The 72,089-nt window shown below is 33.2% G+C and overlaps 3 pseudogenes; 1 reads left to right on the top strand and 2 right to left on the bottom strand.

The window, feature by feature from the left end:
• Positions 1-29,208: 29,208 nt before the first annotated feature.
• On the bottom strand, positions 29,209-29,435 carry LOC101709725 (small ribosomal subunit protein eS28 pseudogene; annotated as a pseudogene).
• Positions 29,436-32,970: 3,535 nt separating this feature from the next.
• On the bottom strand, positions 32,971-35,885 carry LOC101722880 (hepatocyte nuclear factor 4-gamma pseudogene; annotated as a pseudogene).
• Positions 35,886-67,787: 31,902 nt separating this feature from the next.
• Positions 67,788-68,867, top strand: LOC101709373 (pantothenate kinase 3 pseudogene; annotated as a pseudogene).
• Positions 68,868-72,089: the final 3,222 nt, after the last annotated feature.

Raw genomic sequence — 72,089 nt, 5'->3', positions numbered from 1 at the left:
TATATTTTGCATTGCTCTAGCAAATGTTCTACCTCAGCACTTGTAGAAGTGGCTTTAGCACTAATTTCAATAATAATGGCAGTGATATTGCTACTATATTTTCCTGTATTTTTTTGTTTTCATATATTAGCATACATAATACAACCTAAAATGATTGATTTTATTTTTTCTCATAGAGCTTACTGGAGAGCCTTAGAATTATTTTTCCAGCCAAAAATTCTTTATGACCCTAAATTTTTCACATAATCTTTGCTTTGCATTTCCACTTAAGGTAGCAAATACAAAGAATGCAGAGTACCTCAGCACATTTAGAGCTACACCTGGTTTATTAGGTCTTAGGGATTAATTTCATTAGTTTTACAAATTTTGAGAGACAAAGATCAATATTAAACATGACTTTTGTGTAAATACAAGAGATTTCTGTATATTATTTAATCTTATTCTAATTTTTAACATAATGGCAGTTATAGTAGATGCTATATACATGTTTTAAAATTAGGATTCATATTATATTACAAAGTATATATTTAGATGAGTTTCAAAATTTACAATTTAGGATTTTATATATTTTAGCATCATAATTTTAGTAATAAGTTTATGTCCCAAATATATGTTTAACAAAAGATAACCTTTAACAATGAAAATACTTAAATTATAAGAATATTACATAAATTGCTATCTTTGAAACAATAGAAATTTATTAAAATCACTAAAATTGTAAACACAGCTGCTGATAAAGCAACAATATGAATTTATTAAAATCAATAAAGTTGAAATATAGCTGTTCATAAAGTAATAAAAAACTCATTTAACCTCATTTATATTAATTAGATATAATATTTTTGTATTGTATTTAATTGGAGAAAATAAGAATCAATTCATTTTGCCTCCTTTAAGAGATATATCTTAAATTATTCATTTAACACTATAATACAAAGCTTATAAAATATTTTATATTAATTTTAAGGCTATTAATTTTATGTCAGTCATTTATAGGACATAATTATCTGATATAATGTTCAAATAATTTGAAATAAATATATAGAATGTCTTTGGTGTCTCTGATGGAGAAAATTTACTATGAAGAGTTTAACATTAGAAATTACCTTTTGAGAAATCGTTTGTAATATAGTAAGGAATGACTACATGTAGAGAAAGATAGAGGCAATTGAGTCATTTTTATTCTTTTCTAATCACAATTTTTAACAAACATGAACATTACTCAAAAGGTTATCACACTTAAAGGAGAAACTCATATTTCTTATTTCATTCATACTTTAATTAAGATACACTTCAATTACTGTGTTTTTGTTTTCTTTTGAGATTCAAACATGTTAAATCTGCATCCAAGGAAGTTTCCTATGTTGAATTTACTTTTACTTCTATCAATCTATTATGCACTTTGGTTTTACGTTCTCTATAGGAACCTTTATTTTATTTTCTAGCTAGTACCATTTATCAGTAATATTGCTTCCTTTATACAAGCTATTATTGCCAATATTAAGATATGATATAGGGGCCGGGGTTTATCTCAGTGGTTTCATTGCCTGCTGCGCAAGAACGAGGACCTGAGTTCCATTCCCAGGACCAAAAAAAAAAAAAAAAAAAAAAAAAGATACGATATGTTGCTTTATTCCAAATTTTCCAATAAGTCATTAAATTAGTACTATTGATCTCAAACTTCACTAATATAGAACTTGGACTATTAAATGCCTGTTATTATAATATATATTTTCTAATGTGGAAAATATTGATCCCATAAATTTTTTCTATTACGGTATATAGCATGTGAACACAAATCTATTCAAAATGTTAAATGATTTTTGAACTTTTATGTGCAAGAATGTACTTTTTTTTTTATATTTGCTTTCTTAAGTTTTATATTTGATAAACACTAAAAAACATGACATTAAATATGACATTACTTTAGCAGAAGTCTTTTATTTTTCTTAGTTGGTTGTGGCAGAAATTCTTTAATTTAGACCCTGTGTTGTCTACCTACCATTTAGAAAGAGTAGGCAATAAGGAGCTGAATGATTGCTCCTTGTTATGTGGCATTCATAAGAGACATTCATTTGAGATTCTCTCTTTTCAGAGAAAAGATTTTAGTGCAATTACATTGTGTTTACATCACTGGATAGAACTCCAGCAAAGCTCTTACTCATCCAGTGAAAACTTGATTGCCTTTTCTTTAAGTACTAGACAGGCAATTACTAGTCTTCGTGTTTTAAAGTTAAGCTCAACACTTGACTTCTAAATGGTTAATGCTTTGTGTTGTTTAGAATGAGATGAGATAAATGAATCAAGAATGTAGGAAACAGCTGAAGAAGTCCTATGAAGTAGACACTCCAGAGGATTAAAACTTTATAAACAGGATGAGTTAGTATTTCTGACCTTAAAATTGTCATCTTCTTTATGTAGTATTTCTGGCTGTTTTCTGATACAGACTTTAAATTTTCTGACACAGAAAATTGTCAACTTTCAGTGAAAAACAACTAAAATTGGCAAATATTCAATTTTGAATTATATAATAACTGATTTTTTTTTTCTTTTCAATTAATGACTAATCATAGTAGAAAACCAACAAGGTATATTAATTAATATCTAAGAGGAAATACTTTAAATTTGGTGTTTACTTTCCACATATAGCATTGGAAAACACCTACATGAGAGAATAATTTCATAAAGTAACATATGAAAAAATGTGCACTCCTCCATCATTACATAGGGTATTAATTATTTAAATATATTACTGGAGTGAAATGAGCAGTTTTATTTTAAAAATTTTAATTTCTCATCTTAATATATATGTTGCTTTTTTATATATTCTTTTGAAGATACAGCACTTTTGGTTATTTGAAGAACTTTTGTACTTTTCTTCATAGTGACTGCATTCTTTTACATTTCCATCAGAAATGTACAAAGGTTCCAATTTCTCCATGGTGAACTAATATGTATTCTTTTTCTGTTTTTTCACAATAGTCTTCCATACAGGTATGAGATTATAACTCATCATGGTTTTCCTTTGTAATTTCCTAATTATCGAGAACAATGAGCTGTTTCTCATATAGTTTTTCTTGCATTTTGCATGTCTTTTATATATATATTTTTTAACTCAGGACCTTGCACTTGTGAGGCAGGCTCAGTGCCTCTGAGCTAAATCCCCAGCCCTGCATGTCTTTTATGCAGAAATGTCTTTTTATATCTTGTGTCCACTTTAATTTAGGTTTTTTGGTTTTATTGCTACTGAGCTTCTATGACTTAGCAACCCAATTCTAGGTATTTATTCAAAATAATTGAAATCGGGAAGTAGAAGTTATGTTTGATGTATACATTCATCACAGAATTATTTACAATGGCCAAAATGTGTAAACAATCTAAATGCCCATCAATAGATGAGCAGCTAAAGAAAATGTCCCATGTAAACATAATGGAATATTATCCAGAAATAAAAAAAGGAAATGCTATGATCTGTGCCAATATGAATGAATGTTGAGGGCATTATGTCCGAAATAAACCAGTCATATAAATACACATACCACACGATTCTACTTATGTGAGGCATCTGAAATATCAAACTCATAGAATCAATGTTATGTAGTGATACTAGAGGGTAGGGAGAGAAAGAATTGGTGAATTGCTATGGAATAGGTATAAAGTTTCAAATATTCATGATGAACAAGTTCTAGAATTCTGCTCTATTGCATTGTGCCTACAATTAACAATACTGTAGTCAATATTTAATAATACCTAAGAGAACAGATTTTGTGTTACCTGTTTGTACCAAGAAAAAATCTTTTTATTCATATATTATGCTTCAAGGATTTGACTTGTCTAATATACACAAAATACCATTTGTTTTATTTAAGTGATCAATTTGTTTGAAATCCTTCAAATTTCCTCTTTTGGCTATTTAGTGAGATTCCCTAAATTCTAAAGGAATCCTAACACTTACTTACCTAAACAAATAACTCATCTTCTAGTAAAATTGGTAATTCTGAGATAAAATTTTGATTCGTAAATAAAAATGTATGCAGTAGTAACAGCACATGTAGATTGGACAAGCATTATCTTAAATTAAATTTATGACCAATATTAGAAAAATACACACATTGAAAACCATGTATTTACCTTGGGAATTTCAATTTACTTTAACATTGCTTTATATTATGCTGTGCCTATTTAGTATAAACTCTTTACCTAAGCATAATATAATCTTTTTCTGTCATTCCTGAACCATATGATTATATTTTGGGTTAATTTGTTTATCAGAAATAAATTTAAAAGTCATTTCCAATGTAAATGAAAGAATTAATAAAATTGTTAAATATAATTTTCTTTATAACCATATTTTGAGTATGTAAATATGTTTTAAATATTAAATGGCTTTTGAAGTTCTTGGTATTTTACTAGCTATCATTCATTTCTTGGTAATAGTTTTTTAATCACTATTTTAAACAGAAAACATAGGGCTTCAGTGATTATGAAATGAAAATAAACCATTTCATTTGGATACCAAGCAGTCTTCCTCTAATGGAGATGGATGTTTGCAATACATAAAGTGTATACACAACAATTTATAGACAGAAAGCAGTTATAATAAACTATGTGAAATGAACACAATGTAAAATGTTTGAGTTATTTTTGAAAATTATTTCATCATTTATTGGATCTTCCTGTCATATAAGACAGTGGTAACAAAATTATGTCATGAGTGTTAACTGTTTTTCTTTTAAGATAAATGATGTTGATATAGATTTTTTTTTTCTAAACTAAAATCTTAGTATTCTGGTTTCATTACAGTGTTGGCACTTTGTGATAAATAAGTGGGTTTTGGGTGGCAGTTTGGCACTTGATCTCTAAAAGGGTCACCATCATTGATAAGACATACTATTAATTACATACATAAATAATTGTGCTGTTTAATAAGCATTCAAATTATTAAATATATATGAAGAATAAATGCATTTTGAGAAAAGGAAGATAATATCAGTAAAATGTAACATTTTTTTCAATTTAATGTCAATAGGTTTTAGAAAATGTGAATGTGGTTTAAGTATGAAGAGCATATGGCTGGAGTGAAGGCAATGTAGGTCATTGTATGTTTTCTTTTTTATAATTTTATGAACAGTTTAATATTTAGGCTAAAAATATAGCATTTATTACTTAATTATACAGTAGTAAATATCTTAAATGTCATTTTAGAAAATTAAAAGTATAAACAGGTTAATATTTTTATGCTATTTATTATTAATGTTTATAACTTCATATTTTACAGGCTCAAATCTTATTGTTGCTCTTGTATGAAGTTGAACAGACCAATGCATTATAATGTATTTTGTAGTATGGTTTGAAAATTCTAAACACTTCCTTGAATCATTATATATTTTTCTTTATGGTGTATATTCTCTTCACAAAAACATATGACTCAGAATAAGTCTACTACCAGAAGCTTTGCAAGATGAGAATTTTGAAAAAAGTCATAAAGTTATACATTTTTCCCAATAATTTTACTGTTAGGATTTTATTTTACAGAACAATAGGGATTTTTAAAGAATCATAAAATAAATATATATATATTTATTACATAAATTATTTTATTGGTACATTTTATGTATACAACACATTTACATTTCTCATTGGGAACTTGTATATTTACATGATTTATCTTGGTTCTAAATTTTTCCCCATTCCTAGCCCACCCTTCCCTACTGACAAAGACTTTGTTTCCATTTTTTCCATTTCTTATCATTTTTCCTTTCCCTTCTTTACTATCCCCTGCCCCTCCCACTACCCCTAACCCTTTGGACCTTTTCTTCCTATTTTGCATTATCGATTATTCATTCTAATCATAGGTACATTTTAGATATACAATATAATAACATTCATCATTGGAAATTTGCACCTTTACATAGTCTCTCTTGGTTCTTATTTTTCACCCTTGTCCAGCCCACCCTTCATGTAGGGGGCCCTGCCCCCCCCCCCCGCTGGAACTCTTGAGTGCCTTCTACAGACATGCCCAGGCTTGCTGCAGGCCTTTGACGGACATGCCCGGGCTTGTTGAAGATCTACCCGGCAACAAGGAAGTATCCCCAGTACCCTCCTCTTGCTCCTCCCTTCTAGCCCTACAGTATATATGTTGTAGCAGCTTCCGCAATAAAGGAGACTTGATCAGAAACCTGTCTTGTCTCCATCTCTCGTGTCCCCTGTCCCCTCTCATCCTCGCTCCCCCTCTAGGGTCTTCGTTGACTTACCCGTGGGCCGGGACACCTTCAACCCCTCCATCCATCCCTATTTACAAAGATTTTGTTTCTGTTTTTCCATTTTCTCATATTAATTCCATTCCCTTCTTTCCTTTCCCTTACCCCTCCCACTTCCTTTCCCTTTGCCCCCTTTCTTCCTATTTCACATTATCTATTATACATTTTAGTCCTTATATACACTTTCACTTTCTCACACCAGAGAAACTATTTGGTATTTATACATCTGTGTCCTATTTATTTCACTTAAGAATATCACCTCAATGTGCATCCATTTAGCTATAAATGTCTCTAATTTCTCATTTTTTTATGGCTGAGTAGTACTCCATTTTATAAAAAACCCCACATTTTCTATATCCAGTCTCCAGATGACAGGCATTTGGGCTGTTTCCAAGTTTTAGCTATTACAAACTGTGCTGCTATGAACATGGGTGTGCATATATCACTGTGGTATGATGCTTTTAATTCTTTGGGGAACATACCCAGCAGGAGAATAGCTGGGTCAAATGGGATTTCCAGTCCTAGTTTTTGAGGTATCTCCATATAGATTTCCACAGTGGTTGCACCAGTCTGCACTCTCACCAGCAGTGGAGCAGGGTTCCTCTTTCCCCACAGCCCAGCCAGCATTTGTTATCTGTTGATTTCTTGATAGCAGCCATTCTTTCTGGAGTGAGATGGAATTTCAGCTTTGTTTTCATTTGCATCTCTCCAATGACCAGTGATATTGAACATTTTCATGTATTTATTTGCTATTTCTACTTCTTTCTCTGAGAAATATCTGCTCATTTCAGATACTCATTTTCAGATTGGGTCTTTAAATTTGGGAGGTCTGATTTTTTTAAGTTCTTTATAAATCCCAGATAGTAGACCTTTGTCTGAGGAACAACAGGTGAAGATTTTTTCCCACAATGTGGGTTTTCTCTTCACACTGCTGATGATTTCTCTTGCTGTGCAGAAGCTTTTTAATAAGAAGATATCCCACTTGTTGATGGTTTGTGCTAGTCACGGGCAACTGAGGTTTTGTTCATAAAATCTTTTCCTACACTGATGTCTTCAGGAGTTCTACATAACCTCTGTTCCAACCAGTTCAGGGTACCTATTTTAATATTTAGATCTTTAATCCATTTTGAATTTAGTTTAGTGCATGATGACAGATATAGGTCTAGTTTTAATCTTTGTCAAGTTGAAACCCAATTTTTCCAGCACCATTTATTAAAGAGGCTATCTTTTCTCCAGTGAGGGTGTTTGGCTCCTTTGTCTAAGATGAGATGGCTGAGTGTGTCAGGTGCTGTTTCTGCATCTTCTAATCTGTTCCACTGGTGCTCAGGTCCGATTCATTGCCAGTACCATGTTATTTTTTATCACAGTAGCTTTGTAGTATAGTTGCAAGTTGGGGATTGTGATACCCCCTGATATGTCTCTGTTACCTAGAATTGCTTTTGCTATTCTGGATCCCTTTTTGTTCCAAATCAATTTTTGTATTGTTTTCTAAAGGTCCGTGAAGTGTGCTGCTGGGATCTCAATTGGAATCTCATTGAATCTATATAGCAGTTTCGGAAGTACGGCCCTTTTCACTATATTGATCCTTCCTACTCAGGAGCAAGGGATGTCTCTTTTCAGAGTGCTATAGTTTTCAGAGAAGAGGTCTTTGATTTCTTTAATTAGGTTGATTCCTAGGTATTTCAGTTTTTTGGATGCTATTGTGAAAGGAATTATTTGCCCTATTTCTCTCTCAGTGAGTTTGTTATTTGTGTAGAGGAAAGCTATTGATTTTTGTATGCTGACCTTGTATCCAGCTACTTGACTGAATTTGGTTATTAAGTCTAGAAGACTTTTGGTGGAGTTCTTGGGGTCTTCTATATACAGTATCATGTCATCTTCAAATAATGACAATTTGACTTTTTCATTTCCTATCTTTATTCCTTTTATTTCTTTCTCTTGTCTAACTACCATGGCTAATGTTTCCAAAACTATATTGAACAAGAGTAGTGATAGTGGACATGCTTGTCTTGTTCCTGATTTTAGTGTGAAGGATTTCAGTTTGTGACCATTTAGTATGATACTGGCTGTTGGTTTTTCATTGATGGCTTTTAACAGTTTGAGGTAGAGACCATCTATTCCAATTTTTTGTAGGGTTTTTTATAATAAATGCATGCTGGATTTTGTCAAATACTTTTTCTGCAACTATGGAGATAATCATATGATTTTTGTCCTTGGCTCTATTGATATAGTGTATTACATTGATTGATTTGTGTATGTTGAACCATCCCTGCATCCCTGGGGTGAATACCACTTCATCAGGGTATGATCTTGATGATGTTCTGAATTCTATTTGCCAGTATCTTATTAAGGATTTTTGCATCTATGTTCATTAGTCTGATTGGTCTATAATTTACCTTTTCCGTTGGGTCTTTCTCTGCTTTGGGGATCAAGGTGATGCTTGCTTCCAGGAATTAATTTGGGAGTATTGCTTCCCTTTCAATTTTATTGAAGAGTTTAAACAAGAGTGGCTACAGTTCCTCTCTAAATGTCTTGTAGAATTCAGCAGTGAAGCCATCAGGGCCTGGGCTTTTCTTAGTTGATAAGTTTTTAATTGTGTTTTCAATTTCTTTGGTGGATATTGGATTGTTTTAAATTTTTATGTCTTCTTCGTTCAACTTTGGTAATTCATACATATCTAGGAATCTGTCCATTTCTTCTGTGTTATCCATCTTATTTGCATATAGGTTCTAGAAGTAGGTATTGATGATCCTCTGGATTTCTGCTGGGTCTGTTTAATTTCATCCTTTTCATTCCTAATTGTATGGATTTGGGCCTTTTCTTTCCTTTTTCTGATAAAGTTGGCTAAGGGTTTGTCAATTTTGTTGATTCTTTCGAAGAACCAACTCCTGGCTTCACGATTTTTTGTATCATTCTCTTAGTATCCATTGACATTAATTTCTGCTCTGATCTTTATAATTTCCTCCCTTGTATGAGCTTTGGGATTGTCCTGCTCTTCTTTTTCTAGAAGCTTGAGGTTCAGCATCAGGTTGTTTAATTGCCCTTCTTCTGTTTTCCTAATATGCATATTCACTGCTATGAATTTCCCTCATAAGACTGCTTTCATTGTGTCCCATAGATTCCGATATGTTGTATTGTCATTGTCATTTAATTGAAGGAATTTTCTCATTTCTGCTTTAATTTCCTCTGTGACCCATTGGTTATTTAGAAGTGTGTTGTTCAATTTCCACGTGTTTATGAAATTTTTCCAGTTTCTTTTGCTATGGATCTCCAATTTCATCGCACTATGGTCTGATAATATAAAGGGGATAATTTTAATTTCTTTGTACTTACTTAAATATGTTCTATGCATGAGTATGTGGTCTATTTTGGAGAATGACCCATGTGCAGCTGAAAAGAATGTGTATTCTGATTTTGTGGGGTGGGATACTCTGTAAACATCTGTTAAGTTCATTTTTCAAGAGTTCAATTGAGTTCTAGTATTTCATTATTTATTTCTTGTCTAGTTGATCTATCTATTTGTGACAGTGGGGTTGTGAGGTTCCCCACCACAATTGTATTAGTGCATATATGACTTTTCATGTCCGTTAGTATTTGTTTTATATAGTTGGGTGCACTAGTGTTTGATGCATATTTATGATTGTCATCTCTTTCTCTTGGATTGTTCCCTTTACAAGGATGTAGTGGCCTTCTTTGTCTCCCTTAATCAGTGTTGGTTTGAAATCTACTTGATTTCCAAAGAGGATAGCTACTCCTGCCTTTTTTTGGGTTCCCTTCACATGGATTATTGTTTTCCACCATTTAACTTTCAGTCTATGAGTTTCATTTTCAATTAAGTGTGTTTCTTGTATACAGCATATTGTTGGATTTTTCTTTTCAACCCATTTTGTCAGTCTATTTCTTTTGATTGGTGAATTGAGACCATTAACATTGATGGCTATAACTGAAACATATTGAATTATCATTGTCATGACTTTTTCTTTTTGTTTCATTTTCCCCCTTTACTTTTAATTTCTTGTCGTGCCAGATGGGTTCATTCTGCTTTACTTCCTGGGGTTGTGATCCTCATTGTCTGTTCCTATGATATTGTCTAAAATTTTCTGAAGTGCTGGTTTGGTATTCATGAAGTTCCTAAGGTGACTTTGTCATGAAAGTATCTTATTTCTCCATCCATTTTGAAAGATTGTTTTTCAGGGTACATCAATCTGGGTTGGAGGCTGTTTTCTTTTAGGGCTTGGAATATGTCACTCCAAGTTCTTCTTGCCTTGATGGTTTGTGTTGAGAAGTCTGCTGTGATTCTGATGGGCTTTCCTTTGTATGTGATTTGTTTCTTTTCTCTAACTGCTTGTAGAAATTTGTTCTTCTGTTGAGTTTCTGGAATCTTAACAATTATATGCCTATGTGTAGATTTTTTTTTTTTTTTTGATGAAGGCTATTTGGAGTCATAAATGCCTCACTTATCTGCTTGTCAAGCTCTTTTCCCCTTCTTGGGAAGTTTTCTGCCATTACTTCTGTGAAGAATTTTTTTATGTCATCTGCACTCTCTCCTGTTTCTTCTTTGACTCCAGTCAGTTTTATGTTATTCTTCTTTTCATTGTCTAGCAGCTGCTGGATTGATTTCTCATGTTCTCTTACAATTTTGAAGCAATTTTTCTTTTCCTGGTCACTAATTGCAATCTTATCTTCTATATCTGAAATTCTGTCCTCACATTGGCTCATTCTGCTGTGTAAACTTTTAATGGTGTTTTTCATCTCCTGGAAATCTATTTGCATCTGTTTCATGCATTCCATTTGTTTCCTATGTTGGGATTCCATTATGTTCCTCAGCTCCACTCTAGATTTTTTAAATCATGTCTTGCACTATGAGCACAATCTATGCTGTTATCTGAGAAATTATTTCTGATTTCATTTTTTCCAGATCCCCTTTTGTTGCCAGTTCAGGGGTCCAGGTGGTTGAGTATCAGAGTGTTCCATCTCATTTCCTTTTGTGGTTGGTGTAGGTGATCTGGAATTCTCTTTTTGAGACTTATTTATGTGTCTTCTCATTTTTACCCGGGAGTGGGGGGGGTGCTGCTGGTCCCCATGTGGCTCACCTCCTCTGAGCTGGGAGAGGTGGGACAGCAGCTCAGGAGCCCCTACCTCTGGTCCAGTAGCAGTGTGATTAACAACACCCTGGAAGACCTTTCCTGTGGGCCAAGAGTGGTGGGACAGAGGCTCAGAACCCCTTCCTCTGGACTGGGATCGGCAGTATGGACAGGGGCCCAGAAGCCCCTTCCTCTAAGCCAGGAGTGGTGGGATGGTAGCTCAGAAGCCCCTTCTTCTGGGCCAGGAGTTGTGGGACAGTGCCTCAAAAACCCCTACCTCTGGGCCTGGAGTGGCAGCATGGACGATGGCTCAGAAGCCCCTTCCTCTGGCCTGGGAGTGGCGGGATGGATGGTGGGCCGAAAGCTCCTTCCTCTGGGCCAGGAGCAGTGGGACAGTGGTTCAGAAATCCCTTCCTCTGGCCTGGGAGCAACAGCATGGATGGTGGCCTGGAAGCCCCTTCCTCAAGTAAATAAATATATATATATATATATATATATCACTTTATAGTCAATGATGATTTAATTAAGTATACTACAATATTGATTTTTATAATGAGGATTGTGGCTTTAGATATAAATCAAATGTGAGCTATGACTTAAATGGGCCTTAATTAGAACTGAAATCATTTTAATACTCATTGTTAAAGGTATGGTTGTTGTAAATATTCATACATATTCATAATATAATTATATAAATTCAGAGGAAGTAATTACATGCATGGATTGATAAATTTCACTTAATAAAAATTAAAACCCTTTATGAAAAGACCTATGTAGAAAGCAGGAGATATGGTGGAAACTGAAAAATAACATTTGCAATACCTACAATTAGCAAAATGTTTGTCAGGACTATCTTTGTCTGAGTGTGTGTATATTACTGTGTCTGTGAATTCATACTTAGAAAGCTCACTCTAAAGTACACAAAATAAGTTCATAGTGAATTACATTGGATAAACCAATTGCTGGAAAAGATTGACTGCAAAGAGGCAAGTAGGGACATTTATGAATAAAGGAAATTCTCTTTCTTTCCCCTCCCTCCCTCCCTTTCTCCCTCCCTCTCTCCCTCCCTCCCTTCCTTTCTTCTTTCATTTGAATCCACAGATTCACATATGCTAGCCAAGCAGTCTACCTCAGCTATATCCCTACACTTTTCGTTTGAAAGAGTTACACTAAATTGCCCAAGGTAGCTTTAAACTCGTGACCCTACTTTCTCAGTTACCTCTATTACTACATTTTTCAGATTCTTTATAGCAAAGACTATGTTTCTTCAATATTTCTCATTATGTGTAGTTTAGAAAATAATTTTTTTAAGTAAATGTTTAAAATATTTTATATAAATATTTAAATTTTTAAAAATAATTTATATTTTAATATAATCAGTTAGTTACTTTTTCAAATAATCTATTGTATTTGAGTGACAAAAATTATTTAAATAATGCTACATTTTGTAATTTTAACAAAATGTATTTTTATTTTTGCTATGTAGATAAATATAAACAATTAAAATATGATTTATTGTGTAAAAGTCATGTACAGACATTCACAGAAAACAAGATGGAATTTGGAGTTAGAATATCTGAGTTTGAATAATTTATTTGAGACTAATTTATCTATACTTTGGCAAGTCATTTAGCCTCTATAAATCTCATGTTTTCTCTAACATGGTAATAATGAAAAGTGGCATTGAGTATTAAATATAGTGTATAAGGAACAACTTTCTAAACAATGTGTTATTTCAGCAAAAGCACGTAAGATAAAATTTTTAACTAAAACTAGGTTTTTGATGCACCAAGTGACCCTTGCCATTGCTAAATTTTAAAATACTCTCCTTTAAAATCAGCTCTTCTTTAAGGATAGAAAATACACATCTCCCTTGGTATCCACAAATAGTTCACATATTACCTAAATATTAGACAACTCATTAATTCAAATTGTATCCATCCCTTCAGAGAAAATAAATAATCTAGAGGTGTTTCTTAAACTACAAGGTAAAGTCCATTATACTAAAAGATTGATATTTCATGTTCTACCATCATTCAATTCTGTTAAAACTAGAATTTACAATTCAAAAGTAAATTAACTATATATCAAATTGTGCCCACGCAGGTGGTTTTAAATAACCCTTCTTAATGCCAAAGTTTTAAAATCATCACAAATAATATATGAAATTCCTTTGTCATCCTCTTAATTTATCAGTCTCTACTAATTCAGAGTCACTTTAGGAAAGTTTTTAATTTACAAGAAAACTTATGTTAGGAGAAATATTATTTTAAAGAGTTTTCAAATCTTCATTAGTCTCATAAATATTCAGCTTCTACTTTTCATATGTAAAAATAATATTTTCTAGAATTAATACTTTCTTCATCCAGTAACTAAATTATAGAAGATGAGACCATAAATCATTATAATTCCTAAATTTTAAGGGTTACATTATCACATAGGTAGAAAGTAAAATCAAATTTTAAACAAATAAGCAGAAATAAAACCAAGAATTACTATTAATGTGATGATTTGTTCTTGGAGCAGCAGTGGTTCAACTATTCTTTTCTTTCTCATCATCTGAAACAATTTCTAGCACATTGTTTTCCTTGTTAAGAAATATTAAACTAAATAAAGAAAAAAGTCTATAAATAACGTTTGGACTCCTGTTTCCAACAATGAGTAGTGCTGATGTGGATTTATTTTTTTAATTTGAATGTATTACAAATAGATATTAATAAAGATAAGATAAAAGTTTATGAAAAAAATTTTCATAACCAAAATTATTGGAGAATAACTATGGTAAATACATTGTGTACCATGATCTTAAAAGATTATATTTTCATTTGTTAATCTATCTCTCAGCTCATTTCCTAATAACACTATACCTATTTTCTGGCATAAAACATTTTAAGTGTTGAGAAAGTATTTCACATTTTGTATAATTTTGAACAATTTCTTCCTATTTCACAATATTTATTATTCTTTTTGGTCCTTATTTTCCCTTCCACTTTCTCACACCAGAGAGACAATGTTATATTTACACATGTGTGTTTGATTTATTTCACTTAAGAGTACTCTTTCAAGGTGAATCCATGTACCTATAAGTAAAACATTTTAAGTTGGATGCATTTTCAGAGAGTGGTGGAATGTTTTTTTAGAAAGTACTCATATGTCTAGTAACTCACTAAGGTACATGAGGCCAGAGTTAAGTAGATCAATCCACTTTTCCATTTGGCACTCTTCTGTCTCATTTCTGCCTCTCAGAGTGATGCATAGGACATTTCTTCATCTCTGGAAATCTTTAGGAAACCCATCAGGAATTAGAAAAGAGAAGGTCACATAGAACAATGCAGGTTACTCAGAAAAATCACAGATTAAAGAGCCAACTTCTCTTCAAATAGGCAAAAGCTTAACATGTAGCAAAGGAAAATCTCTCAGATCTTATTCTAATTGGACAGATTTCATCGCCTCAATTGTTTGTCAGGGTACTAAGATAGTGAATTCCTTTGAACAGGTAAGCTTTGGATTACAAACTTTGTATGTATGGTGCCAGTGTAGGTGGGAATATCCGCTACCAAGAATCTATTCTTAGGTAAATGTAAGGATACAAGAAAGCTTTTTCAAAAAACGTAAATATAAGTGGAAGCCTATCCCTATTGATTACAAGTTGTTTTCTTGTTTGTTTGTTTTGTTTGTTTGTTTTTTTTGTTTTTTGTTTTTTTGTACCAGGGATTGAACTTGGGTCCTTGCTCTTGTGAGGCAAGTGGCAAAACCACTGAGCTAAATCCCCAGCCCCTTGTTTGTTTGTTTTTACTGAGATAATATTGATGGGGCAGTTTGATGGGTGCATCGTTTGGGCTATGGTTTAGTTTTGGATAAAGAAGCTCTTGTGAACAAAATAAAGTTTCTATAATTCTAAAGTTTCTATAATTCAATTTCTACACTTGTACGTTACTAATGCTCCATATTTTAATCACAACCACACATTTTACAGCATGTATTTTATTAAGGTAAATGTGAAATATCTAGAATTACAATACAAAAATCTTATTCTCATGCTTAATTATTCAGCCTGACTCATCAATAGTAACTACTACCAATAATTTACCATCTATTCTTTCTGTTATTTAAATATATATAATTTCACTTTTAAAGCTACAGTGGCATATTATCTAAACAATTTCTATTTAAAAGCATTTGATTTAGGCCATTTTTATTTAAAATACAATACTATAATTAAGACATTGAAAGATATAGAGATTGATGTGTACTAAGACAACAACTAGGCTGAAGCTCTGTTATGCTACAAAGCTATTATCATAAGAAACGATGGCCTCAAAGATATAAGCAATTCTCACTGATAAAGTTTTGCTTAGTGTCAGTCTGGTTAGGACACCCTGAAGAAGTCTAATTCTTACTAGTACAATTGCTTTTAAAATGTAAATTGCTTTTAAATTTTAAAAATGCATGCTTATTTTTCTAAACATATACACAGTCCAGCTTCCCACTTCGCAAACTTAATTTACTTCTAATTTCACAGGTGATAAACTTCAGGAAACTAATAACAATTGACAGACATTCTGCTGAAATTATGAAACAAGAAAATTGTATCTTCTAGTTCCTTTCTTACTGGCTTTTCTCCAAATATTATAATGCCTTTGTAATCTATCCTAGTTATTAACAGAAATATAAAACTAGGTTAGAGTACATGTTGTCCTTTCTAGTGCACTACTTTTGTTTTGTAAATGCCACTTTATGAGAAACCTGGCCCTTAGGTATAAGCAATTACATTGGTCACTTAATACTGAATTGTATTTTCTAAATTAGGTGAATACAGGCTGTTGATTTGATAGTAATCTATATCCAATTTTATGTTTTTAATACACATTAGATAATTCTACTTGAATTTGTTCAGATACTAAAACCGAATATAATTAATAAGGCATTTAATTAGATTTGAATTGTAAGACTAGAGTATGTTGTGTCTTCTCTGAAGTAATGTATAGTTTTATAAATGTTTTTCACACTATAGGAAACATAAAAGTTTCTTTACCTGAGATTTCAGAGGCTCTGGGTACCTGAGCCAAACAGTTAGGTACTAGAGTGCAAAAGATATAAGATCTGTACAGAGACCTACCAACTCTGTACCTGTCACTTTCCTTGATAGAGAAAATAAGATGTCTCATTGGAAAAGTACTGTGGATAAAGATGAGAAACAACTGCTTTAAGCAAAACAGTAACAACATAATCAGAAGATGCCTGACAAGGACATGCTCATAGCTGATCTCTTTTCCACAGTGAATCATTGCCGTGAACTCGAGGGGAGTTTTGTTTTTTGGGTTTTTTTATGTTCATAATTCAGTTTATTCAGGCAACATTTTGGCTATTTTCGGTGTGGATAGCTATGCTTATGAGAAAACATGAATCTATTGAGAATTCAGAGGTAGCTTTTATCTGTGTTTGTTTAACTAAAGGTATTTAGAAACCACCTTCTGCAGTGATTTGGCTAAGCCAATACATTCACTTGAGAAAATAAAATGGCAGAACAGATGCAGAGAATCAAAGTGAGGGACCATGATGGGACTGATGTGACATTCACACACACAGAGCTGACAGCCCCTTCTGTACCTGACACTGGATTGCCTAACTAGAGTTACACATGGCGGCTGGAGCAGGTACTTCAAATCCAGCAGAACCATGGCATAGGGGCTAGCATTAGGCTTCAGATCAGGTCTTTCTGGCATCTACAGGTACAGCTACAATGACAATTAACCTCGTGGCTTTAAATTGACACTGGCCAAAGGGATGTAAGGGAGACCACCCTATAGTCTATTTATTCAGATCATGCAGATGCTTCCTGTCTGTAATGTAAAAGGCTGGACAGGACTAGAAGGAAATGCTTTCAGGAGCAATGGGAAGTAAGGGATTGAACAAGACCAGGAATTCCCAAAGATTTACAGTTAATCCTCTTACATACAGGAGAGCACAGTCTCCTTCAAACAGATGGAAAATTTACTGTCAGAAAAACAAGAAAATGAGTCTACTTTGTCCTTCATGAATAGTCCAGACATGAGGCTAAAGAGCAGAACAAAAGTAGGTCTGCACAAACAGGGTTTTTTTTTGTTTTGTTTTTTTATAATGAAAAACATATTTATTTCCATGTATGACAATGAAAATTAGGAAAATAGAAAAGGAAGTAGCCTTCAGGCAAATGCAAAGATCAAGACTATTATATAGCCAACTTTGAATTAGACTGCAATGAGAAGACTTGCTGTGCTGCCCCCAGAGGTTAAGTGTCTTCACCAGATAAAGATGCCCCAGCAGGATTTTCAGACAGTCGTCTCTGCTGGCTATATTCTCCTAATCTTCTGTAATCCAAAATTTGTCATTCCAAAAACCTTTAGTGGTTTTTCTGTTTAACCAAGAGCTCCTTAATACATTTTACAAGACAAATTTCATGAGCCTGAGAAGCTGAGGTTTTCAGGTCTTCCATGATCCTAGTTAACTCTTCTTCTAGATTCACAGCATCTGATGGTAGGGCTTTTTCTTGAGTTCCTAGGGGACCTATACTGGCCCTCTGAATAAATGGAACACTGTTAATACGATTACATCTCCTTAGAAACCTTAGGAACTCCTTTGATTGCTCCCACTTCACCGCTGACATATCCTCCAAGAACACAGCAAAAGGAGGCCTAACCTTTTGTTCGGTGAAGCAGTAGGCCACAGTTTAATACACATCACTGATATATATCTGGTAAGCTGCTACACAGTTAATACCATTTGTACATTCTTCCAGAAAGGGGCTGGGGCTCTGATATGCCATTTCAGTTTAGGAAAATCCAGACATAAAATGTCTCAAGGGGAGTTTTTTGAATATATATATATATATATATATATATATATATATTTTTTTTTTTTTTTTTTTCTGCCCATTCTCTCTCAACTATTGCTCTCTTTATTTTGATTCTGTTCTCAGGCCCGGGATTTAGCTCAGTGGTTTTGCCTCCTGCTATGCAAGCCCAAGGACCTGATCGCCGGTACCAAAAAAAAAAAAAAATTATAAATGATTCTGTTCTGTATTCTCCAGGGAAAATATTTTTTCTATGAATTTAAAAAAGATGAGATAGTCTTAGCAGCTTTTGCTTTTCCCAGGAAGGCCAAGATCAATTCAGGGTCAAGAAACTTAGGAAATAGAAAAAGTATGGTTTATTCTAACTCATTTGTTCTTGATATTTTTATTTCTTATTACTTCTTATTAATTGAGGTTAAATCCATCTACTCTTATTTCTAGAGAGTTGAGATAGAGAAGGAGGAACAATGTGGAGCTAGAGAAAAGACATATTCTAACATACTTTTTACTTATACTGACTGACTCATGCTATATAACAAAAATACTGTGTAAGACCAATAAAATCTACAAATTAAATTATGACATTCCACTAATTGTGAAATATATTACAATTTTAGAGTCATTAATATTTGAAAAGTTGTGCATCTTAAAATAAAGAGAATACAATGTATTCTGTGTTGAATTCTAAAATATATTTCACTTAATGTTGTTTAGATATGCATTAAATCTGAGATTTTTAAAAAACATTAAAGCATTTTATAGTTCCTATCTTGAAAGATAGTATACTACTCTCTATATTCTAGCCTTTTATACCTCTCATTAAAATTTTTAGACACTCATCTAGACATAGTGTATTTTTAAAAGACTATTTCTGCATATTTATATAATTCTACCTAGCATTTTCAAGGATTATTGTATATTCTTTATACTTTTCAATCTGATTTTTTCTGATGTAAAATGATGCTATTGATTTTATACTTCTATCTTGCACTTCAGCTGCTTGGATTGTTTTTGTACTTCTCTTGATGATTTTGAGTTTTGTAAGTATATGATGCTATTAACTGCAAATAATGATAATCTGATATCTTTCCTACATTTATGGTCTTTATTTTTATTGCATAACTTAATGCATTTATTACCAGATAAATTCAGTTAATTTTATCCCTCTTGGAATCATTAGGTATTCTCTATTGTTTTTCAAATCAAATGCTGTTCTCACACATGAGTACCACTTGTACTTAAAACTACTATGTAGGAGAGATAATCTGTTTTTAAGTGTTATGTCTGCATTCTCTTTTACTCATGTGTAACTGAGGTAGAAAGAGCTGCCAAACATAACTTAGAATGGATAATTACTGTAAAATATTTGTTCATGAACTCTGTGTCAGCTTAATGTAGCAATAATACACTGTTTATGTACTTTGTGTGGGCCACCCCTAAAACCTTGTTCCTGTTTGGAAACTCCGGGTTTCCCCCTCTTGTGGGGAAGCCTGTTCTCCGAAAGATTAGAAACCAGATTTGAAATTTGTTTATGTAACCCCTCAACTTGAAACCATGGAAAACTGCCTAATGCTGCTTTACTACATCTTTGCTACATTCTGTATAACCGCAATTTAAACTACCCTGTAGGCTACGAGCAAGGTATAAAAAGAAGAAACTGTCTTTCCTCGAGGTCAGTCTATAAGGGTTCATTTCCTGAGTTTGGCCATTGCCTGGCAATAAACTTCTTTTTTATTTTACCCAACTCTCCTGTGTCTGGAAGATCATTTTGACTCCCGATTTTCCGCAACATAACCAGAGAAGATGCGCTTTTGCAAGATGTACACTGTTGTCTTCAAAATATATTCTAAAAAATTGTTATAGGCTTATTACTATCTACAATATCTTTCTTTTCCAAAGCTACTTTTACTAATTTGCCTTAACTTGATTTTTTTTCTAATCACAAAACAGATAATGAGTATATGTATAAATCAGACCAAAAAAAGTACCATGAGATGAAAAATTGTGGTACTTACTTTTTGGACTCCAAACTTCTTCCCTGAAAACAGGTTTTACCAGGAGGAAATAATTTTTGGAAACTATGTTTATTGACATTCTTGGAAGCTTTACTTTTAAAAGGACAGAAATCATTCTTGTTTGGATTACACTCCAGTTTTGCCATTTACTAGCTGTGTGATCTTGGACATTTGACTTAACTTGAAGCTTACCCAATTTGCTTCATTTTGGGAAAAATAGTAATTTTCCCTTACCTCATGGTATTGTGAAAAATAAGGAAGTTATTATATAAAAAGCACGTGGCACATAGGATTTATATACATATTACTTTAATTTATTGTACAAAGAAATCAGAAGCTAGCTTTTTTCCGCATACAGGTGAAACTTCACTAATGCATTTTTCAGATTATAAACTGCCATGTCTCCTGAATTACATTTTCATGACCAACACATATCTTTAGTCAAAACATTAAGAAACAACAAAAGAATAGTTAGGCAAAAAAAGATTTCTGTTTCTTAGTATTCTGCTCTTGATTTTCTTTAAATGTCACATGCACACCTATAATCCTGGCATTCAGGAGACTGAGGCTAGAGGATCAACATGAGTTCAAGGGCAGCCTGGGGTACACAGTGAGGCCCTGTCTCAAAAAATAACAACAACAACCGAAAACGCACACAAAAAGTCACAGTAAAATTGGTTTCAATTTTTATGATAATAGAACTAGTCAAAAGTTGTTTAAGGAACAGGCAATATTTTAATAGGAAACAGTAAAAATAATTTTATAATAAAAGTCTTGGTTACAGTCAGGGATTTTAGAGAAGAGTTTAATTATATTTCAAAAGGAATGGTAAAGGGTCAGGGATTTAGCTGAGTGGTTCTGCCGCCTGCCTTGCAAGTGGAAGGTCCAGAGTTCAATCCCTGGAACTGAAAAAAAAAGGAATGGTAAAATAGTAAAATATTTTACATATACTGTATTTTTTGGACCCAAGTCCTGCCTCCTCATACATGTTGTCAGTTACTCCGCTGGCAACTTCTAGCAAAATACTTAAACAAATAAATTTAGTGTCGTCGCTTATTTCAACTGAAAGAGCAAAAGATATGTTAAACACAATAATTAGCATGTCTGAAATAATGTCAGGGGGTCATAACTTGTTGCATTTTTCTTATGACCACTCTCACTAAACATATCTGCAAGTTAATAGAAATCAAAGTCAGACCAGGCTTATCTCACTAGCCTGGACTCACGTTGGCGGAAGCACTGTTGTAGATCTTTTGATGCGGCTGTATGACTACGATGTGAAATTTTCTCGAATTCAAAAAAGAAAACAGCAGGGCCGGGAATGTAACCCGAGGAAAATCACTTGCCTAGCATCCACAAGTTATGAGCTTGATCCCAAGTTCTTCCAAAAAATAATAATAATACCCTCAAAAAAACACATTAAAATAATTGTAAGTCAAATGCTTCCCATATCTAGGTTTGCTTAACCAGTAGGAGGAAAATTACTCCTATTCCCTACTCTAGCGTGGTCCTTTTCCAGGCATGACCCTTTATCAGCTACTTTGACTTGCTAAACTTGCTCATTACTGGGCTTCACTTCAGTCTTTCTCAAACTGTAGTTTCTAAGATTTATCCCTGAAATACACATTTATAATAATTTTAATATATTCACTAGTAAGATAGTTTCTAAGTAACATTATCTGGAGGTCTCATCATGGCATGCTGAGATAATTTAAGCAAGCATGCATTCGTTCTCTGTTAAATCATCTCAGTGGCTATATGGAGAGTACCATTAACTGTACAAAGTGAAGTAGGACTCAAAGAGTAGTCAACTTCTATGCGTGTTCTAATTATATGGTTGTAAATAGTTATTCTAATGAAATTTCTTCTAATTTTGAGGATTTTAGTCCTGAAACTTATGTTTTGTTTTGTTTCAGAGAGTGATGGAATTACAGAAAAAATGAAAATGAAAGAGAATATTAGAGAATTTCCCATTGATCTACCTCATGGTGAGACCAATATTAAAAGCTGCTTATTTCTTTTTAAAGCAGGGATATCTCTGTGAGTTTTTTTCTTTCTAGTTTCAGGAGTGAAACTAGAATATGGAATCAGGAGTGAACTTTCCTATCCCTATTTTGTCCTTCAACAGCCCCCAGAGGCAGAGGTTGTTTGTCTCCAATATTGGATTTTAAAGGTCACTTTTTTATTTTATAGCTCTAGGTTGGTTTTTATTTCTAGATATTTTACATGACCCATAGTAAATTAGATTCTAACCTGTGGTGAAGGACAAACTATAACTGTGTCTAATATCCTAGACTTCATTTTCCTACATTTGAGTGAATACTTCAAAATTGACTTACCAGAGTCTGTGGTAATTCCTTTTGACTGACACTTGGCAATATAATAAGTTTGAGAGTGTGGAATAAATAAATATGGGTTAGAATTTTAAGAGTTTCTAATTCTTTAAGATTTGTCAAGTTACTTAATCTATAAAAACCTATTGTATTTTCAATAAAACTGAGAATAAATGGCCCTATATTTTAGGATTCTTGTAAGAATTAAGTAAAAGTAGCACATTTAAGATAAGTAAAATGATTGACGTTAAAATGATCAAAAATTTTATCATTAAATTATGTTTTTTAAAAAAATCAATAAAAATATAAGAACTCATTTTGCTATAAATTCAACAGTAGTGTTTTAAGTTTCATTACAAAATCTTGTGAACATTAAAATTCAGAATGTAAGTATAATTAAATAGGAAGGATGGAAGGTAGAAAAGAAAAATACTTTAATTTCATCTTTCATAAAATAATTAAAATTAAATTTTGTGATAACAAGCACTTACTCTTGTTAAGGGCATCCTTAAAATAGGTACATAAACCCTAAAAACTTGTGGCTAGGTGGATGCTATTTCCAAGGCATATTTCTTTTACTTGGTGGTCATTGTAATGTTCAGTTGTCCTTCCCAATGATCAGGTGTTCCCTCATATGGGAGATGTGCGGCTTTTGTTTCATCTGGGTCCAGTTTATTCCTGCCTGACCATTACTTGGGTGCTGGAAGTCAGTATGTTTCCCTATTGACCTGCAGGAAAAATCTGGTCTGAAATAGCTGCTCTAGATGAAAGGCACAAGTTCCATACACCACCAGAATAGGAAATTAATTCAAAGATTAACTACCTATGGATCCTGGAAAGGGAGGGGTCATGAGTCAGTTCTTCAGTCATGGGTCTCAGGAGACTGGAATGAAGAGTTAGGCAGAGAAAAGGACGTGTTTGTCAACTAACAGAATATAGAGAGGGAGAGGGTGAGGGTCACTTTAACTTCCAGGGAAAAATGCCTGAATGGTGACTTTAAAGGAAACAGTGGGAAATCAGGAAGCCCATTGTTCCAAATGTAGAGCTGATTCTTAAATTCTTATCCCTGGCAACTTCCTTTACCCTTGGATATGATGTACAACTGTGATTAGAGGAACTGAACCCTGCTTCTGAAATAAGTTCAACTTATATTATAAATGGTAACATAAAATTTTAAGAATTAACTATCCATGAATGTGCAGTGATTAATAGTTTTCTCATTAAATCATTAATTATTCAAATGAAATTTACTGAGAATGCACAATAAAAACACCAATGTTCAAATCCCTTACTTCTTCCATTAGGGCAAGTAGCTAACTGCTGTAATACTATAACCCCAAACAGGATGTGATTTGAGAGAATTATCTTTCCTCAAAATTGTGCATATTTTTTTTTTATTTTGGGGAGCTAAACAACTTTTAACATAATCCAGGGAAAACTTTTGTTATGTGATAACTCAACAATACAACAAATGAAATTTTCTGGCATAATATATTGAAAGTATCATAAACCCTTAATAATATAAAATCCCATTCAGCTTATTTGCTTTCCTTTAAAGCATCATAAACCATATATTGATTCCTTAGAAAAGAAATGAGAATAACCTTGTAGCATTCATTTAACTGGCAAATAAAACAAGTTCTATATTGAGTTTCTGCATTGTAGTTGATATAACAAATGTGTCAAATGAATAGAAAAGGTATGAAAATTAAAAATAAACAGTAAACAAATTTGATGATCTCAACTCCCACTCTAAGAAGGATATTGACCAAATAGATATTTCTCATAATAGCATTAAAGTATGAAATGAAAATTGAGAAAATTAGGGTTTATTTACAGTAAAAATTATAATTTCTTATGAATGAAATATTTGGAATTTGTAAATCATTTGCAGAAATTTATATTCTTTTACTATTTGCACATATACACACTTGCATTTACACACACAAAGGAAAGCAAAGTTTGTGAAAATTTTTATACAGGAATAAAGACACAGTGCATTGAAATAATTGTCAAGATTCATGAAATCATCAACTACTAAAAATAATCTAAAACAATCCAATCAACTTCCAGAAGTAAGTACTATATTTAGGTTTTCCAATTCCTAAACTAAGAACAGCTAAAAATTATATACATTTTAAATAAAACAAAGATAATAAGACTTTAAAAGTTCCAAAAACAAGTCTAAGCAGCAAAGGACTTTTGAATCTACCCAGGAACACAATACAATGGTGATTTTCTGGCTTTATATTTTGCCTTATAGAGTCAAAACTTAGACCTGAAGATGGCAAACAAGAAACATCAAAGGGGACAGAAAAAAAATTCTAAAGGACTAAAAAGGAGCAATTTAGAAAGACAGAAACATTTTAGATAACTTCTCTACCCCTGACAAACATCACAGAGAAATTTGTAGCACTTTGTATAAATGTCAGCAAAAGTTAAGCGGGATCCCTGGAGTTCAACTTCCACCAGGTTGTGCTGAGTCAAGCATTTTCCCACTGTGGTAAGAGTGAAGAAGGCCTAATTAGAAAGTTTGCATTATCATCCCTAGTGTGAGATCATCTGAGATATCTGGTTGTCTACCTCCATGCAGAATTGACTTTGATGCTGAGTTGGATTCATAGGAGGAGACCTAGGAGACAATCAGAACTTTCCAGCACAACATCTTTTGTCTGTGTCACAGAAGGACAAGTAAGAAGTCTTTCTCCTCCATTCAGGGTGGTATTTGTGGAGGTCTAGTTAGGAGCCAGAACTCTCACATCTTCTATTGAAAAAGAAATATCTAAAATAAATGATTATTAGTTTTCCACCTTAGAAACTAAGAAAGGAAGAACAAATTAAATGTAAAGTAGGGAGAAGAAAATATGTAATAAAAATTAAGAGTATATATGAATGAAAATAAAAACAGAGAAATTTAATAAAATCTAAATGTGACTCTAAGAAGATCAATATATTCATCAAGCTTAAGAAAAACAAAGACATAATTACTAATATCAATAAGGAAAAGGGGCAATCGCTGAGATATTATCTATACTACAGGCTTATCAGTTTAGATAGTGCTGTGTGTCTTACTATTCAAGTGCTACTTTTGAAAGGACATTGAAATAAAGTCCAACAAAAGAGAGAGAAGGAGAAAGAAAAGGGAGATGATGAGGAGTAGATGGTCAAGGCAAACCATCTCTGTGGGCCCATGCTTAAAGCTGCGATTAATTGGAATAAATACAATGAAATGAACCAGTGGAGCACATAGTTTAAAAATTGAATTTTAATAAAAAGAATAGCAAGATTTAAATGCAACATCTGCTGAAAGTAAATATATAATTTTACAACTGTACATTGTATATATTAATGAAAGTAGATTGAGGTGTATAAAAATAGGTCAATATAGAGAACAAAAACATTTTTGAAAATCATAAAGAAAAAACTTGAAGTTTAAATCAAAGAAAATTGTATGTAAATAAGGGTTTCAATGGATATTTTTAAAAACTTTTAAAAATAAAAAGAATACGCATTAAGATGGAGAAAGCTTTTAGTACAAAAACAGAAGGGGTTCATTGAGTTCCAGACTATAATGATTTAAACACACAAATGCTCACACACATGGTGTATACATACATTCAAGCATGTTCTTGTAAAATCCTTTAGAAGACACAGAAAGTTTTCATGACTTTGTGTTCAGAGCCAGAAAAAAATACAGGATATATGAAAGTACTTCCATAGGATCAAATATATGAGAATTCTTATAAGTACAAAATGATTCTCCTTCTGTGTGAAGCATTATGAAATTATCTCATTTGTCCTTAAAACCTCAAAAATGTAATAAATTTAAAATCATTTGATACAAGTAGTTATAAACACTTTTGTCACACCATTCCAAGAACTTCCTATTTATATCCTAAAACTATGCCATTAGAAGTATTATATACATCTAACTGAATATGCATGCATAGCATAAACACTTTTAGCTATAGAATTTAAAATAGCATTATTTAGTCTACATATTTAGTTTTCAATAATCTTTTTATAAGGCCTCAGGAGTACAAAAGAACATATTTTAAGCAGGGTTTTTGAAGGATAAATGCAAACTTCTTTAGTCAGATTTTTCATCACTGGGACAAAATATCCAACACACAAAACTTAAAGAAGTAGAGGTTGAATTTGTCATGATGGAGGGCATGATAGAACAAAGATGCTTAGTTCATGGGGGAGTGGAATCAGAGCAATGGAACATTGCCTGTGAGCAAGTGGACAAGGTCCACAGAGAATACCTAAAGTCATACTTCCATAACCCACCCAGTCACATCCAAGAGCATGTGTTGCAATCTGTAAGGCATTTTTTAATCTAATGAATTTGATATATCAGGATTAATGGTCACAATCTACTCCTGCTCAACTTCATAGATAATCACACCTCCTTAATCATAATCTCTAAATAAACACAATAAATTAATAATTCTACCTAACATGATGCAACTTTCTCAGAAAAAAACACAGTAATCCCTTCCCCAATGTCTCAACAGTCCTAGCATTGGTAAAAAGTCCAAGTCAAAGTGTATTCTGAGATTCAAGGCAAACTTAGCCATGAATATTTGTAAAAATCAAAACCAAGTTAACTACTCCTAAGTACAATGGCCCAGGAAAAATATTCCACTTCCAAAAGGGAAGAATAAGGGGATAGAAAAGAACTAGACCAAAGTAAAACTAAAACATTAAGTTCTGTAGCTCCATATCTGACAAAATGTGAATTCCAAAAGACTTGGGTTGCCTGATAACTATGATCTTGCTAGTTTCAGCTCACATGGCCTGCCAGGCTGATTTAACTCACACCTTGCAGTTTTCCTCCCTGGATATTCCACATTCCTGACATCTCCAAATCCCTCAGGTCTCCTCTGCACCTTTGGCTTCATTCTCACAGCTGCATGCACTGCCTATCCAGGACCTCCCTGCCTTGCATTCTGGGATTTCCACTGAATTCTGGATTGAAACCTCCCTGACCTACAACTCTTACGTTCTGCATGGCAGTATAATGTGCACAAAGCCAAGAGCTCTTGTCAGTAGAAGTAATTGCCAGGTTTCTTGGACCGTAGCTATCCTTACAACCTGGATGTGTGAACATGGTAAAATGAATCCCTGGGAACTAATTCCCTAGGAAGCACTTCTTAAGCAAGGGCCCTAAAGATTCTTCTCAAATGAAAGGTTGACATTTTCAGCTTTCTGAGTCTGCCATGGGTAGAGTTTTGATGATTTCTGAGATGCTTGCAGGCATTTTCTTCTTGTCTAAGTTTTTCAAATTTTTCTGCTTAGCTTCTTGCCTGAACACTCATTTAAATTTGGCTAAAAGAACCTAACAGTTCCTATGCCATTTCCTGAATTCTCAGTTGTCTTGAAAATTTATCTGCAGATTAATTATCCCCACTACTCTTAATTAGTCTTGGGCAAAGTTTTAAGATATGGGCAAAATGTAGATATATTTACTGACAGAATATAACACATGTGGCCGCTATTCCAACTACCAATGAATCCCTATCCCAAACTGAAATTTCCTGAGTCTTGGCTTTAGTCTCCACATTCCTGTCTGGTCTTTCCAAAGTTGCATTGTTGGGTAAAGTCAAAACAATTACTCCATTTCTTCAGTATTGATTTTCTTTATTAGCCAGCTTTACTGTCACTGGGACAAAATACTTGATATCTGCAATTTAAAGTAGGAGAAGTTTAATTCATCACATGATTTTGGTAATTTATTCCATAGTCAGGGGGCTCTAAGGCAGAAATAGCATAGTGGAAGGGAACGGTAGAGCAAAGATATTTAGTTCATGGTGGTGAGTGGAATGACCAGAGAAGAAATATCAATAAGAAAAGGGACCAGGGACTACATATTGAAATCAAAGTCAGACTTTCATGACACACTCAGACATACTCAGGAGGATGTTTTCCTAATCTGCTAGAGGTTTCTTAATCTAATGAAGTTAACCTATCAGGATTAACATTTACAAATGGAATCCTTCAACATTTAGAAAATAGAAATGCTTAATATTTTCATGATTATAATAACTGAAAAAATCTTGGGAGAAACAGATTGGTGTGTGTATGTGTGCATATGTATATACGCACCATTGGGAAAATACAATTAATATTTTCTCTATTCAGAATTACTCCAAACAAATAGTAAGCACTTTTATTAAGCGATTATTAGACTGAAATGTGTAATATATTTATCATGGTCTGCTAAGATTCTGCAACAGCAAATGACAAATCATAATCTGATAAAACATTAGAAAAGCAAAAGAAATTACATCCTTTTTATATAGCTAAGCAGATATTACTTATTTAATACATATTTTCAAATAAAACTAGTCCGCAGTTAAGAAAGACTTGTATCATTTTTTGTACACAGTTTATTCTAAATATATGTGGTAATTGAGTTGACCATCCCTGTTAACTGACTGGTATTATTAAGAGAAGAAATATATTTTTCAATGACAACAGGTAGTTTATCAAATTGGAGGAAGTTACTCTTAAGTTAGACTCCTTGCATCTCACAGAACCTAAAAGATAGGGTTACTGTCTTTGATATTTTTATTTTATTTATTTATTTATTTATTACACACAATAAAAACGTTTTATTTTGAGTCGCAGTTCATGCTGTGGGACAGGTGGTCGATATCCAGGACCCAGTAGCTGAGTTCAGCGTAACCTCCAGGCTTCCCACTGTGATTCCAACAGGATGAGCATGTCGCCCTCGCGCACTGCGCCTTTCACTTTGAGGATGATGGAGCAGCTCTGTCGTCCATGAATTCCACGCACACCTGTATGCACTGTCCCTGCGAGCCGGTCCTGCCTAGCACTTTGGTGACCCTAGCAAGCTTAATAGGCTGCACGCCATTCGTGTCCATGATGGTGACCGGCAGAGATCCGGCTGAGACAATATTTTTAATTTCAAAGAAATGACACCCAGGTTTTAAGAAAGAAACTCCACAGTGATTGCATCAGTCTACACTCCCACCAACAGTGGAGCAGGGTTCCCATTTCCCCACAACCTCATTTGACCCAATTATTTCTCTACTGGGTATCTTCCCAAAAGAATTTAAAAAATCATATCACAGTGATATACATACACCTATGTTCATGGCAGCACAGTTTGTAATAGCTAAAACTTGGAAACAGCCCAATTGCCCATTAAATGGAGACTGGATAAAGAAAATGTGTGTGTGTGTGTGTGTGTGTGTGTGTGTTTATAAAATGGAATAGTTCTCAGCCATGAAGAATAAGAAATTAGATACACTTATAGCTAAATGGATGCACATTGAAGTGATACTCTTAAGTGAAATAAATAGGAGACACGTGTAAATACCGAATAGTTTCTCTGGTGTGAGAAGCTGAAAGTGTAAATAAAGATAAAAAGGCATAATAGATATTGTGAAATAGGAAGAAAAGGTCCAAAGGGGAAGGGGAAGTGGGAGGGATTGGGGAAAGGAAAAAAGGGAATAGAATTAACATGAGAAAAGAAAAAAATGGAAACAAAGTCTTTGTAAATAGGGGGGGATGGAGGGGTTGAAGGGAGGACAGGGGAATGGGGAAAAAAATAAGAACCAAGATAGATTATATAAACATAAAAATTTCCAGTGATGAATGTCATTATATTGTATACCTAAAATGTACCAATAAAATTAATTTTAAGAAAAGAAGAAAGTCTAGGGCCATAAAACTGACAAAAACATCCTTTTAATGTCCAAAAGGGTCAGGCATGGTAGAGCATGCCTATAATTGCTGCACTTTGGAGGCCAAGGAAATGGGATGGCCCCGAGTTTGAGGCCAGCCTGGACTACATGGTGAGATCTTGTCTCAAAAAACCAACCCCCCAAAAGCATCCAAAAGGAGTTTTAAACATTTCAAAGAGATGAGAAGGCATTTAAAATTACAAAGAGATGAGAAAGTATTGAAAATTACAGAGATGAGAAAATATTTATAAATTAACATGATTTATAATGTTAAAGTAAGTGATCTAAGAATAAGGAAGCGAGAGAAATATCTTATTTTCATGGAGAATTAAATCACCTCTTTTTAATTTTCATCCATTCTTTCAACATGAAAATGCATATCCATATGTCTATGGATGTATGTCCTCCTTGTCTCCTTTTCAGTCTTTGCTGCCTGGATCTGTTAATCTGGATTGTATAATGCAAATTAATTTTGGTTGTCAACATTTACATTATTAGTATTAATATCTTTAAAATCAAAAGGCATATTAAATTATGTTTCTTCAAGTGAAATATCTTTCTAAATTAATTCAGTTTATTAATTTGCACATTTAAAAATTGCTAAATATATCTGGCATCTGGTATCATAAATAAATACTTAGCAATTTAAAAACCCTAGTATATTTTCTTTTTTTTCCTACAGTATATAATCTGGCTTCTTTCATAAAGCACAATTTTTTACAGATTTATCAATTTGTTTCTTGCATTAATAATTCATCTTTTGTTGTTAAGTAGTCTTCCATAGCATTCATATACCACATTATGCTTAACTATCTGATTGACATTAGGGTTGTTTCCAATGTTTGGTTATTAAAGTAAAGGCACCATAACACTGGTGTAATACTTCCATTTCTCTTGAGTAGATATCTAAGAGTAGAATTTCTGGGTCATAACTTTTTAAAATATATTTGCCCTTGATTTAATACAATTTTGTCAGCTTTAGTTTTCATATTTACATTCGAACTCTAGGTTTCTTGAAACTACATATATACTGTTTTATATCCTTTGACCTATATCTTTCCATTTTATTCCCTTTCCTATTTCTGGCAACCACTCTTTGAATCTCTGTGTTTGTGTATTATACATATACATTCAATGTATAATGCAGATCATGCAATGTTTTCTTTCTGTGTCTGGCTTATTTCATTTTGGAACATCCCTCTATTACTATCATCTTACAGTTTTCAGAGATCCACCTTTATCTTATATCTCATTGGAGTAGTATTTGGCAATAACTGTGTTTAAGAAAGTCATATGCAGTTAATTTCAATCACTTATCCTAAACTATTTGTTAAGTTTATAAAACCATTCCAAATTAAGAGCAGAAGCACAAGATAGAAAACATGAAACTAGGGCCAATTATCCATTACCTTTACCTTTAAGAATCAGTCATTCTTTTGCTAGATATTTTATTTTTCAGGGCTTCTATTAGTTTTTTGTGGTGCTGGAGATCAGGGACAATATTTTCTCCATCAACTATCATATTTGTTTCAACAATAAAATTCGATGGACTGTAAAATTTTATATGGCAATGACAGAAAACCTTTTTTTATTTTTTATAGCTTTTATTCAGAAAGTTCAGTGAAACAGAAAGGTATCACAGTTTAGAAATATTTTAATCTCACTGTAATTTAACATTTTAAAAATCTACAATGAAATTTATAAAAATAGTATTATATTTATAAAATGAACTGTTATTCACAATAAATTATTCTTTTTCATTACCTGAAAACATTATGTATTATATAAAAGCAACAACTTTCCTTTTCATTATTTTAAAAATATGCTGCAAACAGCTCCACCTTGTCCAGCTTTTTTGGCATTTCAGTACATAAAAATATTATATTACAAATTCCCTGACCATAGTTATAAAACATAATCATTAATAGTAATTTCTATAAAATAATTGCTTAATAAGTATTTGCGGATAAATTAAAAGGCTCACAGAAAATAAATTTCGTTTTTACATTTTTAAAAGTATTTTCTATGGTCGATGTTCTCCAAAATTCATATGTTGAAATCGGTGCAACAATACTGGGAGGTGAGTACACTGAGAAGCGATTAGGTCATGAGGGTCACACAGCTGCAGGAATGAGCTTAGCTGGTTTATGAAAGGCCCCACAGAGCTGCTCTGCTCCTTCCCCAGTTGGAAACACTCAGGGAAGGGCTATGAACCCCACTCTGCATCTGCCAGTGGCTTGATCTTGGGCATCCCAATGTTGAGAACTGTGAGAAATACATTTTACTTGTATAAGTTTCACAGTTTAAGGTATTTTGTTATAGCAGCCTTAATGGACTCAGTATTTTTAAATATCTTCTTAGAAAACCATCTCAAAAAGTAAACAGAAACCTAGAAAAGATATTCATATTTATAAAATCAGAAACATTTCTATTCATGAAATAGACACTACAGGAAATTTTCAAAAAGAAACTTGCTTGCTGATCTCTGTCTCTCTCTCTTCTTCCCTCTTCTCTCCCTCATTCAATGGTATATTTTGCAGCATACTATCCCAAGGATACAACTCTTAAAGGAATATTATTGATTCTATTAAATCGCTGATAGCTCTTGCATAAATCATTATTCCATATGAAGAGCCAATAAGTTAGTTAATACTAATATAAACTTTATTTATAGGTAAGTGGAAGTTATAAAATCATAATTCTAGAAATTTTGAAGAGCTCTGGAAAAACACATTTATTGCAATATATTATAGCTTCATATATCTTTTATTAGTGTCACTGATAATTACTCAGGAAATTCTCTGTTTTCCCTGAAACAGTAAGTAGAGGGAGGGAGAGAGAGGATTTGCCCCATGAGGCAGCCCATTATTAACTGTTTTAGAATAAACTCCACATTTAGATATCAAATAGGTTAGGGCTGCAATAAATTGTACTCAGTATATTTGCAGGTTGGTGAGATTCTGAATTTGTTTTTGTTTTCATCTAAATTTATCTGGTGTAATTTTTATTTTTAAAAATTTTAGGGAGAAGACTGTTAAAAATACAAAAATGTTTTCTTACACTGCAACAATTTCAAGTTTACCACTTACATGTAATGTACATTACAGGTAACATGATGGGTAGTATTCAATCATTACTGGATTGCATATATTTAAAAACCACACTGTAAGTTCAAATGTTTCTTTCTACTCACCAAATATATAGTCTCATTAATGTCAGCCCAAGCTGGATTTGCATGTGGCTCTCTTTAGACTTACAAACTTTGTTTTGCCCCTTAAATTCTCAAGCTGAAAGTTTCTTTTATATAAAAAGAGAGATAGTAATACCTCCCCTGCAGGATTGCTGTGAGGATTAAATGAGGCACATGTGTGGCAGATGGCTCATTTGTCCCTCCGAGTAGTGGCTATCCCAGGGCTATACAGCTTTACAGGATTCCTACTAAAAGATTACCATTCAGCCACCCTGTGAGCTGGATGTGGGACTGTGCTAGTTTCTAGTCAATGGATGACTTTCTAGATTGTTTCAAAGCAGAGAGAATTAAATGTCTCTTTTGGATGGTCCATGTTTTTAGGTTTTCTTTGTTGTAATTTAGCTTGTATTTTAACAGGTAAAGTAAACATGTTTTATTTTAGCATACATCTTCAAATACAGTTAGATTTTGTGCTCGCTTTGGCAGCACATACATAAATACAGTTAGATTACAAAGAATATCCAATCATGCTTGGAATGGCTTTTTATAAAATTTTGAATTTAAGATAAGAATATTTAAATGTGGACCAAAGAAATACTTCTTAGCCACAGAAGGCCCATACATGACTCTTCCTTTGGGAAAAACCATTCTATTCTACAGCCACTGCTTTAGCTTTCCAATATTCAAGACTATAACTTATGAAAAAATAAAACTTGGTTCATTTTATGTTAACTTGGCATTTCTGATCTATTATTCTTAGCCAAAAGGAACATTTAGTTCTTCATCACATCACAATAAAGCAATTATTTCCAGATTTAAATTAATATTATGAAAGCAAATGAAAGTAGTACAAAAGATTCAACAGGTTCAGGCTCAGTGCAGGGGAAACTAAAAACAATACACTACATGAACAATTTCAAACTTGAATATATATTGGTTGTATGTGAAAGTTTTACACTATAGACACAACAAACAAAATGAGTTCCCAAACAAGAAAATAGGATAGCATCTTATAACAGCACCATGAAGAAACTTTGGCTGAGAGTTTGCCAAAAGTACCATCCTGAGATATTTTAAGACCAACAATTTTTCACATTCAGGCAGTGCCATTCAGAAGTAAACATGGTCTCACTCTTGCTTTTGTTTGATAAGGCCCTGGTGTGAAATGACTGAAGCTTGGTTTGCAGCTATTTTGTATTGTTTTTTTCCTGAGCCTTGTGGTGGGGAAAGAAGTGGAGTTTCAACTGAGATCTGGTCTGTATGAACCAGTGTTGACATGGAACCTAAAAGTATATCTTGTCCAGTTAGTGGATCTTGAGACACATGCAGGTGCATCGGATGGTGGAGATGACTCCCATCATTGGAGGCACCACCCAGTAACATTTCCTGAAGTAGGCTGTCAATTTTGACCATCCCGAAAAGTTTGACAAACTGTATCTGCTCGATCATTTGCCAGGTGATGCTCTGCAGCGTGGGCAGCAGCAGAAGCAGCTCTCCGAACTGCCCCCGCGAGTCCTACTGCCGGTCGTTGATGTAGTCCTCCAGACTAATCTGCACTTGGAACCACATGTTCTTAATTTTCACTGGGTCACTTAGCCCTTTTGCATCTGAATCAAAAAATACAATTGCCTTCAAACAACCATACTTATTGTCATCAATCTGGATTTCTTGGAATGGTCTGACGAGCTCATGGAGAACCCTATTGGGCACTAGGCTGATTTCAACTTCACAGCTGTTACGGTGGATAACATAGTTGTTTCCCAAAAGCAAAATATCTACATACATCATGAATCTCTTTGTAGCTCCAAGCAGTAAGTGTTCGCCTGCATGCGCTTTTAGCAGGGCCACCTGATAGTCCAGTGGTAACTCACAGAAGGCAGGAATGTATTTAGCCCATTCCACAAAGACTAAGAGCTGCTGCTTCATAGATTCAAAGACATCACCCATACTTGCAATTTTCTTAACGTTTATGTCAGTGCTTACTCCGGGGCTGGAGACTGAGATATGGCGAGACTGAATTTCCGCTTGAGCCAGTGCGTTAATGGAAGGGATGTTGCTTCCATCAAATGTGCTTCTTCTGGTGGTTTTTCTACCGCGTTCCTTTTGAACAGCTTCTTTTTTCATTCCTGTTCTAAAACATTTTCTTAATAGACAGTATCTACATTGATTCCTTTTGTCCTTGTCAACAATACATTGAGGACTGAATCGGCAGGAGTAAACATGGCTCTTGGCGTGTGCTCCGTCTGAAAAAGCCTTTGCACCCGTGACAGCTTGGTGCCCCCTAGTGCTTCCCTGTGGCTCTGTCCCCACATTTCGCACACAGACAGTTGACATCATTGTCTGTGGTATTCATACTAGTGGTTTCTGAGGCAGAATTATCAGCTTTGCAAGCTCAGGCAGACAAGTCACTCAATTTCTCTGAAACTCAGGTCCTTCATCTGTGGGTGCTGCAGCCACCGGAGCGCCTGGTAGCGGGGTCCCCACCCACCCAGCAGCGGTGTCCAGCACTGCACTTTTTTGACAAAACATTTTTAAAGTTAATTTGTAAATCAGGTCCAATATGTGATTAAAATTCAAAAATTGTACACTCCCAAATCAAGCAAAGCTTGAAATTACGTTTTAATTTTATTTGTTATTATAAACCTATTCCTGAAGCTTCATAAGAATTCCACATTGATGAAAGAATGACTGATGACATTGCTGCAAATCCAAAAGGACATAGAAGAATTTAAACTGCATAAAATATAATTACTAAAATATTTCTAGCTCTCTAGTCTGCCAACAGGAACATTTACATTCATTGGTAGAGCATAACAAAATAAATATTCTTTTTGCTTGCAGACTTGAAACAACTAATATTCCTTCAGATGTCCAAAAACTCCATAGTTAAAATATGTATACTTTTAAAAGGAGTAAGCAGGAAATTACCTGAAAATCTCAGTATTTTCTTATACTTAAAACAACTTAATGCCATACACAATAAATTTAAGATTCTGACTAAGTTTTCATTCTTTTGTTTTTTCTTAGTAATCAAACTCTCTCATGCCTCCTATCTAGTCTTTTAGCAAAATAACTAAAAGTGAACTCCTTCTAAGTGTATTACTTCTGGTCCTAAGATTCCCTTTGAGACCATCAACTGGGCCTAATAGAGGAGACTATTGAGCTAATTGAGCTACATCTCTAATGGCAGCTAATGACTTAATGTGCTCATCCTCCCAGATAATATATTTGCATTTTAAGAGGAAAATGAAATGTCTTAGTGGAAGGAATGAGTACTGGGATAATTTCAGATAGATTATAAATATTAATGTACTTTTAGTGGAGTTTCCTGGGAAATACATTGTGTTTATTGAGCAGGAAATTGTTACTATTCATTATTTCAAAAATGTTGGGGAAACTCATTCATTTATGTAGTCAGTTTAATCAAAATATTGGTCCAAACACTGAGGCAACATAATGACTATAGTCAATGAACATATAGTATAACCTTAAAAAAACACAAATAAAAGAAGTTAAATATTCTTATCACAAAAAATTAATTATATAAGCTAATATAATTGTAAATTCACTGGATTATCTATTCCACAATGTATACAGTTGAGAATCAGAAAATGATACCCCCAAAACTGGTGCTCTGACTGTCTGAGAGACCCTTGAACCTGCCTCAGAATCAAGATCCCTCTGACCTCTTGTTTCTCCTCCTTCAAGTACATGGAGAACTTTTCTGAGAAGTCCTTTGATAGGTCTAAAATCTAGAAAAAAAAGAGAACTACTTCTGGTCCCTTCTCTGAGATTTCAGTAACTAAACTGATATAGAAGAAAGACTGAGATCCGACAACACCTGGAAAGATCATTATCATACATCATTATCCTCTATTTCAGTCCCAAGGAGAATCATTTTTAAAATATTGTCTATTGTTTGTTTTTTATAAAGTATTGTTTGTTTATAAACTATTGTATATTCTCCAAAAATGTGACAATTAGTATGGCTGATCACTTCTAATATAAATACTTAGGTCTAATCATTTTGACTAATTATCATAAAATTTAGTATTTAATGTTGACATTATAGGGCTTGTGAGATAAAGCTTTCAAATGCATATGAGTATTTTAATTCTAAACTTTTCTTAGTATAGGTGATAATAATTAGAAATTTAACAAAAGTTTAAGTTTGCTAAATTAATATTTTAAGTCAGTGTTTTGTTAGGCCTATTGCATTAATTTATAGGCTTCTGCCATAGGTATGTCTTTTCTTTATGGGCTTATTTAATATGTTATAAAGACACAAAGGCATGTGTGGCATAAAAACTCATTTCTGAAGTTAAAAATACAGACTAAGTGCTGCAAATGAGTTCCTGTGTTCTATTTTGGAGTATGTATGTACATTTAAGATTTAGCAGAGATATCTCCATATTGATTTCCACAGTTGTTGCACCAGTCTGCACTCCCACCAGCAGTGGAGCAGGGTTCCTTCCTCCCCACAACTCTGCCAGCATTTGTTATTGGTTGATTTCATGATAGCAGCCATTCTTTCTGGAGTGAGGTGGAATCTCAGCATTGTTTTCATCTGCATCTCTCGAATGACCAGCTATGTTGAACATTTTTCATATGTTTATTTGCTGCTTTTACTTCTTTGTTTGAGAAATGTCCATTCATTTCAGATGCTCATTTTTGAATTGGATCTGGAAATAAATATAGAGATACCTCAAAAAACTAGGATCAGAGGTCCCATTTGACCTAGCTATCCCTCTGCTGGGTATCTTCCCAAAAGAATTAAAAGAATCATACCACAGAGATATATGTGCACCCATGTTTATGACAGCACAGTCTGTAATAGCTAAATCTTGGAAACAGCCCAATTGCTCATCAACTGGAGACTAGATAAAGAAGATGTGGGGTGTTTTTTTTTTTTTTTAATAAAATGGAGTACTACTTAGGCATAAAGAACAAGAAACTAGAGACATTTATGGCTAAATGGATGCACAGTTAGGCAATACTCTTAAGTGAAATGAATAGGACAGAAGTGTAAATACCAAATAGTTTCTCTGGTGTGAGAAACTGAAAGTGTAAATAAGGGTCAAAATGTATAATTGATAATGTAAAATAGGAAGAAAAGGTCTAAAGGGGTAGGGGAAATGGAAAGGGTAGGGGAAAGGAAAGAAGAGAAAGGAAAAAATATGAAAAAAGGAAAAAAAATGGAAACAAAATCTCTGTGAATAGGGAGGGGTGGGGGAGTTGAAGGGAGAGCAGGGGAATGGGGAAAAGATAAGAACGAAGATACATCATGTAAAGGTACAAGTTCCCAATGATGACTACTACTGTATTGTATGCCTAAAATGTACCAATAAAGTTAATTAAAAAAAGATTTAGCAGAGAAACGTTTCCTTAAATTAAAGGTACTTTTTCAATCTTTTCTTCCTAATTGTAGGTCAAAGATTTCATGTGAAAAATAATTTTTAAAAACCTACTTCATTGCCAGCTAATTGACTTCCATTTCACACTTATCACCTCTTGATTTGAAGATAGCTTAAATCTTCCTTAAATATTTTATTATTTGTCTTGAAGTTTAATTTTCTCTATTTAGAAAACAATTTCCTGAAATACATAAATGTTTGGGTGCTTGTTTTTTGAATTACTTTTCTTCATGTTTCTGAGTATTTCATAAAAAATAATTGGCTAAAGGCCTATTTTGCCTTGAATATTTCACTACAAATACAGTATATTTTTCATGTATTTTACCACATTTAAACAATGTTAATTCAGAAGCTAGTTTCCCTTCACAATGATTTGAATTGATTTGACTGATATTTTTACCAATATATGCATAGGTCCAATTGAAACACCATGATTGTAGCAGATTATTTTGTTATTATGCTGAAATGCAATTCAAATCAAGCAGATTTGACAAACTGTGCTCTTAATATAAACTTAAAATTTGAACATTACCCCATGTATAATTGAAAGCATGGCGCTAATTCATACTCTAATTTTAAGAAAGATATTTATTTATAAATTCATGAAATGAGTTAAAATTTTTTACCTATTTACTCTCATGTTTATATACTTTTGTTAAAACAATGTACTAATTAACTGCTTTGTATCAGTTTAAATACCGGTAGCTGAAAATAAAAACATAAGTACAATGTTTTTTTTGCCTTGAACACATTTCAGAAATGTACAAATGAAGTCTTCTAGATTTAGAAAATGGGACACTGGTTATCTGGAGACATTAGAGAAATACTATTCACAATTAAGCACATATTTGAGTTGGTCTGCAAAACTGGCAGATCAACATTTCTGAGTGTGGGAATGAATTCCAGGCCGAAAAAATTTTCCATAGTGGAAATATTTACACTGCGGTTATGGAAGAATTACAGATATGTACTGGCTACATAAGTTTGCAGCAAAATAAAGTGGAAACAATAGGGATTAAAAGTAATTAGATTTGGATCAAATAATACAAGATTTGTTTTGCATATTGCCATATTGTGGCCTTTTTCCACTGAATATTTTTAAAAATTTGAAGGAAATAGTTAAATCTGTAGGGCTAACTGCACGGAGAAATTGAAGCATGTATATAAATTTAAGAGGTACTTATAATAATCCTAACTCATATTATAAAACATAGAATAAAGAGATCCAGGTGGATCAAAGAAGTTGCAAGGGGTTGGGGGTAGAATAAATTGGGAAGAATTTCCCAAAAGTGGTGATTAGTATCAGTTATCTATTTTCATCTTTTATTATAAAGCATTGTGGCATTAGGACCCAATTCCAAGTATAAATATTATTTAATATTATATGGACAGGACTCGAATAAAAGGTTATTTCAACTTTAAAAGATCAAAGATTTAAATTTTTTTTTATATCTAGGTTAGATGTTTCAATGATCTCTTTCCAAATTCTAGTATAATATTTAGTTGGATAATTTAGAAAACTGTATTTCCCAGATTCCCTTACCATTAATATTCTGCATCTTCCTAAAATAGAAAGAATAACTTTTTTAAGAATTAGGAAAAAATAAGGCAAAGATATAGTTGTCACATATTTTGCATACTCTCATTGATTACAAAGATTGTGGTAATTCATTCCAGTATTTTTTGGTTACATAGTGCTCAAAAATGTCAGTAATATTATTCAATGTCATGGAGAAATTCAATATCATGGCTCCAGAATTAGTAGCTTCATTAAATTTCAAAAACTCTATGTTCTGAACATCGTATGAAAAAAGACAATTTGTACCTATAAATAGCCAATGTTTTGAAAAGAATAGCATTTTTACCAAGTAAGTTGAAATTATGAAATCTAGCAGAAATTTTATATACATTTTTAAGATTTGAAGTTTTCTTTTAGAAAAAAAGATAGACATTTAGAAAAAGAAACTCAGTTAGCTTTCATGCATTTTTCTGAATACATTCAATATCTACTCATTGCAGAAATTTCAAAATTTCCACCTTAAAATATTTATTTTCAATTTCCTATTAAAACATGATTCAAAGGGAGATATAGTTCTTTTAACATTTTAAGAATATGGACTTTGGATTCAAAGAGATATCCTTGTATGATAAAGCTATGATTTTTGGATGTTAATTTACTTTGTTTTGATTAAATTATCTCATTTGTAAATATCAGATATTGTTATTATACACAAAAGTTTATTTTTAAAAAATGAAATAATAAAGTCTTTGCAACAAAAACTAGTAAACACCAATTCTATTATGCATTATAATTATTAATTACTCATTTATCTAGAAGTTTTTCTACTCTGTCATAAATTATTATATTTTGAATATTAGAGTAAAATTGTTTTTTAACATTTCACTATATATGTGGTCTCAGATAGCTTAAATCTTCCTTAAATATTTTATTATTTGTCTTGAAGTTTAATTTTCTCTATTTAGAAAACAATTTCCTGAAATACATAAATGTTTGGGTGCTTGTTTTTTGAATTACTTTTCTTCATGTTTCTGAGTATTTCATAAAAAATAATTGGCTAAAGGCCTATTTTGCCTTGAATATTTCACTACAAATACAGTATATTTTTTCATGTATTTTACCACATTTAAACATATACTTCTTTAATTATCTTGAGATTCATAATTTTACTGTTTTTAGCACAGTTTTAAATTTGCAGAAGAATTGAACAGGTAATACAGAGACTGCCATATAGTCTGTCTTTTGCATTAGTGTATTGTATTTGACACAATCAACCAGTACTTATGCTAAAGTTTATACTTAAATATTCACCATTTGTCTTATACCTTTCTAAATTTTAACAATTGTGAGTTGCTGGGACTCACTCCTAGGATACCCTATCCAACAATTTCAGTGACACAAATTCCTTGAGCTCCTTCTTTGTTACCCTTGCTCCTTCATACTACACCCATAGCATGCATATTTACCAAACTCAGGGCCTGAGGTTGTTTACTCTCTCTATAGCTCTGCCTTTTCTATAAAACCTATCCTTCATATGATAAGATGCATATAGAATCATATAGTATGTGGTCTTTTACTCTAAAAAGTCTACTCTATTTGCTCTTAGAAATATGTATTTCAGATCCCAGGCTCCTAGGGCAGAGAAGCTCAGCTGGTCTCAGCACCCGGAAGCTCCCTGCCTCCATCCCATGCTCCTAGGGCAGAGAAGCTCAGCCAGTCCCAGCACCAGGAAGGAAGCTCCCCCGCTGCCATCCCAGGCTCCTAGGGCAGAGAAGATGAGGCCTGGGGGTGCCAGAAGCTCCCCCCCCCACCCCGTGGAAATGAGAAGACCCATAAACAAGTCTCAAAAACAGACTTCTGGATCACCTACAGCAACCCCAAAAGGGAAATGAGATGGAACAAGATGATACTCAACCACCTGGACTCTCTGAACTGGCAAAAAAAAGAGGATCTGGGAAAAATGAAATCAGAAATAATTACTCAGATAACAGCAAAGATTTTGCTCATGGTGCAAGACATGATAAATAAATCTAGAGAGGACACAGATAAAAAAAATAGAGGATCTGAGGAACATGATGGAATCCCAATATAGGAAATAAATGGAATCCATAAAACAGATACAAACAGATTTCCAAGAGATTAAAAACTCCATTGAAAGTCTGTGCAGCAGAATGAACCAATGTGAGGATAGAATTTCACATATAGAAGATAAGATTGCAATTAGTGAAGAGGAAAAGAAAAATTGCTTTAAAATTGTAAGGGAACACGAGAAATCAATCCAGCAGCTGCTAGACAATGCAAAGAATAACATAAGACTGATTAGAGTCCATGAAGAAAGAGGAGAGAGTGCAGATGACATAAAAAAAAAAAAAACTGTTCACAGAAGTGATGGCAGAAATCTTCCCAAGGAGGGGAAAAGAACTTGACATACAGATAAGTGAGGCATATAGGACTCCAGCTAGCCTTAATCAGAACAAATCTACACATAGGCATATAATAGTTAGGATTCCAGAAATCCAACAGAAGAATCAAATTCTACAAGCAGTGAGAGAAAAGAAACAAATCACATACAAAGGAAAGCCCATCAGAATCACAGCAGACTTCTCAATGCAAACTCTCAAGGCAAGAAAAGCTTGGAGTGATGTATGTCAAGCCCTAAAGGAAACCAGACTCCAACCCAGATTGATGGACCCTGCAAAACTATCTTTCAAAATTGATGGAGAAATAAGATACTTTCATGATAAAGAGCACCTCAGGCACTTCATGCATACCAAACTGGCACTCCAAAAGATTTTAGACAATACCCTAGGAAAAGACAATGAGGATCACAACCCCAGGAAACCCAGCAGAATGAATCCATTGGGTGTGACAAATGAAATGCAAAGGGGGAGAATCCAACAGAAAGAAAAAGTCATGACAAGGCTTTTAAAACTTTTAACTTCATCTCCCTAATGAGTGTATAATTCAGTCTTATTATTGTACTGATTAGTATTTTTCTGATTCTAGAGCTGCACACCATTCCTTGTGCTATACTGGCTATTTATCATCTTCTTATGTCTACATTTTAATTGGGTTGTCTATTAATCAGCTCTAAGAATTCTTTATATATTCTGGTCATAGGTCATATGTATTGAAAATATGGTCTGTTTAAGGACTACTTTTCATTTTAATGATGTCATTTAAAGTTCTAAATTTTGATGGAATCTCATTTATCAATTTTTTTCTTTTATACATTATGTTTTTTTTATCCTAGGTAGTTCTTGCCTACCCTGAATTCATAAATATTTTCCCTTATAATTTCTTCTTAAAGTTTTATACTTTTAAGCTTTCTTATTTAGGTTCATAGTTATTCAAGTTATTTTCATGTGTGGAAAAAAAGAGTTGAGGTTAATTTTTTATATATGGATACCAGGTGTTCTAGTGCCGTTTGCTGAAAACACTATCTCTTCCTCAGCTCTTGAATTGAGTTTATATGCTATAAAATGCTAATGTTAAATAATCTTTCAAAACTCAGTGGACCATATATGTGTGGTTCTATTTCTAGATTCTCTGTTTTATTCAAATGATCTATATGTTTTTCCTTACACCAACACAGCCTTGATTACTGTAGCTTTAGAAGAAGTCTTAAAATTAGGTACTAAACGTCTTACAACACTGTTTTTGTTTTTAACTTTTCTATGTCCTTTGTACTCCTACATAACTTTTAAATTTCAATATCCAATTCTTCATTTATAGCAAGTATACACAGACCTGAATTTTTATATATACCTTGTGTTTTCTAATCCTGCTAAATTCAAGTACAAGTTCTAGGGGCTCCTAGAGATTTCTTAGTATTTCCTCTGTAGATAATCATTTCATCTACATATAAAGGTTTTGCTGCTACCTTGCCAATCCTATCCTAGTTGTGTCATTTTATTGCCAGACTATTTTGGTGGGGACTAGGTTTGAAAGTTTAATGGACAGATAAAGAGTAAGCATATCTCCCCTTGTTCCCCACCTTAAGGAGAAAGCATTGTATCTTCTCCATTTATACAAGGCATTCTCAGTGGAAGTATGGAGTACATGTTTTAATCTGTTGAGAAGTTTCTGTTCTACTTCTAGGCTCCTGATAGCTTTTACCATGAATAGCTGTAGAATTTAGTCCAATACTTTTTCTCCCACTAGTGACAGGATCATATGGTTTTTTCCTTTCCTCTGTTTAAATGATGACTTTTGGGGGTGGATCTTCCAATGCTGAACCAACACTGCCATCCCTATAACAAAACCACTTTCTACATCCTGCCAGATCTGACTTCCAATAGTTATTTTTTGTTAAACAAATTTTTATCTATGTTCATACTTTTTTCTTCTATTATCTTTATCCAGTTTTAGAATTAGCACAATGTTGAGTTCCTAAAATGAGGGGAGAAGTGTTCCTTCTTTTTTTTGCTTTAATTGTTTGATATAATTTATCAGTTAAAATGTTTATGAGCCTGCTGTTGTCATATATGTAGATTTTCAAGCTAGGAATATACTTTCTTTAATAGGTGCTATTCAAATTTTATATTTCCCCCAGAGTTAGTTTCGTTATTTTGTCTTCCAAGGTACTTCTTAGAAGTTGTCAAATTTATTTCAAAAAAGATTTTTGTAATATGCTTTCTATATCCTTTTAAATTCTGTAAAATCTGTGGTGATGTCTCCTAGATCTTAATATTGTAATTTAAAAAATGTATAACTGATATTGTGTAACAGGAAGAAAAGGTCTAAAAGAGCAGGGGAATTGGGAGGGGTAGGGGAAGGGAAAAAAGAGAAAGGAAAAAATATGAAAAGAGGAAAAAAATGGAAACAAGGTCTTTGCAAATAGGGAAGGGTGGAGGGGGTGAAGGGAGGGCAAGGGAAGGGGAAAAAAATAAGAACCAAGATACTCATGTAAAGGTACAAGATCCCAATGATGAATGTAACTGTATTTTATACTGAAAATGTACCAATAAACGTAATGGGGAAAAAAAAGAAATCATTTCACTATGTAAAATGGTGAACCTAAGACTGGCTAAAGGGTACATGTTTCATTTTGTCACCTGTCAAGTCCACATATGGGGAAATCAAGGCTGCTGTAGTTGCTCATTGTTGTCATGGAGTACCCCGTTTTTCTTTCTATCTTTCCCCTTCTCTCATTTCATACAGTGATAGATGTAGTTTTGTTTGCATATTTATTTTATTTATTTTTAGGACTTGAGGGCCTCTTTTCATGAGAGTGATTAACCTACATTTTCCCCCTTTCCAGAAATATCCTTATAAAGCTTTGGTTTAATAAAAAGCCACCCTCATAAAAGAAAAAAAAAAGAAATATGTGTTTTATGTTCCTCAAATATGTTCATGGCTGAATAGTACATTTCATTTTTATTGTTGAATAATATGCATTTTTTCCCTTTTTTTTTTTTTTTTTTTTTGTACCAGGGATTGAACTCGGGACCTTTTGCTTGTGAGGCTGGCACTGGAACCTCTGAGCTAAATCCCCAGCCCTAGTAATATCCAAATATTTGCATATAACCTAGTTTATCCATTCATAATGAACGATATATTGATTGTGCCCAGTTTTTGTTAATTACAGTTATAAAAGTTATAAGAAATTATATATAAATTTTTGTGCAGATATAAATGTTCAACTTCTTTCAGCAAACATGGAGAAGAGTGTGTTAATTTCCTATGGTTGCCCCAAAAAGCCACCACAAACTGGTTGACTTAACAAAAATTCATTATATCACAGTTTTGGAAGTTAGAAGACCAGATGGAGGTATTAATGCAGTTGATTCCTTTTGAGGTTGGGATGGAGAATCTTTTCATTCCTCTGTCCAATTTTCTGATTACCTTAGGCATTCCTTGGATCACAAAAGGTGACTTCCATTTGCCCTCACATCTGTCTTCTCTATATGTGTTTGTGTCAAATTTAACTTTTACAAAGATCCACTCTTATGGATTAGTTTCCAACTCTCTAAATACACAATTCACATTTGATTACTTCTGTAAATATACTATGCTTCAGTAAGGTAACATGAAGACATTCTGAAGTATTTCAACTTACCTTTCCTGATGAGGCACAGTTCAACCCATAACAAAGAGTATTTACTAGATTACATGGTGAGATTATGGACGGTTTTGTAAGAAACAGTCAAACTTTTCAAAGTCTTCAAAATCATTTGTTACCATCAGGTTTTTGTTTTGTTCTATACATTGTAATTGGTGTGCCTGATATCTCATTGTTATTTTAACTTGCATTTCCCTTGTAACATATGATGTTTAGCATCACAACATGTTTACATAACATCTGTGTTTTCTTTGGGGGGATATTTGTTCAAATATTTTTTATCATTTTTTAATTGGGTATTTGAGTTTCTTATTGTAGAGTTTTAATAGTAATTTTTATATTTGTAGTTACAAATTCATTATTAAAAATGTATTTTGGAAATACTATCTTTCACTCTGCAGCCTCTGCTTTGACTGACTCTCAGAAGACCAGAGAGACATTGGAGCATTCTTCTGATGAGAGCAATTTTATATTTTATTAGTATTTTTGTATGCCTTAGACCTTTGGAAAATTTTACCAATTTACCAACAAAATTTTTCTTGTTAATGTAATTTATGAAAAAAATATTGCTTTTACTGTGGCTGGAGGTGAATATGTAGAAGGGATACGGGTAGTTCTCAAAAGCTGAGTTCAGCCAAGTGGGTATCAGGAACCAGGAACACTGCATGCACCATAGATTTCATCTGATAATAGCTAATCTGTCTTTCTCTGATGTAATCCCTACAGACTGAATCTGTAATCCCTGCCTGTCCACTGGGTAGATGTACATCATATACCTTAATAGATTATATCAATAAGTATAAGATCAGCAAAACCCTCAAATCCATCCTTTATAAACAATTCTAATCATATGCATATTTAAAGGTCAATTGATGATATAGCCACTTTTGTGAAAACAATACCCCTGTGAATTCATAGAGAAACCATAGGAAATAGTTTCATATAGAATGGTTTTATAGAGAAAAATATATATAATATATTATTTTTCTGTCTTCTTTTATAATTAATTTTGCTAGTACATTTTACAGATACGTAATGATCACACTCATCAGGGAATTTGTACCTGTACACGATATATATTCATTCTCTTTTCCCCTTATACTGCGCTCCCTTCCACATTTCTTCCTCTTTATTTATGAAAGCTATGTTTCTATTTTCCTTTTACTTTCTTTTTCTCCCTTATCTCTTCCTTCCATTTCCCCTCCTCTCCCTTATTCCCTTTCCAATTTGAACATTTTTCTTCTTCTTTCACAATTATTTATTATACATTTTGTCCTTATATACACTTTTGGTTTCTCACACCAGAGAAACCATGAGACATTTGAACATGTGTGTCCAATTTATTTCACTTGAGTATGGTCTCAAGGTCCATCTATTTAGCTATAAATGTCTGAAGCTCATCCTTCTTTATGGCAGAGTAGTACTCCATTGTATAAAAAACCACATCTTCTTTATCCATTCATTGGTTGGTGGACATTTGGGATGTTTCCAAAATTCAGCTTTTATAAACTGTGCAGTTATAAACATGGGTGTGTATATGTCACTGAGGTATGATGATTTTAAATTTTTAGGGAAGATAACAAGAAGGGGAATAATTAGGTCAAATGGAGCCTTTAGTTTTATTTTTTTTTTGAGGAATCTCCACACTGATTTCCACAGAGGTTGCACTAGTCCATACTTCCAAAAAGAGTGAAAAAGTGTTTCTTTTTCCTCACAGCCCCACCAGCATTTGTTTATGGTTGATTTCTTGATAATAGCCATTCTTTCTGGAGTGAGATGGAATCTCAGTATTGTTTTAATTTGCGTCAGGTCAACAGAAAAAAATCAATAGCTTTCCTCTACAGAAACAACAGACTCACTGAGAGAGAAAAGGGGCAAACAATTCCTTTCACAATGGCATCCAAAAAACTGAAATACCTAGGAATCATCCTAATGGAAAAAATCAAAGACCTCTTCTCTGAAAACTATAGCACTCTGAAAAGAGAGATTGATGATGATATCAGAAAATGGAAAGACATCCTGTGGTCCTGGGTAGGAAGGATCAACATAGTGAAAAGGGCCATACTTCCAAAACTGCTATATAGATTCAATGCAATCCCAATTGAAATCCCAGCAGCATACTTCACAAACCTTGAGAAAACAATCCAAAAATTCATTTGGAAGAAGAGACCCAGAATAGCAAAAGCAATTCTAGGTAACAGAGACATGGTAGGGGGTATTACAACCCCCAACTTGAAACTATACTACAAAGTTACTTGATAAAAACAGCATGGTACTGGCAAAGAAACAGACCTGAGGACCAGTGGAACAGATTAGAAGATGCAGAAACTGCACCAGACACACTCAGCCATCTCATCTTTGACAAAGGAGCCAAACACCCTCCCTGGAGGAAAGATAGGCTCTTTAATAAATGGTTTGGAAAATTTGGACTTCAACTTGCCAAAGATTAAAACTAGACATATCTCTCACCATGCACTAAATTAAAATTGAAATGGATTAAAGATCTAAATATTAAAATAGAAATGCTGAATTTGCTGGAACAGAGGTTAGGTAGAACTTTTGAAGACATTGGTGTAGGAAAAGATATTACGAACAAAACCTCAGTTGCCTGTGAACTAGCACAAACAATCAACAACTGGGATCTCTTCTTATTGAAAAACTTCTGCACAGCAAGAGAAACCACCAGCAGTGTGAAGAGACAACCCATGATGTGGGAAAAAATTTTCACCTCCTCTTCCTCCAACAATAGTCTACTATCTCGAATCTATAAAGAACTTTAAAAAAAAAGACCTCCCAAATTTAAAGAACCATTCCAAAAATGGGCATCTGAAATGAACAGACATTTCTCATACAAAGAAGTAGAAATAGAAAATAAACATATGAAAAAGGGTTCAGCATCACTGGTCATTCAAGAGATGGAAATGAAAACATCCCTGAGATTCCACCTCACTCCAGAAAGAATGGTTAGTATTATGAAATCAACCAACAAATGCTGGTGGGGCTGTGGGGAAAGAGGAACCCTGCTCCACTGCTGGTGGGAGTGTAGACTGGTGCAACCACTGTGTAAATCCGTATGGAGATACCTCAACGAACTAAGAGTGGAAGTCCCATTTGACCCAGCTCTTCCCTTGCTGGGTATCTTCCCCAAAGATTTAAAAGAATCATACCACAGTGCTATATGTCCACCCATGTTTAAAAGAATTTATAATATTTATAACATTTATAGCTAAATGGATGCACATTGAAGTGATACTCTTAAGTGAAATAAATAAGACACACATGTGTAAATACTGAATAGTTCCTTTAGTGTGAGAAACTGAAAGTGTAAATAAGGACTAAAAGGTATAATAGATAATGTGAAATAGGAAGAAAAGGGACAAAGGAGAAGGGGAAGTAGAAGGGGTAGGGGAAAGGAGAGAAGGGAATGGAATTAATATGAGAAAATGAAACAAAGGAAATAAAGTCTTTGTAAATAGGGAGGGATGGAGCAGTTGAAGGGAGGGCAAGGGACGGGGGAAGAATAGGAACCGAGACAGATTGTTATGTAAAAGTGCAAATTTCCAACGTTGAATGTCGTTATATTGTATACCTAAAATGTACCAGTAAAACAATTTTTTTAAAAAAAGAAACCAGATGAATGGAACGAAAAATTCTATTTAAAATAAGTTTCTTCACATAGACAAATACCATAGATCAACTTTCTTTGAATGGATCAATCAGGTAGATCAAGGCATCATTAGGAAGGAGGAGAAACAAACACAGATAGGCCATGCAGAGAAAGGTGTAGAACCACAGTGGAAAGTTAAAAAGTTAAAGCAATGAACATGAGATGAATGAATTAATGTTTATCAGCCTTATCATAAAGCAATTACTAAGCAAATCATCTTGTAAGACAATAGTGTAATGCTTTTTCCTCTTTTTTTTAAATTGTATTCTCTATATGATTTTTTCTTCCAGGACTACACATTGTTTACATAAGAAAAGTAATTTTAAAACACTGATTTAAGGATTATTAGGATTTTGTTAATGTGCACCTATGGGACTCATGTCCGCACTTTCTCTAGGTGAAAAATAAAATCGTGAAGTTTTAATCAGGATTGCAGAGACTAAGAAAAGCGTATAGGTCTCCATTCCCCGGAAGGATAAAGGGAGTCCGGCAAGAAACTGTGACTATCATTTGCCATAATGTTTTTTTTATCAGATTTATTTTTAATGAGTCTCCCCTCTCACCTAATGCAGCACCTCATCATCCACTAACGTCATCTGTTTACAGTCTCTATTTCTGCACAGAAATTGTTGGTGAAAATTCTTGCCTCTGTGTTGTTCCTCTACTCAAGAGTCCCCCAAGGGTCCCTAGTGTTTATGCTTCAGGGTCTTTAGCTCGGCAAACAAGATCCTTTCTGTTGGGCCCTGTCTACTTTTCCAGTTCTCCCCAAGGATCTTTCACTGTCTTGGGAAACTATTTTCAGCTCCGACACTCTTGGCTCTTTCATTGTGGCGTCACAGAAAAGATCATCTGTAAATATAGCTTCCTGTTCTAATAGCGTATATGAAAGTTCAAAGGTATTCTTACCTCCTTTTTCTCTTATCCTTTGAATCCACTGGTCACTGTGGGCTATGGTGCCATAGAGCTAATGGAATGTCCTCTCAGTTGTTACTTTAAGAAACTCTTTGGGCCGGGGATTTAGCTCAGTGGAGCCGCACCTGCCTCACATATCCCTGGTACCAGCATCTGTCCCAGTCTACTTCCTCCTCCTCGATCATTGTGGTTTTAAGCAACATCATCTCTGCCCTCCCATTTATCTTCTCGCTTTTCAAAAAAGTGTGTGGGGGGGTAGGGGGGTGGTGGAGGGGTGGTCTGTAGGAGTGCATCCATGCATGTTACCAGGGATTGAAAACTAGGGTTTTGCCATAATCTTGACTGAGCACAGACATAGTGAGCAAGCTGTCCTCATAAAATGTTTTTATCTTTTTGTATTAGCTTTAATAGATAATCCATACTTTGTTAAATCACAATGCTTTTTAATGTTATTTGGGTTTTCTTTTCTAGAAAGCATGCTAGTTTGTATATGAATAAACATCAGAATTTTAAGTATTATGATTACTTTTGAAATCAAACAGATGTCAATATTTTATTATGATATTTTCAATTTATTTTATTTAATTTATTTATTTTTTGGTACTGAGGATCAAATTAGGGACCTTGCGCTTGCGAGACAGGCAGCAGAACCACCAAGGTAAATCCCTGGTCCTTCAGTTCATTTTAATAAAAATAAACTGTAATGAATTGTGATACATTGTGCAAAAATTAATTCTGAGGTTATTCAAAAAATGTATTTTAAATCAAAATGTATTACAATGATAATTCATTTCTTGCCTTTGTGTTCTCAAGTACACTGAATTTGCCAATGCTTCTAAAAGTATTTATAGTAGTCTTTTAAAGAGCATATGTAATTCAAATAATGCAAGACTTTTAAACATATAAAAACACAATTTAGGCTCAAATTTGCACTGTTTTTGCTGCTAAAATTCTATTTTTACATCTAAATTGTAAAGAAAAGAAATTATTCCTGGTTATAACATTTGAAATATAATTTTAAACATCATTTTCAAATAAAGACATCAAAACATTTTAAAATGTGAGTCTTTCTTTGTGTTCCTGGTCATCAATGTCTGCTGGGTATTACCTTTGCAAAAACATTGGATTTTTCTCTTGAGACACAGAAGGAAAAAATCCTCTCTTCCAAATGAATCATTTAAAATAATTTTCTTCTTGAAAAAGGGCATAGTCTCTTATTAAAAGGCTCTTACTTTACTAAATCAGGCACATCCAGGATAATTTCCATTTGATTAAATCAAAATCTGTGGATTTGGGACCTTAATTACAAGGTACTGCAAATTTTTTTCACTTGTGCTACTTTCTGTTGGCCAGAAATAAGTCACAGCTTTTACCCACACTAGTGAGGAGGGTTATATGAACGGTTATGCAAGGTAATGACCAGGTGGAGAGAGGCTGTTCTAGGGTCCTCCTGCCATCTGCCTGTCACACATGCACCAGAAAAATGACCCATATTGATAAGAAAGAGTTATACTTTGTTTGTTTTTGTGAAAATGAGGTCTTGCTATGTTGTGTAGGCTAGTCTTGAATTCCTGACAACAAGAAATCCTCCTGGCCCAACTTCCCATGTGCTGCTACCACCAGGGCATGACACTGTACCTATATGAGATGCACCAAATAGTCCCTGGATTAATAATGAAATCAGAAGGGAAATTGAAAAAATATTTTAACTGAATATTAATAAATACAACATATCAAAATCTGTGGGGGCAGACTTAAAGGAGTGCTAAATAGGAAAACAGCATTCTAGTGACATATTAGGAAAAATAAAAAATCTAAAGTCATTCTCAGAGTCATCTTATGGAAATTAAAATGATTTAAAAAACAAAAATGAAGAGAAGAAAAGGGAAGAAAGTCCAACTCAAGATAGACAAATGCAAAGATGTTTGAAAGTATACACAAGAGTTTCAGTATACTCTAATATAGCCTTAATATAAGAGCAAAAGACATGGTACAGTGACTGAATTTAGGCAAACATGGAGGTCGCACCCGAGAGGCACTCAGGTGTAGACTCTACTAAGAGTCTTACCTCTTCCCAAGAGTCTACTTACCACTAAGAGTGAAGCACTGCATCTTGTCTTTAGGAGAGCTCAGACAGAAGTACTTCATATGTGTTTTTTATAATGACCTGTGACATTCCATTGACAGAAATGCAGTCATGTACCTTGTCTTAAAGGCAAAGGAAGATAAATGTAACGGGGGGGGGTAATAGATGACCATCTAATTAACAAACTTGTATTGCATTTCATTGTAAACCAAATGTACTACAAATGTTATAGAGGTAAACTTCAAAAGTATAATCTTCTGCTTATAATGCCTGTTCAAATGTCAGAGATTTGGTTTCGTTGTCATCCTAATCATCCCTTTCTACTTTTGAATATATGTTTGACTTTACTCTTTGTTGACTTACTGGAAAAATCATCATTATAATCACGGAGACATTTTTGCTCTTAACTAGTAATAGTAAAAAATAAATATACAAATAAATACACTATAAAATAAATATAGATAATCAAACAAGTAAATAAGTAAATATTTCATCTTAGGAAAAAAGACTCCCAGATTCTCCTCAGCATGCAAGAAAATTTTCATTGGAAGTTCTTCTTTTGTTGCTGCGCAAACATACTGTGTATTGTATCCTTCCCTCATATGCAGCCAAAAGAAAAAATATTGACCACTTCACAAGTCTTTTACACAAAACTTGTGTATTCATTTACACAAAATATTTGCTGTAGTGTTCAATATTTGTAAATATCAAGGTGATTTCAAACGAATAGATTCAATAAATGAACTGTAAATATTTATAGTAAATATAAATAAGGATGGAAACAAAAGTAAATGTTCCTACAATCTGCTCTATTTTTTGTGATTGATACTATATTCAAGTGAGTATAAAATGCACAAAGGAAGTTCAAGATATACATGAAAATTCTAATAATTTTTAAAGCAACAGACAAAGCTTTTAAATATTTTCCTAATCAAAAAGAATTACTTCAAAAAGGATGACTTTAATATATACTTATAAAGTTTCCTAATTATTCCCTGACACTTAAAGACTTCAGACATTCTTTAAATAAAATTCATGACTTATTTTTGCATGGAATATTCCCATACAGTATATAAAGCAGAAACATTGAAGGAAAAAGATAACAACATCAGAAGATCCTGTGAATTAAATAACAGAACTTTGCTAATGATAATTATTAGTTTTATGAGAATACACTGAAATATTTATACTATTTATAAAATGTCAGCTGTGAGATGTAGTTGAAGAGCATAGTTCATGGAGTCAAATTGTTTTAAATCAGACATTGCCCTTTAAATGTTTACTCATTCATTCAACCAATAAGCATTGATTATAAGACACTGTGCTGCAAAACTGCTGCCAGATTAACTACTTTAAGCTTTTGTTTCATGACATAAAATAAATTGTTAATATTATCTACCTACAAGATAGGATAACTGTGAAACCTATATTAATATTAATATAAAAAGGCAAACACAAAAATAAAATATTGCTGCTTCTCCTTCAACATGTGATCAAATGTCCAAATTTGAGTTTAAGAAGGAACCCATTACTCTTGAACATTGGCAAAGCATGGTAATAAGGAATTATTTAACATAATTTTACATTAGCAGTTTTCTTTTGCAAATTGAGCCACTTTTGCTGAATGAACATCCTAATTTTGTCACACAAAAATTTGTTTTAAAATGGTTAAATAATTGGCAATCTTTCATTTTCCCCAAGGAATAGCTAGTTTTCCAAGGGCATAGCAACATAAAAAGAAGCTTCTTTTGAAGAGCAATATAGAGCCTAGCCTGTGGGCCGGGTCAGAACAGCTGCAGATTAACAGTACTCAGGCTCTGCTGTCTACCATTCTCAATTCTTAATCCTGACACTGTAAAATTCTACTGAGAAACATGGTGACTTTTTACTAGAAGAAATGATTTTATGAACAGCATAAAAAATCTGAGAGATTAGTAAACTGTATGTTTACATTTTTTCCTCTTAGGCAGATTTTTGAACTCAAGGCAAACATGACTACATGCTTTGACTACATACACAAAGACCATCTTTGTGTATTCCTGGTCCATCTACAGGAAGGTATGAAAGACTCCCAAAAACAATTATTCAAAGAGAAAGGATTTCTGTTCTCCCTCACATCTTATTAAGGTACTGAGCAGGGACACTTAGTAATGACTTTAATAAATATATGTAATTTTTGAAATTGAATACACATACATTAAAAATAATAAAGGGAAGAAAATTCCAGATCACCTATAATTCTACCAATAATAATTAATAAATGTTTAGGTGTTGTCACATATGTTCCACATTTCACACATGCATACAATCACCTTGACAACAATCATCACCAGCTAAAACATGACAGATACAATGAAAGTCTATTCTGTTTTATTTTTTCTTGCCAATGTCCATTCCCTTCTCCAAAATGTTTTCCTGTGTGGAATTTTATAATCCATTAAATATGAATTCATGAAAAATATAGTATCACTCTGAATGACATGAAAGCATCATTTTTCAAAAGAATTTAATCACTTGATATAATATTTATTTATTTTAATTGTAGTAATGGTCAATCTATAAAAATCTCACAATGCCTTGATTCAATTTTCTGTTGATGGAGATTAAGTTATTTCCATGGATATTTTGTCATTCACCTCAATTTTGCAGCAAAAAATTATAAAATTAAATGAATAATTACCATACAAGATAAAGGACATATCCTTCTATTGAATATATACCATGCTTTCTTATACTATCTCCTTACATAAAGTGCTTCATTCATATGAAGGAATTGGCATATAGAAATGAACACTGACCATGTCAACAGAGTGACCCAAATGATAACTGGTCTATAGGATAAACAACACCCTATAGTGTAACTGGGAATAAATGGGAGTGCACAACTAGTACTTATTGGATGAACCTATAAAATATGCTTTCTAAAATAACAACTGAAAATGTAAATTAAACTTGGTGATTGACTATAGAAAAAGAAAATATAGCAACTAAATCATGTCAATGGCAAAAAACAAGAATGTAGATCTTCAAACCCCTATAACTACAGAATCTAGAGCAACTTTTGAAAGTTGAACCACTAATATCAAGAGCACTGAATAAAATAATGGAACACTATGACCCTACACAGAATAAGAGAACATTAGCGATAAAAATTATATATAATGTCGTCTCATATATTGTTTACAATGATTCTAAAAAATCATCTATGGTGTACTTAACCTAAGTCAAATCTGTGAGACAAATAAATACATGCTAAGGCAGGCTTTTGTAATGTGACAACCATCCTTATGCAAGGTAATACAACATTTATTCTTCAAACTATCTGAAAGAATCTTGCTATCTGACTTATAAAAAAATTGGAAAAGAACAGGAAGTTTGTGGTAGAAACAATTGGTTTCCTAAAATATCAACAATATAATTTTTATTATAAGATAAAATGACCTAGAAACTTTTTCTGGATTACTATAGTCATTCAGATTTTATTGCTAGAATATTTTTTCTTATTTTGGCATTCCACATTATTCTTTCTTTATACTATCCCCATGAGAAGTTGCTGATCACTAATCAAGTTTTACTATATGTATCTTAAGACCAGGTTAATATATTCCTAGCCCATCCTTTACAGTGGTATAGATTTCTGCCACTTTTGCTGAAACTAAAATGATAGTAAAAAGAAAAGTCATTTATACTCAAAAATTAATGTTCGTAGAGTGTTGAAGTGATGCAGAATTATTTCTAAATAATTATGATTTCCCAGAGTTCATTGAACCTCAACAATTTTAGCTGCATAAAAAGAAATACTAATTTCTAATAAAGTTATCCCAATTGAAAGGTAAAAGATGCCTCTGTCTTTTGTTATGCTTACAAAAGTTTGAAAATAAAGTTATATTTCTTGTTCTAGTCAGAGTAAGTCTAGAAAGTTCAAACAGTATTTCTCTCACTTTAATAAACGTGTTAACAAATGGAGAGAAAGGATTTAGAGTATGCCAAATATTTGGATATCTTACTTGGAAGGAATATATATTTTAGGAAATCAAATATTCCTTATTTCCCATTTAAGATCTCAAAAACAGAAAAAAATAAAAGAGAAGTAACTTCTTAAATATTTCCTAATTTCCATACTCAAATCCTTACCCCACTTTGTTTTGTATCCAAGTTCCTCTTCAGCTACACTTTGCCTGAAAATGGAGACAAAAAACCTCACCTGCATTGAAAGTACTGATAAAGGTTTTATAAGGTGCAGAAGACTGAACTCAGAGGTGTAGAACAAGCCATTATTATCTGGTTTGTTATTGGAGAGAGCACTGTGAAATACAGAAATATTATTCCATCTTTAATTCAGTCAGACTATTTCAGTACATTTTCTCTGTTACTATGGAGTCACTTTTTGAATGTTTTCTTTGCCCTAAGTAATTCTTTTTACTCTTACAATGTATTGTGTCTCTATCCTAATTTCAGTTTTTATCATTTTTGTCTGATTTCTTCTTAGAGCAGGAAATCAACTTCCTTTATAACTATAGAATGCCACTGATATGGAAAACACACATCTGTATTTAATGCAAATTAAATATTTTGGTCATTGTATAAGTGATTTCAAAATAGAGTATTTACTTGCATGAATATAATTGCCTTGATCACTGGACCAGAAATTTCTCAATTCTCATATTATAATTAAACAGTCATGCCTTGAATAATCTGCTCCCTTTCAGTTTAGTTAGGACTTAAAATTTGTTTTAATGAATAGAATATGCTAAAGGCAATAGGATGCCATATTCTTGATTAGGTTGTAGTATATGGCAAAGGTGAAGGGATGTTGCAGTTGTAAATAAATCCCCTAACCCTTTGAGTTTATTATGTTAATTAAAAAGTAGATTGTCCTGGTATGGCCTGACTGACTCAGTGAAGCCCTTTATATTGGAGCATTATAGAGAATGGATATTCAAATAAGAAGATACACTATCCTGTTTTTTTTTTTTTTGCTTGTTTGTAATAAGTCTTCTTCAATGCATTCTAGAGATACAAGGAAATGGATTTACCATGTTATTTTAGTGCATTTCTTAGTAGATTCCTCCTTCATCAAGTTTCCAGATGAATATGGAGATATTTATCCTATGGAAATCATGAGATAATAAACGGGTATTATTTAAGTTTCTAAGTTTCTGATAATGTACAGTACAAGCCATATATATTAATGGATCTTTCCAAAAAATAAGGTAAATAACAATGAAGAAAAAAGACAGGTTTGAGGAAGGATGAAGGCAGAATTAAGAAAGAATTATAAAGATAGAATTATATATTTTAAGTATTTATAAAATGAAAAAATTAATACAAAAATAGAAAAAAATGAAAGATATGGTTTCTAGAATGTCATTATTGAGCCCCAAATACTCTATCAATTTAAAAATCAGACGGAGAAGAGAGGGAAAATCTTTTAGGCCATATAATAAATGAAGAAAGTGAGAAAGTTGAACTCTTACTGAACTTAGTGGAGTAAAATAATCATTGAATACAATTATGAATTCCATAGGGCTGGAATTTAAACTGAGCATTGAAGAAATAGTTTGATTCTGTTTTACAACATCTAGGGAGTAAGATAAAAAACTCAAAAGACAGGACCTGGAATAATCTGAAAAATCATTTCTCTGCATGATTAGAGATTAATGATTAGATGTTGAATGGATGCCTCAGTTCCTTCAAATTTAGATTTCTCCATGTAGTTTCTATGTGTGGTCTACTATGCATTTCTTCAGGGCCTGATGGCTGTCTTTTAAATCTAAACTTGCTGTGAGAGTGGAAGGGAGGGAATTAGAGGAGAGAAGAGAGAGGTGGAAGGAGACATGATCACAGATAGATGAGGAAGGGATCACAAACATGTCATGGAAAAGCTACAGAGAGTGGACCCTTAACTTGCAAAGTCAATTCGTTTCCAAGGGCTAGTTATAATTCAAGTTGGTCAGAGGCTTAAGCTCCTCTCTATACATCCTTCAAAATCTCTCCTGTATACAGGCAGATCTCAGTGTCCTTAGAGAGACATTGGCCCAGGATTTCTCAATTAGCTCCACACAGGAAAGGATGTTGTAATGTTCCTTCCAGAACTCTTTAAGGGTTAAATTTGTATCTGAGACCATCTGGAAGCACAAGCAGTTGACATTCAGGTCCTAACTCTAGACTTTGGTCATAAATTAAAACTAAAATTCTAGTCATAACCCAAGTTGTTCCTATGTTAGGCTGGTCATAACTCAAGGGTCCACTGTAGTAACTTCTTTCAATATTAACTTGTAAGGCATACAATGTCATTTTCAACATCCTGTTCCACCATCCTGTTCCACTGTTTAGAACAAACATGAGGCCATATGCAAAGGAAATAGACTTAATCCATTGGTGAGGGAATGACAATATTCTAGAAAAGCATGTGGGTCCAGAAATATTTCTGGAGTCATTTCCAAAATTACAATCTTTTATATATATATATATATATATATATATATATATATTCTGCTCTAATTTATATGTAGATTAAGATTTATTTGACAAGGAGTGAGGGAATACAGTAAGTCATATACTACATAATTCAAAAAACTCACTAACTGTTTTGTATATTTTCAATTAGGAGAGAATCTACAAAAATTATGTGTGTCTCTAAACTAGATATCTTAAAATCCTTATGAATTCAGGGAGTCTCCTGTCTATTGCTTTTTTCATAAAGGTGTTCTTGCTTCCAATAAATTTTGCTCCTTGTCTACATTTTTATCTCTGGAGAATCTCATATATCTTACTTTAAAATCTGTTTCTTAAAGAATAAATTTAATGTTTAAAAACTGAAATCAGTTGAAAATTATTTTTTGTTTCCCAGAACTTTACCACAATTGCCCCTTCAAGTTTGCCTTACCAAACTTTTTTTTTTCCGTTTGCAAATGCAACAAGGCCCTATTCTCTGAATATAACAGAAACTTTGCTACCTCCTTATGTTTACATGTGCTAATATCTCTTGTTGAAAAAAAATTCATTTTATCACTACTTTTGAAAATACAATGTACTATTTTTTGGTCCCCATGCTATTCAGTATTTTCCATTTATTATTCATTTATCTGTTGTATAGAGACATGTTGTGTAGAGATAATAATTTCTCTGCTGTGTAGAGACATGTAGTGTAAAGATAATAATTTGCTTGATTCTGTGGCTGCCAGAATAAAATAGCCTGGGGTTTATTTCTACAAGCAGATTTAGGTCCTACATCTAGTTTTCTTTCTGTTGAATTTGAGATAACATTTGTTCATTTTCCATTTTAATGTATGTTCACACACATACATACTATTGGAAGTAATCATCATCCATAGGTCTTTACTCAGTACCTATCAACATCTAAAATAGTAGACAACAGTAAATAATGTGTAACCGAGTCCCATTAAACACAAGCAGGATCTCTTTAGTCATAGAATGTCATAAGTTATTATCACAAATAGACACATAAAATTGCTTCTTGTCGATGAAACATCACTAAGAAAATGATCAGCTTTTGAACCTCCATATCAATACATTCACTTAGGAAAGGAAGTTAAAAGAAACTTCCTTCAAAGCATGGATTTCAAGATCAGTCTGTTGACACTGAAATTGGCAGGAAAGGAAAAGACCATGAAAGAAGAAAGAGGAATTTCATCACTGCTGGGATGTAATTAGTGGACATTGCTATTTTTATAAAATTTTAGTTTATTAGTACATCTGTGTAGTACTTCCCACTTACATTCCTTGTGTGGAGTTAGTACATGTACGTAACACATCTTAATTCCTTTTTCCTTCTCCTTTTCCTTCTTTCCCTCCCAGCTCCACTCAACTCTTGATCTCATTCCCTTTTTTTGAGGAGGGAACATGTTTACAGTACATAATGAATTATTTTACCATACATTAAGGACTCTACCACAAATTAAATAACCACAAGGGACACTTAATTTGGCAGACTATGGAAGAAGTAATTTTAGGAAGGTATCAATAATTTTAATATTTCAAATATATATCATATATATGTATATATATATATAAAATTCCTAACAAACTTTCTCACTACAACAGATGTTTTCATGACTGCTTATTTATACAGGCAAGAACTATTAATTTAAAGCATTACTAGAAAACACCTTAACCTACAATTATTTGTATATTAATAGTAATCACACATTATACTTACTAAAATAGGCAATTATGTTAATGAGTAAAACGAAATGTGTTCATATGATAAATTAACCCCGCATAAATGTAAAGTTTTGTGCCGGGGATTTAGCTCAGTGGTTTCACCACCTGCTGCACAAGTGCAAGGACCTGAGTTTGATCCCTGGTGCCAAAAAAAAAAAAAAAAAAAAAGTAAAGTATTGATTAATCAATAAATTATTTTTTTGTATACACGTTTTTGAAACAATATGAGAAAATGTTAGAAAATCTTAATAGGAATGACAGAGTAACTTATGAATCTGAAGTATAAGTAATAAGAAAATATAATCTTGAGAGGAGGGTAAATCAAATTGAAATGCTAGACATTACAATTTCAAGAGATTTAAAATCATATTTTCTTGTAATTAATGACATCTCCTGCTAAATCTAACACTAGGTAGAAATTGTGAGGCATTCTCCTGTTAAATATATTCAGTAATTAATACTATCCTAAAAGCTTAAATTTTAAAAATTTAATGATCTAAAATCCCCAGCTACTCTTACAGAAAAAATGTGCACTATAATTTCCCAGGCTACATAAAACAAAGATCTTTTTCCCTTTCTTCTAAAATTTTGTTAGTTTCAGAAACAAAAATTAAGCGGCACAAACTTACCTGTAACCTTTTGTTTTCAAGTTCTGGAGTCTTTCCTGTGTTCCACTTAACTTTTTATGTATTTATGAGTTTTCACACCCTTAGGCCCTAATTCAAATCCTGGTTAACAATGCCGGCTTAGTAATATTATATCTGGTTTTCCACAAATTTCTTAAACAATAACATAGTAATAAATATAGAATTGTTTTGTTTCTTTACATTTTATTGTTATAGTTCATTGACTTGGACTAGTGATTATACTTCTAAATCTGTCACCGTTATTCCAAAAAACTCAATCATTTTGCCACTCTGTAAAAGCCATAGTGATTTATTTTGTTCTCACAGTTTTTTGATCAATAGTTCTGGTAGGATAAAACTGTTTGGTGAAGCCAAGGTCAAAGGCCCACCTAAAAGAGCTAAAATGCTGTATGAAGGCTTGCTTCCATGTCATTTCTATGGTTGCACATGAGCTCTGCTTCCCACAAAGACTGGGAAGGATGGGAAATTTGAAAAATATCTAAAGACCGTTCAAATACTGGCTCAAAAATGAGATATCATATAAAAGATACTAACTTTTATTGCCTTCTAAACTGGTGTTTTCATATTAAAATATCAGCGATTTTTGGGGGGAGAACTTTTAAATGGTTCTATATGATCAAAGTTATCAAATTTTTTCTTAATCATTTTTGTTTGATTCATATTTGCAGAACTTTTCTATTATCAGAAAAATATTTATCAAAGTTTCTTCTTACATATGGAATCTTTCTACATATCTTTTTACTGTATGTGAAGTAATTCAGTTTACAAGTATTTCTGTAGCAGTTCAGAGTTGCTTCAATCAACTTTCTGAATCTTTTAAAACAATATTAATTTTATTTGGAATAATGTTTGTCTTGATTACTTTTCATGTCACTGAGACAAAATATCTGATACCCAAATTTAAAGAAGGAAAGAAATGCTTATTTGGTTCACAGTTTATAGAGCTTTCAGGGTCAGGGATTTAGCTCAGTGGTTTCGCCACCTGCTGCGCAAGCGCAAGGACCTGAGTTCAATTCCCCGTACCAGAAAAAAAAAAAAAAATGAATATAGAGCTTTCAGTCCATAATGGGTTGACTGCAAGGCAGAGTGGCACATGGCCAAAGAGAAATAGTTCATGGTGGTGGATGCATAGTAAAGCAATAAGGGAGCTTAACAGTGTCTTTCTGTCATTTTTAAAAATCTTGGCCAGACTATTTAGGGTGGGTAGCATTTACGTCCTTAGTTCTAGTGCCCTTGAGCCTAGCACTGTATCATAAATCAATTCCAGCATCACACATTCTAGATCCAGCCACCTCAAGACTACATTGAAGCTCTGAAGAGACATCTCAACAATATTGTGTACAAAATTTTGTATCATGCTTTATTTCAATCTATGCACTACTCAATTTTATTAGAAAATTATTATAAGTTAAATATGAAAATATGTTTATTATTTCATCTAATAAAAGGACCTCACTTTAGTTTAAAAATCCTTTTTTACTACTTACAATTTTTGCAGCAATTTATCAGTAATTATATTGTGACCCTGTGCCATATTTTTTATATTCATGATAGCATTTAATTCTGACAATGATTTGCACTTTATTATGATAGTTTAGATTTAAAATGTCTCTCAATCATCCCAAGTGTTTGGAAAGTGATTAGATCAAGGGGCCACTATACTCATCAGTGGATTCATCCACGGATAAGATTAGTAGTTGAAAATGTTTTCACAGAGTAGGACCTGAGTGGATGTGGATAACTAGGGGAATGACCTGGAAGAGTATATTCTTGTTCCTTGCTTTCCCTTCTCCCTTTTCTCTTTCCCTCCCCTCCCCTCTCCTCCCCTCTCTTCCCTTCCTTTCTCTCTCTGATTCCTGGATGCCAAAGGATCAGTAGCTTTCTTCTGCCACTTCCTTCCACCATGCCTTTCTGCTTCAGAGCAGTCGATTTCAGACTAAACCACAGGAAACTGTAAGCCAAATAAACATCTCCTCAAGTTGTGGATGTCAGTTACTTTGTCTCAGCAATGTGAAAATGACTAATAGATTTACAGATGTGGAAGTGGAGGTAACCTGAAATTAAATATCACATATAAAATGAATAAAAAATAAATGACCAATTACATACTTTAATTTACTCTGTTGTTTTTATTAAAATTCTTGTTTCCCTATTATAATTGTATTTTAAGTTTTTGCTACAAACTGTCAAATTTCTTTTCAAGAAGGTAGTGTCGTTTGTGTTCATTAGATGAAATTATTCAATGTCATGCGCCTCCTCTTCATCCTTCTCAGCATTAGTTATGACAGATTTCATACTTGGAAATTTGATAAGTCAAATAAAATTTCTCTTCATTTCATTTTATCATTTTAAACACAGACTAATTTTGACCTACAAAAAGGCAAGTTTATATGCTTCAACTTATAAATGAGGTTGAAATGCTTTTAGATTTTCATATTTTAAAATTTCCTGTGAAAAGTTCTTATGGACATTATACACAGTTTTTCATAACTGTTTATATAAGCATTGCACATAACTGGTATACTAACTCATTTGTGCTAATAAGCAATTTGATAGATGGAAGAAGATATTACAACAAACAGTAGAAGGGAGGTAGAAAGAGGGAAAGGATGGGGAAAAGCTGGCAAACCAATACCAAGTTATAGTTAGCTAAAAATAAGTTGTGTTGCTCTCTTACACAGGAGGATGAGCATAAGTAACAGTAATGTACTGTATAGTTTGAAAAGGTTAGGAGACAGAATATTGAATATTTTTAGCACTAAGAAATGTTAATGTTTGAAGAGAGAAATATGATTATCCAGATTTAAATAATTACACCAGGTATACATGTGTTAAAACATCACACTATACCTCATAAATATACACAATTTGTGTGGCATTTAAAATATAATTTAAAGCACTGGAGATGCTGAGGCTGGAAGATCATGAGTTGAAGGCTAGTCTGGGGTATATAGTGAGTTCAAGGCTAGCCTAAATTACAGAGCAAGACTTTGTCTCAAAAACATCAAAGAACAATATTAAATATAATAAGTGAATCTTTTAAAAGCAGCAGATAATACTCAAAATATCAACGTAATGGATTAATTTTAGATGTTTTCATATCATCTAGAGAAAGGATCACAGGAAATCACAAATAGACATTTATATTATATTGTTAAGGTGAATAGAGAAAAAAATTTTAAGTACTGAAATAGTTCACTTTAAATGAATGGGCTGGGGATTTAGCTCAGTGGTTCTGCCACCTGCCTCTTAAGAGCAAGGTCCTGAGTTCGATCCCCAGTACCAAAAGAAATAAAAAAATAATACTAATAATAAATCAATGAAAGCCCATGGATAGGCCATAAAAATGTAAGTAAATTTATTATTATTTAGCATTGTCAGAACTTATAAAAACCCTTGTGTTAACCTTAAACAATTGAGTTAATTATCTTATTTACTGTCTCCACTCACATCCAGAAGTAACAACCAAAATTCTGTGGGACAAGGAAAAGAAGTATCTGTTCTACAATCAGTATTCAGATTGGATATTACATATTTTTAAATTTAAGCTCATGTATAGAGAACTTAAAATTAGGAATTAAATATTATAAATGTATATTGACGTGTTCCATTCCTAAATAAAAATGAATCAGAAATTATATATTTAAGAGTGTAAAAATGAACTAGAAAATTTTCTCTTTATCAACGACAAGTTTTGTAGTCTAACTACAACTTAAAATATATCTTTGTAAATATTTAGTTTTTGTAGTAATTAAAAGATTTTTATTACCACAATTTTTCTGATGCAGTCACAAAGTGATCACAGAATGAATGCCAGTCCTTATGCCAGTGTAAACATAGTGGTGCTTATCAGTTGAATATTAGCTCAACAATAAGCCAATATTTGTAAATAGTTTCATAACATTAAAGTTCTCTCTTTCCACTTCCACCATACTATATGAAAGTACTCCTAGAAATTAGAAAGCTTCACACAACCTTAAGATTTTATTGATATTATAATTACTGAAAATTTTAATAATTATTCTTATTAATATTTTCTGTTGAATAGTTATAAAGTGCTTTCGAATGCAAACCTTACTAGAAGAACTTTTATACTAATATAAGATATTAAAAGTTGACTACAAATGATAAATCTTTTATTTTTATTGGCTTTTGAAAAATCTCTCAAGTGAATCAGTTGAATTCTGTTTAATTACTGAGCAAAGAAATGGCTGACAAATTCAATTAAGAAGTCCCAAGTATTTTAATTGAACATGGAATTCCCTATATACGTACCTCCATTTACCCTTGACATCTTCTATACAGTTACCTGATATTGGTTATTGGTCTTTTCTTCTGAACAGTGTGCTCTAAACTTTGTCATTTAAATTCATCCTGTCTGCCTCTAGTCTTTGACTAACATGTTTTGTTTTGCTAAAATAAAATTTTCCCATTAAAATTTAAGTAAATGTGCAAATTAATTATAAATATTTCAAACATACATTAAGTTAGGATATTCTCCATATTATCTAAAGTACAATACATACTATTTCTCAGGAATAAAATGAGAGAAAGTGGCCTATTGTTTCGGAACTATTGAGAGCATACAGTGTCATAACGATGAAGTTTCAGACTAACTTGTAGGAATTTCTGATATGAGGACCATTTTAAGTAAATAAAATGAGAAAGAAGAAATAGAAGCTAACAATTTTGACTGCTTACTAGATGTGAAGAATTTTACATATGCTTATAGTAGGCAAAACAGTGCCTCCTCCAAAGCTTTCCACATTCTAATACTGGACTATGTAAGCATGTTTTCCATATGTAAAAGGAAGTTGACAAATGTGATTAAGATCACAGATGTTCAGCGGCAGAGACAATTGTAACTATTCAGTTGACCCCGATTTCATCACATTAGTCGCTAAAAGTAGAGAATCCAAATTTTTTTCATAGAAAGCTATGAAAATGGAGAGTCAGAGAAATGGCAGCATGAGAAGGTTCTGACTCATTATTGGTTGAGTTTTATTTCTCCAGGAGCCTAAAATGGATTAATGAGACAATTAAAAATGGATTAAGGTATTTAGCATTGAGTTTCATAGACATGATGTTTTTATTTATTGTTATCCAACCATTCTTTCTTTCTTTTTGGGGGGTACCCAGAATTGAACTCAAGCAGGACCTTGTGCTTGCCAGGCAGGCACAGCGCCACTGAGGTAAATTCCTGGCTCTTTATTATTTTTTAGTACATGTTTACAGTACCTACTGTTTGTATTCCACCTGTGGATTTGGTTCATATACATAACACATCTTGATTCTTTTTTGCATCCACTTCCCCTTTCCTCTCTTTACCCTTTCTCCTTCTCTTGGTCTCCTTTCCACTTACCAAAGATTTATCTCACTATTTCCTACTATCTCTCTTTTTTATTGCTCTTTATTTATATTTTGGATTTCTTACTTAAAAGAAAGCATGTGATATTTAAGCCTGTGTGTGTGATTTATTTCACTTAATATTATGTTCTTAAGTTGCACCCATTTTCCTACAAATGACTCAAGTTTATGCTTCTTTATAGCAGAGTAGTACTCCACTGTATATAAATACCTATGCAGCTGCGGCAGCATGGGGGACCCAGACCTTTTATTTGGGGGGGGGCAGAACTGTGAGGCCAGCAGCCTTCCCCAGCTGGCTGGGTCCTGCCGCCTCTCAAGGGGGTGGGGGCTGCCCGCTGGGCCTAGCACAACCTCCTGCCCTAAACCCGCCCCGCCCGGCCTGAGGGGAGGAACCGGCAGGGCCTCCTAGTGTGGCCCAGCTGCCTGAGGAGTTGCTGCCACTGTTCCCCACGCTCCAGACCTGAGGCGGCCCTCACCACTCAGGCCGAATCCATGAAGATCAGTGATGCCAAGAAGCCATCTTTCCCTTGGTTTGGCATGGTCATTGGGGAACTCGGGTAAAGCTCTCATGCTTTGAGCCTCTGGATATCACAGGAGAGGAGGAACAAGAGGAAGTTGAGAGCTTAAAAACTGTTCAGAAATATTTGACTTCTAATGTGGGATATGGATCCACTGCCATTTGGGATGTACACCCTGAACTGAAGGACTTAACGCTTTTTGGCCTAAGAAGGAACTTGCACTTTATCAGATTTCCAACCCAGGACCTGCTTACTTTTATCCAAATGGGAAGAGTTAAAAACTTCTCAACGTTACACATGGTGCTGTGTGCTACAGGAGGAGATGCTTCGAGTTTGAAAAAGATTTTCGTACAACTGGAAACCTCCACCTGCACAAACTGGTTGAACTTGCCTGGATTGAAAAGGGCTTGCTGTACATAGATTCTGTCAGTTTCAATGGCCAAGTAGAGTGCTATTATTTTGCTAATGCCTCAGAATCCGAGCGATGCCAAAGCTAGATGATCCCTGTCCACTTCTGGTAGTGAACATTGGCTCAGGTATTTTAGTCCATTCCAAACACAACTATAAGTGAGTGACTGGGACAAGTCTTGGAGGGGATACCTTTCTGAGCTTATGCAGTTTATTGGCTGTGAGAGTTTTGAAGAAGCTCTTGAAATGGCATCCAAAGGTGACAGCACCCAAGCTGACAAGCTGGCCAGAGATATTTATGGAAGAGTCCATGAAAAATTTGATCTGCCAGGTTGAGCTGTAGCATCTAGTTTTGGGAATATGACTTATAAAGAGAAACAAGAATCTTAGTAAAGAAGATCTGGCAAGAGCTACTTTGGTTACTATCACCAATAACATTGGTTCGATGACAGGAATGTGTGCTATAAATGAGAAAATAAACAGAGTTGTCTTCGTTGGAAAGTTTTTAAATGTAAATACTCTCTCAGTGAAACTTTTGACATACACACTAGACTACTGGTCAAAAGGTCAGCTGAAATTATTGTTTCTAGAACATGAGGAATACTTTGAAGCAGTTGGTATTCTTGGGCTGCCAAATTTCAGCTAAAGCATCAGAAATTTCTCTGCTAATAAATATTATAAAAGGAGCTGAAACTGGAGACATTTATTACTGCATTGTTTATTACTGGGAACCAAAGGATAAAAGAATAACATTGTTCTTGTTGTTTTCAAGTGTCAGGATGGTAAGCTCATGAATATTGTTGTTAAAAGAGAGAGCTCTGTAACATGAAGTATTTCTCATTGTATATAGCCATTGTTCAGACTTTAAAAGTAGTCCTACCTCTGATTATTGAGCTTCCTCTCAAAAAGATTTTCTATTCACTTTATGTAGCCAACATTGCAGTACTGTATGCTCAATCACAAATCTTAAAGTCCGAGAAACATTTTACATATGAAAAATAATTGATTCTGAGTATTTATTACAAGTCTGTTTTATGGGTGGTTTGATTACTTGTGAGCAAACAGTAACATACTCTGTATCAAAATTTATTGTAATAGCAAACAAAGATAATAATTTTATGTGATTTTAGAAATCGTAATGAGTTATTGTGGTTTTTCTACATATTCCCTCAGAAAAGCATGTTTATATGATCTTTCCCCAGAAGTATAACTTTCCTCAAATGCCATAACTTAATTGAATAAAATTTAACTGAAATACTGTTCATAAATGTTAGCCTGAACTTTAAAATTGCTGAAAAATGCACATATTTGTTAAACTACACTTTCTGTATTTTATGAGTTAATCAACAAGTGTTAAAGAATTGTACTGCCACATTTCCACTCTTATTAAATGTAAACTTGTGATTTTCACTGAAATTAACTATAGTAGAGTGTAAACTCCATGAGACCAAGGACTTTTTAAAGAGTTGTCCACCTCTGTATCTCCAATACCTGAAACAGAGGAAGCACTCAATAAATAAATGTTGAAAGAACTAAAAAAAAGTAAATACCACATTTCCTTTATTCATCTGTTGATATACATATTGGCAGTATCCAATATTTAGTTATTATGAGTGGGACTACTGTAAACACAGGTGGTCCCATATCACTGTCGTAAAATGTCTTTGACTCTTTTGGGATGATGCCTAGAAGGAGAACAGGCAGTCCAATGTCATTTCTCTTTTTAGTTTCTCCAGGAATATCCATACCAATCTCCATAATGATTATATTAGTTTACATTAGTCTCCAACCAACAATGTAGAAGGCTTTCTTTTTTTTCCTCACGGCCTGGCCAGTATTCATTATTAATTGATTTCTTGGTGATACTCATTCTTTCTGGAGTAAGATGGAATCTCAATGTTGCTTTGATTTGCATTTCTCTAATGGCTGATATGTTGGATATTTTTCTTGTATTTATTGGCCATTTGAACTTCTGAAAAGTATCCATTCATTTCACTTGCCCAGTATTTAATTAGGTCTTTTATTGGGGGGAGGGTTGTCTAATGTCATTGAGTTCTTTATATATTTTAGATGTTGGTACTGTGAGGAATAGCTGACAAATATTTTTTTTTCCATTCTGGAGATTGTTTCTTCCCTCTGATTTTTATTTTCTTTGCTGTATAGAAGTATTTTAATTTAATATCCCATTTGTTGATTGTTGATGTTATTTCTTATACAAAAGAGATTCTGTTTAGAAAGTCCTTGCCTACCCCTGTGTCTTCAAATGTTTTACCTGCTTCTTCTTCCAGCAGATTAAGTGGTTCTGTTTTCAAATTTTGATCTTGATTCATTTTTATTTTAGTTTATTACATAGTAAGATATATGGATCTACATTCAACTTCTGCGTGTGGATAGCCGGTTTTCCCAATACTATCTATTGAAAAGGTTAACTTTCTTCCAGCGCAAGGTTTTTGTCCCTTGGTCAAAAAACAGATAGATGAGTGTGCCTGGAGTTGTTTCTGAAACCTTTATTTAGTTTCATTGATCCAGATAGTTTTTGTTCCAGTACTATGTATTGATAAAAATGTTTTTAAAACACCCTGCAGTTCTGTAATAGAACTTGAAATGCAGGATTGTAATGTCTTCTTGTTTGCTCATGATGTCCAAGATTTCTTTTGCTATTCTGTGTTTCATCTGGCTCCGTATGAGTTTTAGAAGTTTTATTTCTGTTCTGTGAAGAATGCTGTTAGTATTTTGATTGAGATTACATTAAATGTATACATCAGTTTTAGTAGTATGATAATTTTAACTATGTTTTTCTGCCTATCCTTTAACAGAGAATTTCCATTTTTCAGTGTCGTCTATCATCTGTTTCACAGCACTGTAGCTTTCATTGTAGAGGTCTTTCACTTCCTTGGTTAAGTTAATTCCTCAGTATTTTTTTTTTCATGCTGTTATGAATCATATTGTCTTCCTAATTTCTTTCTCAGTGAACTTATTATTGGTAGATCAGAATGCTATGGATTTTTTTCTACTGATTTTGTTTCTTGTTATGCTGCTGCATTTGGTTATTAATTACAAGACTCTTTTCAATTCCTGGACATATCTCTTTTATTTCTTTTTCTTGTCTGATTTCTCTGGCTAATATTTTCATGTACTGTATTGAACAAGAGTGATATTATTAGAAATCTTTGTATTGTTTCTGATTTGAGAGGGAATTCTTTCAGTTTTTCCTCATTTAACATGGAGTTGGGAGTAAGTTTGTTATAGATAGTTTTTATTAGATTAAGATAAGGTCTTTTTAAATTTACTTTCTTAAAGATTTTGTCAACGGCTTTTTTCTGAATATAGAGAGGATCATGTAATTTATTTCCCTGTTTTTTAATGTAATATATTATATTTTTTGATTTGTGTATGGTGAATCATCCTTGGATCATTGGGATGAAGCCAACTTGGTCATGATTTAGGAACTTTTGGATGATTTGTTGCATTTTCCGTCAGTAACTTGTTGGGTATTTTTGTCTCTATGTTCATTAAAGACATTGGCATTATGTTTGGTTTTTGGTTGGATTCATGTATGGGTTTGCAATCAAGTTAATGCTAGCTTCTAGAAATGACTTTGATATTACACCTTCCATTGTAGTTTTATTAAAGAGTTTGAGGAGTATTGGCTTTAGTTCTAACCTGATGTTATTGTAGAATTCAGTAGCAAATTCACTGTGTCCTGGACTTTCTCACTTTGTTCATTTTATTTTTTTAATACTGATTTAATTTAATTGCCTGTTATTGGATTTTTCAGGGTTTTTATATCATCTTTGTTTGGTTTTGGTAAGTTGTATGTATCTAAGAATCTGTTTCATCTAAATTATCCAATTTATTGGAGTGAAGA

Source organism: Heterocephalus glaber, unplaced genomic scaffold (genome assembly GCF_053883595.1).
Source record: "Heterocephalus glaber isolate CG9 unplaced genomic scaffold, H.glaber_assembly_v1.0 deba00001481, whole genome shotgun sequence".
In the NCBI taxonomy this organism is placed as follows: domain Eukaryota; kingdom Metazoa; phylum Chordata; class Mammalia; order Rodentia; family Bathyergidae; genus Heterocephalus; species Heterocephalus glaber.
The sequence above is the reverse complement of the archived record's forward strand: the minus strand, read 5'-3'. Positions and strand labels throughout refer to the sequence as shown.